The 53283-nt window shown below is 36.4% G+C and overlaps 4 protein-coding genes and 4 pseudogenes across 4 annotated transcripts; 5 read left to right on the top strand and 3 right to left on the bottom strand.

Annotated features, from left to right (window-relative positions):
• Positions 1-7252: 7252 nt before the first annotated feature.
• Positions 7253-9455, top strand: LOC120172299 (annotated as a pseudogene).
• A 925-nt stretch (positions 9456-10380) lies between these two features.
• LOC120172343 (RING-H2 finger protein ATL5-like) lies at positions 10381-11082 on the bottom strand. Its single transcript, XM_039179822.1, has one exon. The coding sequence runs from the start codon at positions 11071-11073 to the stop codon at positions 10444-10446; it is 630 nt and encodes a 209-aa protein (XP_039035753.1). The 5' UTR covers positions 11074-11082; the 3' UTR covers positions 10381-10443.
• A 3696-nt stretch (positions 11083-14778) lies between these two features.
• Positions 14779-17573, bottom strand: LOC120172300 (annotated as a pseudogene).
• A 720-nt stretch (positions 17574-18293) lies between these two features.
• On the top strand, positions 18294-21018 carry LOC120172358 (annotated as a pseudogene).
• A 1463-nt stretch (positions 21019-22481) lies between these two features.
• Positions 22482-23387, top strand: LOC120172359. The gene is made up of 2 exons (XM_039179833.1): positions 22482-23073; positions 23376-23387. Exon 1 carries the CDS (start codon positions 22544-22546, stop codon positions 23057-23059), a length of 516 nt encoding a protein of 171 aa, XP_039035764.1. The 5' UTR covers positions 22482-22543; the 3' UTR covers positions 23060-23073; positions 23376-23387.
• A 1652-nt stretch (positions 23388-25039) lies between these two features.
• On the top strand, positions 25040-26490 carry LOC120172360 (60S ribosomal protein L22-2-like). Its single transcript, XM_039179834.1, has 3 exons — positions 25040-25165; positions 25253-25497; positions 26124-26490. Exons 2-3 carry the CDS (start codon positions 25268-25270, stop codon positions 26266-26268), a joined length of 375 nt encoding a protein of 124 aa, XP_039035765.1. The 5' UTR covers positions 25040-25165; positions 25253-25267; the 3' UTR covers positions 26269-26490.
• A 1726-nt stretch (positions 26491-28216) lies between these two features.
• Positions 28217-30037, top strand: LOC120172301 (putative S-adenosyl-L-methionine-dependent methyltransferase Mflv_0168). The gene is made up of 7 exons (XM_039179788.1): positions 28217-28355; positions 28437-28588; positions 29031-29151; positions 29225-29349; positions 29434-29562; positions 29734-29898; positions 29987-30037. The coding sequence occupies exons 1-7, from the start codon at positions 28217-28219 to the stop codon at positions 30035-30037; spliced, it is 882 nt and encodes a 293-aa protein (XP_039035719.1).
• Positions 30038-32718: 2681 nt separating this feature from the next.
• On the bottom strand, positions 32719-36518 carry LOC120172302 (annotated as a pseudogene).
• Positions 36519-53283: the final 16765 nt, after the last annotated feature.

Raw genomic sequence — 53283 nt, forward strand, 5'->3', positions numbered from 1 at the left:
ACGCTAAACTGATCAATTTTTTATCTTTTTAAGCAAACACGTAACATTTTAAGTTTAAAACTGTAGCAAATTAACCTTAGATTTCTTATCGCAGAGTAGAACTACCACATGCATATATATATATATATATATATATATATATATATATATATATATATATATATTTTGCTAATTTCAAGTCAAACAAATTAAACAATAATTACCCAGAAAAAAATGCAAGCAAAAGATTTTAATATTCTTTCTAAGACAAAAACCTAAACCTCGTGATATATATAAATATATAAATGGTAGTAAGTTGACTTTGATGCGAGTCAAGTGGATGAACTAATAATAACACTAATGGGATTTCAAAGCTTCATAAGATTGACAATAATTATCTTCATCCTAATCCTCATTATTAAAAATCCAGAAAGTATGCAGATCGGGACCCAAACCTGAGGCACCAAAGAAAATGACAGTAATCGCGTAAGTAGTAAAATAGAGTGATGTTCTTCTTAAAAGCTTTAAATTCAAATAAAAAACATCTAAATAAATATTATATTATAATTCACCTTAAATTAAAAGGATTGCAAGTGCAGTTGAAACTGGAAGGTGGCAAAACCTGTTACCATGAAAAGCCAAGCACCGCCAGCCTGGTTGTGCGTTGAAAATTTCAAGCTTGTAAGCACATGTCGGGAATTATAAACGTTTGTTTCTGGTAATGTAAGAATTGGAACAGTGTTGATAAATGTAAAAAAGGTTTAGGGGGAAGCTTCGTTGTCTGAGCAGAGCACATGATCCCGCAATGAACTCCCATGGGGTTTTCAACACGTTCTCAAGTTTCTTTCTTTAATTAATTATGATTTCATAGACTTGGAGTAATTAATTATGCTCATGTTAATCATCAGTTTTCCAGGACAAGTTAACAAGTGGGGGCTCATTATAATATAGATTCGAGTTAATTACGTGCTAATCAATGCATGTTTTGTCCTCAACTATATTTACATGTAAGGTAAGTAGAGCACAGGAAAGGACCCGGTGCGATAGCAAGTGATAATGCCGTCAAGCCGAGGGTGCAGAGTGAGCAGGTCCGCTCACAATATGTCAAGATGGAGTCGTGGTCCAAGTTGAGGCGCCTCAGGCATAAGGGGACACTAAAGGAGTATGTGAGCCGATTCAGAAGACTCATGCTCAAAGTCCCAAGTTTGACTGAATAAGATGCTTTCTTCACATTCATGTTCGGATTAAAGCCGTGGGCACAGAAAGTGTTGGAGATAAGGGAAGTCAAGGATCTGTCTAAAGCCTTGACAACCGCAGAGTCCATCAAAGAGTTTGGAGTCAAGAAGAACAAGACTTCCAAACCAAAGCCAAAAGCCGATGGTAGTGGCAAGATATCCCGCAATGAAGGCAAGTCGAAGGATGAGAAATGTTGTTCCTTGAGTGGCAGAGCAAGTCCACTCAATGATGAACCAGATGGGGAATCTGGGGATGATGTGTGCACTAGTTCAAGTGACACATATGTTAAGCCAAGGGTAAGAGCCGAGCAAACAATGGGGCGCAAACTTGAGGTACCAACAATGTTGCGAGATTACTCGAGGGGAGCCGAGTCATCCAAGGTGACAGATGAGCCCAGGATCGAGCTGTTCAGAAAAGAGGACGAACTAAGGATCGAGGGGGCATTGAGACTTGGCTCAATACGGTTCATCTCTACCAAGGAAAGTAGAGGCCAAGCACATGAGACACCACCCATTTCAAAGGTGGGAAGCGAGCTCCGACCTTCTTGTTAGAAGGGATGACGCAAGAAGGGGCATCAGACTTTGCCGTGAGAAAGTGTCGATGCATGATGGTGTAAAGAACTCCAATGACAAGGGTTCAATGCGGGGAGTGTCAGACATCATGGAGCAAGAAGGGCTGACGCAAAAATTTTGAGTAAATGCCAACTAATCAGAGGGGAAGGTACATATCAACACATTTCTTGTGTTCTTTTGAGTTTGATTTGCCATTTTAAGCGAGTGTAGGTCGGGCAAGACCTAAACTTTAGCGCGGGGGAAACAAAGTTTGGATGGGATCCAAGACTTTGCCGCAAGGGACATGAGGGTCCAAGCCGATATTAAGGACAACAATGGCGTTCTTTTAGTGAAAGATCATGATATTAAGAGGGTTTAGGGTAGTTACTTTTTTGGCTTATTTAATGACGGTGCCCCTCCCTATAGAGATAGTACTGTAGATGGGTCAGCCGACTATCATTCAGCGGTCAATGACTGCCCTACAAGTAGGATTGGGTTTGAGGAAGTCAAAATGGCTCTTAGAAAGATAGGGAGAGATAAAGCTGTAGGTCCAGATCAAATTCCTATCACTGTGTGGTTGGCCCTAGGAGAAGAGGGAGTTAATTGGTTGACCAACATCTTTAATATTATTTTAGAGACTGCTAAGATGTCAGAGGAGTGGAGAGAGTCTACGGTGATACCAATCTATAAGAATAAAGGAGATCCTCAACGTTGTGGCAACTACATAGGTATTAAACTACTTAGCCATACCATGAAACTATGGGAAAGGGTGATAGAGGCTAGGTTGAGACAGATTACTAGGGTTTCGGAAAACCAATTTGGCTTTATGCCAGGCAGGTCTACTACGGAGGCAATTCATCTACTTCGACGGCTTATGGAGAAATATAGGGAAAAAATATAGATCTCCACATGGCGTTCATTGACCTTGAGAAGGCGTATGATAGCGTTCCCCGCGATACGATCTGGAAGACCTTGGAAACGAGACGAATCCTAACTGCTTATATCCGAGCGATTCGTGATATGTACTGTAGATCTACTACTTACGTCAGGACTACAGTTGGCGACACCGAGGCTTCCCCGGTGGAAATCGGACTCCACCAGGGGTCGGCTCTTAGCCCTTACATCTTCGACTTGATTATGGACGACATCTATTGTGCAACACCAGACGGTGTTCCATGGTGTATGCTTTTCGCTGACGACATTGTCCTAGTTGCCGAAACAAAAACTGAGCTGAATAGATTACTGCTTTGGAAGAAAAAAGTCTACGGATCAATATTGAAAAGACAGAGTATTTATGTTCAAACTTCAGTGGGAACCAAAATGATGAAGATGTAGAAGTCTGCATAGAGGGACACGTTATCCCCTCAAAGGAATGTTTCAAGTACCTAGGGTCTATGATACATAAAGATGGGGGTGTAGATGATGACGTTACACATCGTATAAAGGCGGGATGGCTAAAGTGGAGGGCTGCCACTGGTGTTTTGTGTGACAAGAGGGTGCCTCTAAAACTTAAGGGAAAATTTTATAGAATGGCAATAAGACCAGCGCTACTGTATGGATCAGAATGTTGGGCAATCAAGAAGGATCACGTAAGGAGGATGGAGGTCGCAGAAATGAGAATGCTTCGATGGGCATGTGGAAGAACTCTGTGGGACATGACACCAAACTCTGCTATTAGGATGTCCTTGGGGGTGGTGTTTGTATCCAAAAAATTAAGGGAGGGAAGACTACGGTGGTTTGAGCATGTCTTAAGGCGACAACTGTCGGATGCGGTCAGAAGGGTAGAGTTGATTACAGTCGACGGTGCCAGAAGAAGAGGAAGACCAAGGCGGAAGTGGGAAGACTGCTTGAGATTTGATTTGAAGGATTTAGCCATTACCGAGGACATAACTTCTGATAGGAAAGTATGGAGACTTAAGACCAGGGTAGCCGAGTAGTGCGGGTCACAGACATAGGGTGTAACATCTCTGTCTTCTTTTTAACGCCTTTGTAATAATAATTTTCATGACTTCTACTTTATATACATTTCTGTCATTAGATTTTATGAAGGCCTAGAACTAGGGTAACGGAGTAGTGTTGCCTTAGTTTAGGTTTTAACCCATTTGACTTTATTCCTTCTCGTAACTTGCTATCGTTAACTATTGTGTATCATTCTCTTCAGGTTTCCTCTTTTTAAATTTAGTCGGGTCTTACGTTTCTGTCTATATGCAAAGATTTTTACGCATGGATTTATTTACAGGGAGTACTTCCATTACAGACGCGCATATGAAGACTGTTCAACTATGTATTTATTTATTTATTTATTTATACATGCATTACATTTAATCTTTATCTTTAATTTTATGACTGCCGGAGGTCTTACACGGAAGCTGCTCTCAATCCTGGCGTTGGGGCAGCTTACTACCCTACCTCCCCCTTACCTTATTGCACATGTGAATAGGGTTTTGTTGTTGTTGTAAGTAAAGCTGGATTCGACTAAAAGAATTATAGTTTTTTAATGTTGAATTATTCAAGCCAATTTAAAGAGTTGGTTCAGATTTTTAAGTTCTACTCTAATTCGTATTTCCAAAGTTTGAATAATTGAAAAACTAGAAAATTTGATATTGTTTTGGGTTTAGCTAAATAATTTTATTGTTTTACAATTTAGTCTCTAATTTGTTGTTTCTTCAATTCATTCTTTGTTTTAAGTCTATTTTTGATTAAATTTGAATAACGACCGTACAATACCAAAATGCCCTTTTATATTTTTGACAATAAATTTTCTTTTTATAATTTAATTCCTCAATTTTACATGATTTTTGTGTTTCTAAAATTCTCTTTTATTTTAAGTCCATTTTTTTATTAAATTTTAACTGCATGTTCCACTATCAATTTATAATATATGAAAATTCAATTCCTCTTTATGAAACAAATTTTTGTTCTTTTATTTTAGACTCTCAGCTTTTTATTTTATTCAATTTGATCATCTAACAATAACTCTTTATATTTTTTCCAGCAACTTTTTGACTCATTATTATTCTCACATTAGTATTTTATTCTTAAAATCATTCTTTATTATAAGGAAATATAATATTTAATTTATTAAATAATATTAGTATATCTTATATGGTTAGCAAGAGTTGTTTACATTAGAACAAATTAGCGCCATTATATTTAAATTTGAATAAAAATTTAAACAAATATTTAATTAGACTCAACCATAATTCTATAAATTCACTTTAAATATATTCAAATAAAATTTAAATAATTAAATGATACTTGACACTACTCGATTATAGTGTGTTTAAATGGTTAATTCGGCCACCAACCAAACCAAATTACCATTAATTGAATTAATAGAATTTTTTTGAAAATATTAACCGAAGTTCGGTTATTTTTGTTGGTTGATTAACCGAATTAACCAAAAAAAATATAATTTTTAATTAGAATATTTTGATTATAATAGAGATATTTTTTATATGTGTTAAAAGTTAATTAGGTCTTGATAATTTAATGAATTTAGTGTGGTTAAAAAATAAGTTGGATCTTAATTCTTTATTGGATTTGAGTAGGGATGGCAACGGGCCGGGTTCGAGCCGGGTATTGGTCTCCCCGTCCCCGTCCCCGTTTAAAAAACCGGTACCCGTCCCCGTTTAAAAAACTATGGGGATTTAAACGGGGATCCCCGTCCGGTAATCGGGGAAAACTGCGGGGAAACGGGTATCCCCGTTTAGCATAAACGGTTATTTAAACGGGTATTGGGCCGAGAATCGGGCCGGGTATATATATATATATTTAAATTAAATATATATTTTTTATTTAAATTAAATTTATTAATATTATATATATATATATAATTATTTTTTAATATTTATCGGGTCGGGTATCGGGGCGGGTAATCGGGGCGGGGATTACCAAACCCGTCCCCGTCCCCGTCCCCGTTTAAAATAAATGGGTTTTCCCCATCCCCGTCCCCGTCCCAGTTTATCATCCCCGAACCCGACCCGTTTAATTCGGTTTTCGATTTTCCCCGTCGGGTTCGAGTTTTTTTGCCATCCCTAGATTTGAGCTTAAAATATAGATCTAATATATAATATATTTAATATTTAATAATTTTGGGTAATTAATTTCGAATTAATCATTAATCGAATATTGAAAAAAATTAATCGTTTCTGAATGAACTAATTCAATGGTTAACCGAATTAATTGAATTAATTCGATTCGGTCAGTTAATTTTGTTAAAACCAAATAGTGAACACCTATACTCGATTAAATATTCATCTCTTATGAGATACCAAATTCTTTAAACAAGACCATAGGCCCAAAATTAGGAAATAAGCATATAGTTAGAAAATGTTAAATTACATCTTTAATTACTCATATATTATTTTATTTCTATTTTAATAATTCAATTATTATTATTTTTAAATTATATCTAAAGATACATTTTATTTTCATCTTAGTCACTTATTGTTGATGTGACGTTTTTTAACTTATTTTTTAGTTTCTAATTATTTATTCTTTTATTATTTTTTTGATAAAATTGAGATGTCCGAAACCGACCTCCTAAAATTTAATTTTTAAAATACTTGTAATTAGAGATTTAATTTTTATATTAATTTTAAGCCACTAAAATCTTAAAAACATACTTATTCAAATTTTGATATTTAGGAATAAGATAAATTAGGTCACCATTATCAACCTAACCCCACTCTTTGTGGCTGATACTGTACTCAGAACTTTAGGTCGTTGGGGGCTCGGAAGTAGTTTCCAGACTTTGCATGGATTACTTCGTTCAATTATGATAAGTAGGCCTCCCAGGCACTTGTTTCGTCGATTTAACTGGATATATAAAATTATATAAAAACTTTAATTTTTAAAAAATATATATAATTCTTTTGATCAATCTACGGTTCATCCCTACATGAACAACTGAAAATTCATACGGAAATTAGGCAATTAGTAGAAATAAAATTGCAATACATTTGGATGCTTGGTAAATTGAAAAATGGTATAATGCAAGTGGTTTAAAACTGCAAATCAAATATAGCTTAACATTACAGGGTTTATCCTCTGAAATTGCCCCCACAAACCAATTTAATATTACCTCACAAACCATTTAAATATTTAATCAATCAACTCTTCGTTAGATTTCGTTTTTATCATCTGATTATTTTTTAAGTTACACTTAACGTTGCATTTTGATTTTATTCTAATCATCAACAATTAAAAAAATTAGTAAAACTGTTGATGTGATATATTTTTCCAATAATGATGTAGCATTATCTTACGATGATATGTTAATATCGACATATAATTAAAATAAACCAAAATATAATATTAAATATAATTTTTTTTAAAATAATTGAATAAACAAAATAGAATTACAAAATTAATTGAACCGCTAAATAAATAGTTTGCTTTGGTTCCTTTTTCCCACTTTAAATACAACCTACTCATTAACACAAATTCTCAAAAAAAGAAAAAAGAGCTAAAAATTGAAAGCAATGGATTCCTCGCTCTGCTCCCTTCTAATAATCTTCATTCTTCTTCCTCTCTTCTTTTCTTCTTCTCTTGCAGATGCTCCGCCTTCCGCTCCCGTCTCACCGGGAACACTTTGCAAGTTTATTCCACCAAGATTTTAAATAGCGTTCACGTCACGTTTTCGGTCGCGTCGCATTTATCACGGTTGCGAAGATAACGAATGATATTGTGATTATTGCGGATATCACAATCGTGATTTTTTTTTCGAATGAACTGATTTTTTTTAATAAAAACTGTTTTTGAAATAAATTAACGAAATAATAGCGGCATTGCGATTGGCCGCGTTCTATTAAATTACGGTTGTGATCCGTCGTTATTGGTGTGATCCCGCTTTACACCGTTATTTTTTGCGATAGCGATTTTAGACACCGCCACGACTACGATACCACTATTTGGCCGCTATTTGAAACCTGTATTCCACGCCCTTCTTATTGCAGATCAGTTCTGCCCAACCACGCCACCGATGTCTACAACTATGGTCGATTCTCGATTCGCAAATCTGTCTCAATCTCTTAAATTCGTCAAATTGGTCGACAAGTACCAACAGAAATACCGACCAACGTTGTCGGTGTCCGCCATTCTTGCTTTGCAGGATTGCCGCTTTCTAGCTGGTCTCAGCATGGATTTCCTATTGAGCTCATATGACTCCGTCAATGCCACTAGTAGAACACTGTCTCCCGTCGATGCTGATGACATACAAACCTTTCTCAGCGCAATTTTGACCAACCAGCAGACATGTTTTGACGGCATACGATCCACCGCCTAGGCTTGGAGCATAAAGAACGGCCTGTCAGTTCCTCTGTCAAACGACACAAAGCTCTACAGTGTGTCTTTGGCTCTTTTCACGAAGGGCTGGGTTCCCAAGAAGAAGAAGAAAGCCGGGTGGGCATGGCAGCGTAGTAGTAAAAGGCAGCTCGGTTTCAAGCACGGTCGTTTGCATTTCAAAATGTCGAGCAAAACAAACACGATTTACGAGACCGTAAGCCGAAGAAATCTTCTTCAAACGAACAACGGTGGTGTTGAGGAGGAGGTGTTGGTGAGTGACATTGTGACGGTGAGTCTGGACGGTAGCGGTAATTTCACCACCATTACCAATGCTCTAACCGCAGCTCCTAACAACACCAATGGTTTAAATGGTTACTTCTTGATTTACATCACTGCTGGTGTTTATCAAGAGTAGATTTCCATTGTTAAGAATAAAAGGTAATTGATGATGATTGGTGACGGTATTAATCAGACAATAATCACGGGAAACCGCAGCGTCGTTGATGGCTGGACAACGTTTAACTCTGCAACCTTCGGCAAGTTTTAATTAAAAAAAGATATTTTAGCCCCTATTGTTTGTTCAAGTGATTACTTCGTGCGTTGATTGTTAGTTGGTTTTTATCTAAGAGAATTATTTTGATAAAAATCAAAATATTAGAGAGTAAAATATTAAAAGAATACAAGTTAAAGTGATATTTTATTCCTTAAAAAGGACATTTGAAGTAACTAAACTACCTTTAATCTGATAAATTTGGCTTAATATTACAGCTGTGGTGGCTCCAAATTTTGTTGCGGTGAACATAACATTCCAGAACACAGCCGGAGCAATCAAGCACCAAGCCGTCGCAGTTCGAAACAGGTCTGATTTATCAGCATTCAATAGCTGCAGTTTCGAAGGATACTTAGATACCTTATATACACATTCCTTAAGACAATTCTACAGAGAATGCAACATCTACGGCACTTTTGATTTTATATTCGGCAACGCTTCCGTTGTTTTCCAAAACTGCAACATATACCCTGAAAGCCGATGGATGGACAATTCAACGCCATCACCGCGCAGGGCCGGACCGATCCGAACCAGAACACAGGCACGTCAATTCACGACTGCAACATCATGGCTGCCGATGGTCTGGCACCGAGCAACACAATCTTCAGAACGTATCTAGGGAGACTGTGGAAGGAGTATTCGAGGACAGTTTACATGCAGAATATCATGGGGAGTTTGGTAGATCCAGCTGGGTGGAGAGCGTGGGACGGAGATTTTGCCTTGAACACATCATACTATGCTGAATACAAAAACTCGGGACCCGGTTCCAACATTTCACAGAGTTCCATGTAATAAATGCAACCGATGCAGCTAACTTCACTGTGTCTAGCTTCTTGTTGGGACACTGCTAGCTTAATATGGGCAAACTAATTAACAGTTGAGTTGAACGTTCATTCTTTCTTTTTTCAATGAAGTGAAGAATTATATTGAAGGTTTGATAGAAAACGGAATGCTGAACTGCTATGGACCGAGCAGTATAAGATTAATGCTAAACTGTTATTATTTTCTTCTTGGAATAAGACAAATTCCGTTATTGAATCCACAGGCACGAGAATGAAATTTCCTCGGAGGAATCACAACTAACAATAACGTTTTTTTACCGGAAACTGTTATTATCCATTGGATAATTTACACTTTTAGTACCTATATTATCACTTTTATTTGTTTTAGTGCCTAAATTACATTTTTTTCAAAATCATGTCTAACTTTTAGTTTAGGTTTCAATTTGATACCATATCGTTAAAAATTTTGCGACAGCGATGATATGGAAATATTTTCCATTTTTTTTATTATTCCACGCATTTTGTAATGTAAATTATTTGTGTATTTTGATGTGTCACATTAATTGTGTATTTTGGTGTGTCACATCAATAGTGTATTTCATTGTACAATGTTCACTCCAAAAATTTTTATTAAAATATATTATTCTTCTCATATGAATAGAGTTATTGAATTTAAAGATCATCTAAAATTTCATTCAATGTTTTGATCAATTTCAACATATTCGTTATTACACATACCTTTAGCTAGAGATTAGTGGTCTATTATTGGAATAGTGACCTTTATATAATGGTAAAGGTATCATCCGAAATCATTATTTTACAATGATATCCACTATTGTCACAATTACGATAATTCGACGTGACTGAAAATACGACTATATTTGCTTTTTAAATCTCTATACTAACCAAATTTCGTTGACAATTTGAAAAGTAGTTACCATAATGATAAAAACACTCTCCTATGTTTGACATATAAATGTGAAAGAAAAATACTTTTTTATGCTATACGCTCCGTATCCTTATTGGAACCTGGATCCGATTATCTAAACTCGATTCCTCATGGAGCTCCAGTGGGTACCTCCACAACAATTCCCACTAGCTCCAGTTTTTGCATGGAGCAACTCTCCAACTCTAATGACGACGACGACGAATAAGAAGAAAAAGAAGAAGAAAAAGGGTTTTCAATATCATCTCTAGCAGGCTCTGAGCCGGCAGTTTCAGCCACTGAGCCGGCGGTCTTCTCTGGGTTCATCGGTTTAACAGCTTGGATCGTAGCTCTACATAGTGGGCAATTAGAGTGACTATAAAACCACATGTCGATGCAGTCAACATGGAAGGTATGATTACACTCAGGCAAAACGCGTGTTTTGTCGTCGTTTTCGAACTCCGACAAGCAAACGGGGCAATCGAGCGGAGGGAAACAGCTGGCTTTGGTGGCGTAAACCATAATAGGGATGGTCTTAATGACGGAAGAATCCAAACCCTTGGAAGTGTTAGCGGCAGTAGAAATGGAGAGCAATCTCCGGGCACGGTGTCGCATGTAACGACGACGGGTGTCACGGAAGAGGATGCGGACGTAGTTGTGGAAGCAGAGAACGCTGAGTACTGTACCGAAGAGAATGAGGCCGGTGCAGAGCATAACTTTTCCATTAAGAGCATAATCAACGTGATTCCCTTGTAAATCCATTAAAGAAAATATGGAGAGAAAAAATTGTTGGATTATGGATATAAGAAAGGAAGTTCAGTGTTGGTTTTTGCTCTGTATTTGTAATTTATTTGATGGAAGATGGAACTAGCTTTTTACCTTAGGAAAAGGGAACACATTAAACTCTGTACGTCTGTGAATGGCCTATGAATTTACAGTTTGACGGAAAATTATAACACTCATAGCTAAGTCAAGTAAAGGGCGGGGCCTAATTCATGAATGAGATGGAAAAGTCAAATCCTCTCACGGCTTATATTTCTTATCCACTATAGTCATTATTAAGAACGGATGGACGATTTTACTGGAAAAATTATTTTTTTTAATAATAAATTTATCAAATTTTAAAGATCAAGACCTATTAAATAATTTCAATAATCGAAAGTTGTGTTCTACTTTTTAGATGTATGAATTCAAGTAGTTACGTCTATAAATGTGTGTTCGTTTTCGATGATTGACGAATATTTTTTACGTATACTAGCTGGTAATTAATAGTTGCAGTTCTTGGTGGATAACTTTTTTGAGTAGGTAAAGGACGGAAGCATTGATAGGGTTTACCCAAGTAGGGTTTGGCTAAATAAAATTTTTTGTTGCTGTATTTAACATAATATCAACGGTAAAATAAATAAATAGTTGGAATTTTATTTTTGACATTTCAAAATTCATGGTTTAAGCCTGCGTCAAAAATAGTCCATAAGACATTTCTTTTAAGTGCAGTTTCTGCAAAACTAATTCATAAAGAAAATCATAGATAAAAGAGATTGGGCACTGGTAGCTGCCCGCCCTAAACCAAAACCACGAGAAAAAAAGTTTGGATGGATAATCAACGTGGATTTAAAGGACACGAATCAATTTGCTTGACTTTAGGGGATATTCTCCCATGTTTAAAATAAATACAAATTTATTTAGCGATTTCAATCGTAAAACGGACTGTTACTTTTTTTAGAATATACGAATTTAAGTAGTTACGTATATAAAATGTGTGTTTTTATCGTTATCAATAACTATGAAAGATTTTAAATAAATACTACCTTATAATCATTGTAGTGAATAGCGAACATACATTAAGAAACAGCCCAGATTTTAGTTTATTTTGCTGGAAAACAAAAAATATATTAGATTGAAGTATCCCTGATTTTTTTACGTCAAAATTCAATTAAAAGACGACATCAAATTTGATAAATTTAATTTTTTAAATCTTAAATAAATTAGTGAATTAATCAAAATTGATTGTGATGTCAAACCTTGTCCAAAAGGGCTTGGTTGTAAAATTATGGGAAAACTTTAGTTTACTAATGGAAAAATGTACAGATAGATATCCTAAAAAGAGAAATAAACCTAAAGACAATGCTAGTGGTTTTTGTTGTGTCACATTAAGAGGTTTAATGTGATGAAACCTGTCTTAGATTCACAGAAGGAAAATGAAATGCTACCATCTTCATCTCTTCTTCTTATGATCATCCTTGCTGACAAAAAATATGAAGAAAAATAGAGCATTAAGAAGTTTGCAAAATCATCCTTTAAATTGAAGAAGCAGTTTTGTTCTTTTAACTTAGTTATAGCTAACCCAACAATTATTCTGGTGATTAAAAAGGAATCTTCAAGGCTTTGGGTAGGATTCTGAGGTTGAAAGGAAGAGATACGATCAATCTTAATATTCAAGCATGTCTATTCTTAACTCTTTTTATTACCATTGGAAGTTCAAACATTATGTATAGTATTTCTTGTATTTATATTGACAATTGAAACTTCAAACTTCTAAGAGTGAGGTACAAGGTGGGATCCAGGGCCGAAGCTGGGGCGGCGCGAACTGCGCGACCATGCAGGCCCCAAAAAAATCAAAAAAAAAGTGTATATATAGTGGCGTTTTTATATAAACGCCACTATAGATATACCTATTGCGACGTTTTTCAAAAAACGCCACTATTATTGTGCACCCAAAAAAGCCCAAAAATATATATATAGTGGCGTTTTTTCAATAAACACCACTATAGATGGACCTATTGCGACTTTTTTTTAAAAAACGCCACTATTGTTACCCCAAAATCGAATATATCTAAAAAATAGGGGCCTTTATAGGAATTTGTACAGGACCCCCGAAAACCTAGCCACGGCCCTGATGGGATCTCACAGGGGAAAGAAAAACTATAAGACTAAACCTACTTTTGTGTTTTGGTTAGTAGCTAAGAATAAACGTAAGTTCACATCCTTGTGCACTTGTTATTTATGCGTTGGGGTTTGAGATTAGCGTTTAATTACGTTAGAAATGATGGATGTTGTTTTTTTTAAATTGTGTGAATGATTATAAGGTAATATATGTTAAAAAATTATAATGGATATCACACACCTAGCAGTTATAGTTGTTCGAATCCGGATCCGTTTGACAAAATAGCATTCCCTTTTATCACTAAAGTCATTCAATGAATTCACTTTCTTGTGTACTTGTATACATATTTATATGCAGGAGTTTACTTTTTTGTCTTGAACAACTGAGAATAAAGGTAAGTTCACAATAAATTATGTACTCTTAATTTTGAAGTTTTAGATATTAAAAGTGTTAATACTGTTATTGTCAATTTTCCTGATAAGTCTAATGGGTAGAGAGGAAAAAAACTCTCTAGAATTCATAGAAGAAATAAATTATTGTTTGAAAAAAAACACACACAACTAAGAAATTCAAGATCATAATACCCTAACCAATGAACTATATTAGTGCAACCTTATGTAACATATTTTTTTAATCTATGATATTTTGTTCTTTATCCAACACATTCAATTGAAGTTATATCACAGTAACACTTTACGTAAATTAATTACTATGGTTTTTTTATAGAAGTTAGAGGTCTCATTAAAACTCCCTTCGTATTCGTCCACATACTAAGAAGTATGTTAACGAATATTGGAAAGAAGAAAATAGTGCCTCATATTTTATTGAATAAAACACCCATTACATATGAAAACACGAAATACCCTCAAACGGGGATAAACACCATTACAAAAAACATAATCACCAAAAAAATTAATTACTATGATCACAAGATCCAAACTCAATATATCAAGCCAATTATACACACAAGCTAAAATTTTGTTGAAACCACCACAATTAAATTTTAAATAATTTGATCAATGAGATGAAGAAATCATATCACTGGTGAAAAAACAAACTTTAGAATATTAAACTTTCTAAAACTTTAATTGACAAAAAAAACTAAGATTTGTTATTAAGATCTATTATATAATTGTAATTTACTCTTATTACAATTAATCAATGTATTTAGGGAACAATTAATAAAAAAAAAGAATGGTACAATACAATCATTCTATACTAGTATAGAGGGAGGTATACATGTAGATTGGGGAAGTGGGCATTGAAGGAAGGTATACCAAACCAAGTGCAAAGTAGCTGTAATTGTCATACGACCTTACTTGCCAAACCTATCCCCTGCTATATGAACCTCTATCTCCAACAAAATCTATATTTCAGCAAAGTTCATCGACTGCAAAAGGAATAAATAAAGCGCCTCACGTGGCACTTAAAACATTATAAAAATACACGAGATCTTTTAAGTTCAAATCTTGCAAATAGGGCAAATTAGGTTTAAAGAACCACTCTTTCTTCTACAATACTTGATCCAAATTAGTCTATTAATAGATCATATACAAGTAGTTATATCCAAATTAATACTCCCTGATAGATATCCACCAACAAAAAACAATGTTCAATCACTCTAAAAATATCCTTAAAAAACAAAGTTACAAAAGATTCCCAACCACGGAAGCGAAAGTAATGTGAAAAAAAAGGTTCTCATTTGGTTGATAACTTCTATCCCGGACATTTGGAATCTCAAACCCTGAAACCTTTGCTGCTCCTTCTTCCTCTAGCCCTCTCGGATTTCCTTCCCTTTGACCGCACATGGGGCTTGGTGTGGCTGTGTGGCACACCAGGAGCTGGTCCAAAGTGCTTCACAGCCTCACAGCCATTCTTAGGACCTCGGAGAAGAACCTACAGATTTTCAGAATAGAATTGAAGTCAATTTTCACCATTCCATTACCTGTATCAGTATTTGAAAGCAATTTTTTTGGTCAAAAACCTCAAATGAAAATGTTAAACCAAAAAGAGAAACAGGGAAATGGTATCAACGACATGATTCAAAGGGTATAGACTTGAAACATCAAAACATGTTACAAAGGCGGGACTGCATATATAAAAAGCTCCCAAAAATGGTTTTTTTCAGCTTACTAAATGATATTGTCTATGCATCCATGGCCCTAATTATAATGCACAGATCATTTAAATATAGTTGGTAAAAGAAAAGGTAATATAGGTTAAGCGCCAGAGTCTTTAGTTTCATACCAAACGTATTTTGACAGTAAAGATGAAAAGGGTGTCTTTACAACAAAATTGTCAAAGAGTTCAAATGTATTGAGATCATAACAAAGGACACGTGAGGCAAACAAAAAACAAATGCTATTGCATATGCATATCTGTTCCTCTCACCAAAAATCTCAATCAGACATCTATTTTAGTTGGTTGCATCTTGATTGAAGCCTATAGCCAAAATAAGATGGTAACACAAGATGAAAACAACAATCATTTAGAGACTAATAATACCCCATGGCTATATAAAATGCACCATTAAAGCTAAACCTCAACCACATTTTAGAATAGCCATAACCATACAGTGAACTACTCAAGTGACAAATGCAGGAAGAGGGAAGGGGGACACTTTTATCTATATACAACTAAGAAGCCAAATCCCGAAACTTCAACAATTTGAACCATCAGAACTTTGCAAATTAATACAATTTAAACTAGCTCGCCTATCTATCCTACCAAAAATAAATAAGACATTCGTATGCTAGAAAAAAACAAGTTAACAATTCCAACAAAAAACCAGATATTTCCAGTTTCAAGAAAAGAAGTAAACAATTGCAAAATCCAGACAACTGAAGTAGAAGTGTTGTATCATAGAACACAACATACTGTGTTCTGTCCAAGGGGAGCTCGAAGAGCAAGTTGGTCAAATGTTAAGCATTCACCACCGGCCTTCTAGATCCTTGCCCTCGCTGTCTCGGTGAACCTTAGCGCAGTAACCTTCAGAGCCGGAACCTCATACACACGAATGTCATCGATGACAGTCCCAACTACTAATACAATCTTATCTTCTTGACAGATCAAACCAAAAATAAGAACAATCACTCATCACAAAAAAAATCAATAAAAATCAGAAAAAAATACAAATGAAGAAAATCGTTACCTTCCCTTCATGAATTGAAATAATCTGGATAAAGACAACGGAGGCTTGTTGACATTACTCATAAAAAGCCGCTTCAAAATCAATGCATTGAATTTGCTGCCAGTTCTTCTTACCATAAATCGGTATAGCTAGTAATTGATAAAAAAAATCAATTTTCCTTCACTAACAAATCAAAAAAGAAGAAAGCACATCTAAACGACTGGGAAAGAGCAGAAACCTTGACGAGGAGCTTGAGGTAGATATCATCGGACTTGGGAGCAGTTCTTTTCGTCGTTTTGCTCTTGCCGCCGGCGACCAAATCGATACCCTGACATTGCAACGAAACGATAACTAATGTTCAAAAACAAAAATTAGAAAATAAAAAGAAAATGGCTTTGTGTGAGGGTTTCGGAGAGGAAAGAGATACCAATGCGGGTGAGGTGAAGCTGGTGCTGCTGCTGCTGCTGCTGCTGCTTTTGGAGGAGGGGAAATGCGCTGCTGTGAGAAGGAATTGGCCTTAACAACGCCCAAGTGAGAGCGCGCACTAGGGTTTTAGAATCTAGAGATGAAAGTAAAATTGGGTTTGAAATTAAGATCCATCTTTTTCATTGGGACCCGTGACTTAAGAATCCTGCCCTTTTGGTCTTATAAGGGCCAGAAACGGATTACAAAGCGCGAATGAAGAGAATTGCTTAGAGGCCCAGTTTTATGTTTTTGATTTATATTGAACCCAAGTTAGTAGGCTATTCCGAGAGTGTCGAAGTACTTGGTTAAATTTAATATTTTTTTGGATAAGAAAAAATTTTATTATCCAAAAAAGCAATGTAGCTACAACAATCAATGGTTAGTCTATACCCAGTAGTAGTATAAGTTACAATTAACATTATCGATTATATTAATGTTTTTGTCTCTAAATTGAATTCGGACAAGCTCTTTGATGGTTGATAGAATTTGTTCGACTTCTCTAGATCCTCGATGAATGATTTTTCTATTTCTCTCCTTTCAAATCGAATAGATGAACGAAGTCTAAGCAAGCTTCAATAAGGTGGAAAGAAGAGATTTACCTTTCCATTCATTACAAGCCCAATTAATCGTTGCTTCCCATGATATGTGAGTTACTCGCATATGAGAGAGATTAAGAATGGAGCTCCATAAAGATTTAGTAAAGTTGCAGTCAGCAAATAAATGATCCCTTGTTTCAATAGTCTCGTTACATGACACACAACTGCTATCATTGATGATTCCCATCTAAGATAGTCTTTCTCGAGTTGAAAGTCTGTCCAAGATGGTCATCCAAGTGATCGTACTGATTTTTGGATGTGAGAAGGGAACCATATGATGTTGTGCCAATTTACCTTGTTTATTTTGTCTCTAACAGCTTCCCAAACATCTTTAATAGTTTTAGTTTCCGCATTGAGAATGGAAAAAGCAGTAAATCGAAGTTTTAGTAATCTCTTGATGCTTCAGCTGTGAAAAGCTTTTCCAGCCATGTCCTTGAAGTTTTAGTAAATTTAATATTTACTAACTTAAAATAATATATCTTTTATTTATATTATATTTAATTTTTATTATAATATTTATTTTACATTTATTTATTATATATATAAATAATAATATTTATTAGTTCGTTTAATTATATTTTTAGAGAAAGTGAATAAAACAATAGAGAAATTGAGAAGTTCCTTTGGTCCACTTAGGTCAGAAAATCTTGAAGAACAAAATTTAAATAATATATGAGTCATTGTTGTTTAGTTATAAAGTCAGGAAGAAGACAATAGGTGTCTCAATCCCACTTAACAAAAAGATAACATCACCGCCTCGCTTGCCGTAGACGAATTTTCATCGGATTCGGATGTGTCCAACTCTGATAAGCTACTCTATTTATCTATTATTATTTTAATATTTTCCATATTACCTATATGCCCCCACCATTACTGTCACCCCAAATATAACTGAATAACAAACATATCTGATATATCCCTCTCCTCTCTGTCCAAATATCACCCATTCTCCCATTCCGTACCCAAAAAAATGAAGTCAGTGAGGTCCCGCCGCAAAGTGGCGGCAACCGCCGTCGATGGATGCGACTCCGGAGAAAAACCGGAACAGCTCCTCCTTTCCTCCGCTATCTGTAACGGCGAGGACCTCGGTCCTTTCGTCCGCAAAGCTTTCGCTTCCGGTAAGCCTGAAGCCCTCCTCCAACTCCTCCGTTACTTCGCTCGTTCTAAAGAGTCCGAGATTGAACAAGTTTGTAAAGCTCACTACCAAGATTTCATCCTCGCCGTCGATGATCTCCGTTCTCTTCTCTCCGACGTTGATTCTCTCAAATCGTCTCTCTCCGATTTCAACTCAAAACTACAATCCGTCGCCGGTCCTCTCCTTTCTTCCCTCGATTCCTTTGTCGAAGCTCAAAACGTTTCAAACAACGTGGACACCGCTTGCAATCGGTGACCACGTGTATTAAGGTAATTGAGCTTTGCTCGAGAGCGAATCACCACCTGTCGAAGGGAAGTTTCTACATGGCCTTGAAATGCTTAGACTCGATGAAAACGTATTTTTGGATAAAACGCCGTCGTCTACTCTAAAAAGGATGCTGGAGAGGAAAATTCCAGAGATTCGGTCTCATATTGAGAGAAAAATAAGCAAAGAGTTCAGCGATTGGCTTGTGGAGATTCGCGCGGTGAGTCGCAATTTAGGGCAATTAGCCATCGGAGAAGCCTCGGCTACTAGGCAACGCGAGGAGGACCTGAGAATCAAGCAAAACCAATCCGAAGAACATGGTCGATTCAGCTTGAGAGATTTCGTTTACGCTTTACAAGAAGATGATGACGAAAATGACGGTTATGAGGGTAATAGCGGCTTGTCAGGCCTTGATTTAGCTCCTCTTTATCGAGCTTACTATATCCATCAAACTTTAGCACTCGAAGATCAATTTAAGCATTATTACTTTGAGAACAGGAAGCTCCAACTAACGTCAGATTTTCAAGTATCTTCCATGGCTCCCTTTCTTGAATCGCATCAAACATCTTTGCACAAATCGCTGGTTTCTTTACAAATCGAAAATCGATCGTTGAAGAGTTTTAAGGACAGGAGGGGGCTTGATTTCTAAAATGGACGTTGAGAATTTGTGGGAGACTGCTGTTACTAAAATGTGCTCGGTTTTAGAGGATCAGTTTTCTAGGATGCAGGCTGCTAATCACTTGTTACTGATCAAGGATTATGTCAGTTTGTTCGGAGTTGCTATGCGTGGATATGGCTACCTTGTTGATTCATTGCTTTATGTTTTGAACAAGCATAGGGATAAGTACCATGAGCTATTGTTATCTGATTGTAGAAAGAAGATTGCAGAAGTACTTGCTGCTGATAAATTCGAGCAGATGTTGATGAGAAAAGAGTACGACTACACGATGAATGTGTTGGCTTTCCATATACAAACATCAGATATCGTTCCTGCATTTCCTTATGTTGCACCATTTTCATCTACCGTGCCTGATTGTTGTCGGATCGTGAGGTCTTTCATTGAAGATTCTGTTAGTTTTATGTCTTGTTGCGGCCAGCTGGATTTTTATGATGTTGTTAAGAAGTACTTGGACCAGCTTTTGAGTGAGGTTCTAGATGGAGCTCTTTGAAGCTTATTAATTCATCTGTCCATGGGGTTTCTCAGGCAATGCAGGTTGCAGCCAATATTGCAGTCTTGGAGCGTGCTTGTGATTTCTTTTTTCGTCATGCTGCACTACTTTCGGGTATTCCTTTGAGAACGGCGGAAAGGGGTAGGAGGCAGTTTCCTCTTAATAAAGCCCGGGATGCTGCGGGAGATATGCTGTCTGGGATGCTCAAGACAAAGGTTGATGGTCTGATGACATTGATTGAGAATGTGAACTGGATGACCGATGAACCTTCACAAACCGGTAACGAATATGCAAATGAAATTATAATATACTTGGAAACACTTGTTTCTACCGCTCAACAGATATTGCCTACTCAAGTTCTGAAAAGAGTTTTACAAGATGTCCTTTCTCATATATCAGGGAAGATTGTTGAAGCTTTACTTAGTGATTCAGTTAAGAGGATCAATGTGAATGATATCTTGGGGATTGATGTAGATATTCAAATGTTAGAATCTTTTGCAGATAACCTAGCTACTCTGTTCTCAGAAGAAGGGGATAACATTCAGTTGAAAAATGGATTTGCAGAATCAAGGCAGTTAATCAACTTGCTTTTAAGCAATCATCCGGAGAATTTTATGAATCCAGTGATCCGAGAGAGGAGTTACAATGCCCTTGACTACAGGAAAGTTATGGCAATCTCTGAGAAGTTAAGGGATCCTTAAGATAGGCTATTTGGAAGCTTTGGAAACAGGGGAGCCAAGCCGAACCCAAAGAAGAAGCCTTTGGATGCATTGATAAAAAGACTCAAGGATGTGAACTGATGCGGCAAGGACTTGCATGTATGTTTCTGTTCTTTTTTCCTTCACCTTTGTTGACTGCAATTGCCATTATTTCCCAGTAGTTCATTGCTAATTTATTTGCTTCATAGATGGGCACTGCAGTTGGTTATTCCTAGTTTTATTAAGTTAATAGATGTGAATTGGAAATTCTTTTCGTATATATCATTTGTATGCATATATACCATCAGTTTTATTGAATTCTTTTTGACCATGGGACGAGCGTGAATTTGTTATTGCAAATTGCATCAACACCCTTTGGTATTCTTGGCGTTTAATTTGAACATCTTTTATGTATGATTATCCTAACCAGACAAAAATGAAAATGTCTGTCTTCCAGCCCACGACTCAACTCGGTTGGACTCTGTTTTTTGGTGCACTAGCTGAAGCTCAGCAGCAGCCACATCTGACTTTTGCACTCGAAAAATATTCAAAATTTCCCTTATCCCATCACAACAAAGATCACTACTCAATCAACTCCAAAAAACCAAAGATTTCCTCTGGCGTTTCCAAGCGGAATCCTACTCTTCCTCACTCTAATTTCCCCCTAAAATTTTAAAATTATGTGTATTGAAAATCTGTTTTCACGCCCCTTTAAATTTTATAAGTTTGTATTTTCCTAAAATTTTAAAAGTTCACCCTCTAAGGGCGGATGTACTTGACTCTATAGAAGAGTCATTGCACAGTCATTATTTTGAGAAAATTGTTAAATTTAGTTTTAGTTTAGTTTACTAATAAGAATAGGAAAAAATAAGAAAATTTATACATCTTACTTTTTTTAGAATCAAGTATTAAAATTTTAAACCCATTTTTCAATTTTAGATACGTGCCCCTATAACAAAATTATGCATCGGTCCTGCCCACCAGCTTCTTCATTTGCCATTGCCGATGACGAAAGCCTATCAGCATACCAAGCTCTTCTAATACGACTTCCCAATAAGCAATCTTCCCATTGGCGTGCTTGGGTAATTGAACAGAGAAACAGGCGAGTTTTCAGCATATTTGAGCGGAACCTGAAACTTCCCATTGAGTATTTCCAACTCAGCTTATTTGAAGGGTGTGATCGTTAAGGTTCTCTTCTTCCGGCTTAACATGGTTGAAGTGACACATGATGGTGATCAAATGGAGTTCTCCATTGGGCTTGCGTCGGCTATAACTTCCCTATTGACAACTTTTATGACTTATGAGTGTACTGCAATCACTTAAATGCTTCGGTGTCTTCTATTTAGGTAAGTACTGATGTATAGTTACTAGATGGTTCATAATTAGGTACTGTTAGGGTATATTTGTGATTTCCAGAGTTCTTGGGAAATCTGTATCATCAGTAGGCCTAAAACCCATTTCCTGAATTGCATTCTTCACTTTTTATCTCCACTAAGTTTTCAAATATAAATTGTATTCCACTCTTCATTTCAATATAAATTTTAATTTAGAACAAATTCCATAAGCGTGATTTAGAAGCAATAACACACTCTAATTAATATTTAAATAATTAAAAAAACAAAACGATATATATATAATATTTTTCAAAAAAATCATTTATAAATTAAAAAGAATTTACAAGGTTAACATTGGGAGCTTTCATGTGATTTTTTTGGCAATGAAAATGTATATAAATCATATGGAAAATGTACCTACAATACATTTGAAATCTATGTCCTTTATGGCTTAACAACGTGCTGTCTGACACCCAAATCTTACCCCCTAACTCGATCATTACTCATTCATTTGCCCCCCTCGCTTCTAACTTGCGAGTTGCAAATCCATTTTCAATATGGCTCTCCATCTAACCACCATTTTCACCGCCGCCCTCCTCCTCCTTCTCTCGCCACTCGCATCCTCAACGCTCCTCCCCGTCACCGGCGGTGAGGCACTCTCACCCTACGAAATCCTCCAAGGCTACAACTTCCCCGTCGGTCTTCTCCCCCGAGGCGTCTTAAAGTACGATCTAGACGAGTCCACAGGCTGCTTCCATGCCTACTTAAACAGTTCGTGTAGCTTCGGACTGCAAGGATCCTATCAACTCAAATACAAATCGACAACCAGTGGGATCATCTCCGAAAACAAGCTCAAAAATCTCAGTGGAATAAGCGTCAAAGTCCTGTTTTTGTGGCTGAACATTGTGGAGGTTGTTAGAGATGAAGACGAGCTGGAGTTTTCGGTAGGGATTACATCTGCTAGCTTCGCTATTGATAACTTTTATGAGTCCCCACAGTGTGGGCGCGGCTTTGATTGCGTTAATGGCAAAGTAAGCAAGCTTAGAATTAAGTCTTCTTTTTCATCAATCTAGACGATTTCCTGGGGGTAAATAATTAAATTTTTGAATCGGATTGGGATGGTGGGTTGTTTTCATCTTCGCTTTAATTGAATTGGGTTTTAGTTGCATATCGAAATTGATTTTCAACTCTTTGACTCGTTTAGAATTTGAACTCTCTGTATTTTACTTATGTTTATGTGATTGGTATCAGTTCCATACTTCCATTACTTGGTTTAGTGAAGGATTGATCAACCACAGATTAGTGCCACTTTTTTCTTTAACGCTATGAGCAAGATAATTTAGAATACACTGAAACACTAGTGCAACATTTCTTAATGTATTGAGTCAGACTCAAATAATTTAGAATGCTAAGACCATGTTAAGTAGATTCTCATCCTGTTATATGACTTTGTATTGAGTCAGGCTCGGATTAATAGAAAGGTAAGTTAATCGGATCCAGGGTTTAGCATCAAATTCTAGTATGAGCACCACACAAGCAGGTTCATAATTTTTCTAGTTCTTTCATATATAACATACTTCTAGGTTTGGTCTTCTTATGCATGATGGAGGACTACAGTAGAGATGGAAATAGTGAATGTTGTGGGAGGTGGAGAGGTAATTGCAGACTAGGGATTAGTAGTACATTGAGGGCAGAAATGAGAACCGTAGTCGGACTTTCGAATCCGGAGTTGAACTCTCTACAATATTTGAAGTGCTATTTTAAGACCATCTATGTGAACTCCACAGTATGGAACTATGGAAAAATCTTTGTTACACATTCTGGAGGCACCCTGAAAACTTCAATCAGAAAAAACATCATTTAAGTAGCTCGTTGTGGAGTTTTCCGTCGCCTAGCATGATCCTAGCTTCAATTACTTCATAGAAGATTGCATATCTCGAGTAGTGTGATAGTCATATAGGTCTGCATATGCAATCAAGGTTCTGATCACATGACTGTTAAAGCCTGCCAAGTTCAAAAGATGTGAATTAGATCAGCTCATCGGGTGTAATGTTGTTTCTAGCTGCATTTCTCAAGTGAAAATCAGTGGAAATTAATTAGACACGATTGGTATTGTAATTTGTTTGCAGCTTTCGTTTTGGTTTGTTTTGCCTTGCAAATTTGGCGTCTCTTCAGTAAATAGTTTTTGCTTCAATCGCTCTACTGGTAATTTTATCTCTCATCGAGTACTTGTAATCTTTAAATATTTTTTCCCTTTTGATATTAGGCTGAAATTTTTTGATAAAAAGAAATTTGAAGTGTCGCAATTTTGATAAGGAATTAGTCTCTGAATTTTAAAAGTGAGCAAATGAGAACAACAAGCGACTATGTTCATTTTTTTCATCTATTTGCCCTACTTTTGGTTTAATTATAAATAAATATTTGAAATATGTCTATTTAAAAAATAATTGCTGGTTAAATGATGATTAAAAAGTATCAAATGTTTTTTTTTTTGTTTAAATTTGATTTCTAATTTAGAAAATAATAAAAGATGAGGTGAATATTCCATGTATTAATATTTTAATAGTATATGGTTCGAGTATCATATTATGTCTTAAATAAATTTAATCGAATCTAAATTTAAATTTTTATGATGGCATTTCTCGTTTGCTTCTCCTATCATTTTCATTTAAATTTACTTCAAATATAAAGGTTGTCAATACCAAAATGACATATTACTAGACACCGATAATTTTGGGGCAATTTGAGATAGAGATGATAGTTTTTGAGAGTAAAATCTATCCATACACATTTATATAAAACGATAAAAATAAAAGGGTTTACCTTGCTAGCTCTGCAGACAGGTCAGTGGCTCTTGCCATAATTAATTAAGGCTCTATACGATTCATTCTCTAAATTATAGTAATCGTGTTCAGTCAAATTTAATTATTTTTGAAAGATTAAAAAATAAATTTTAAAAAATATAAGGACAAAATTAACAAAATAATAGTTTTCAGTCATTATTATATATCTTCTTTTAACCCAAAAAGCCCAAACCTTACAGGAACCAAAGCCCAATCGCAGCACCGGAAAGGCGAAAAACCCTAGTTAGCATTCCGTATATCTTTTTGTCTCTGCTCCAATCAAACCATCTTGTAACATCGCCGTTCATTAGCTCCAAATCGCAGGGACAGCCTAAGGTACTCTCTGTATAACTGCCTTCCTTTCATTTGTTCATTTTCTCTTTACCTTTTCCTTCTAATTGATTGCACTCGTTGAAAACGCAGTGAGTTGGTGCGAAGATGAGTCGCGGGGCAGCAGCTGGACCTAAGGGAAAGAAGAAGGGAGCATCCTTCACCATCGATTGTTCGAAGCCGGTCGAAGATAAGATCATGGACATCGCTTCTCTGGAGAAGTTTCTTCAGGAAAGGATCAAGGTTGGCGGTAAGGCCGGTGCTCTCGGCGACTCCGTCACAGTCACCCGCGAAAAGACTAGGATCACCGTTTCCTCCGACTCTAACTTCTCTAAGAGGTGTTTTCTCTATTTCTCCTTTTTTATCTTTTTGTTGTATTATTGAAATGTTCTGAATTCTTAGATCGTAAACTATGTTTGATTCTTAAGCAATCAGGTATGAGTGAACTCTTTTAAATTTAGAGCTAGACTTAGGTTTAAAGGTCAAGGCCGTTGATGAAAAGTTTTGAAGCTTGGTTCTCAAAAACATTCGCAGTGGCTGCTCGAGAGCTTTTGCCTTTCACCTGGCTTTTGAGAGCTACTGCTGCTTTAATTCTTCCTCGGATGCCCAAGGTCTTGATAATGTAGTTTTTTACTCCATTGTTGTCCGTTTTCCACTTCCAGAGTGGATATAAATTGAATTAATTTTAGGAATATGACGTTTTGTGAGCTCTATTTGTGAATTGAATCATTTTAAGAAAATGGTTTTGTTTATTAGGTGAACTTCATGATTTTAGCTGCTTTGTAGTATGTACTATAAAAAAAAGAACTTTGCTTTAAGATCAATGGTTAAACTCTTCTGCTTTGATCCTTGATTGTCTGATACTATCTCAGAAGTTTTGGGTTCTTTGTTTAAAATGGGGAAGAACTTTCTCCTTTTTTTAAAGCTGGAGTTGAGTTTTTGCTGATGGTTGTCTGGTTTCCAGGTACCTCAAGTATTTGACTAAGAAGTATTTGAAGAAGCACAATGTCCGGGACTGGCTTCGGGTGATTGCTTCCAACAAGGAGCGGAATGTTTATGAACTCCGCTACTTCAATATTGCCGAGAACGAAGGTGAAGAAGAAGAATGAAGATTCAGTTCGGCCCCGTTTCTTTGTTACCATTCTGGGTTTTTTTTTTTGAGGGAACTTCTTTATATTCAGGACTTATTTGGGGTTGCTTTTTGACCCCCCAACTTTGTTTTTCAATCAAGTTTTGGTTGCTGATACTTAATTCCATTGTTTATGTATTAATCTGTTAGATGCTATCAAAAGGATGCATATTTCTTTCATGAGTTCATTGTTAGAGCTCTTAGTTGATCTTACACCACGGGTTTTTCTATTATTCTGTGGCCTTGTTAAATCAAATTGCTAATACCAAAAAAAATAACTTTAAAAAACTATATATAAAATATGAGCAGCGAAACTCAATTAATGCTTTCACATATAAAATACATTTTATTTTTTTATTAATATATGTCTCAATTAAGTAAACTCTGATTTATAAGGGCTAGTAAGATGCATAATTTACAATTTTTTTACTTTGACAATTCCATAGAATTTAAGCTTAATTATTATATACTTGGTTGATTTATATATAAACTTTGGTGAGCAAGATACCATATTCTGTACATGACTTGATACAATAAATTATTTTTATGCAAGGAAGAAGAAGAATACCAAATTATATATAAACTTTGTTTCTATTTATTGTTATTTTTAATATTTAGGTTTTATTTTTTATTTGTTGAGTCACGCTGTTGCACTCATTGATAATCGGGTTCTTCTTGTTTACAATGCTGTCGACAAATCAAATTCAATTGTTATAATCGTTTTATCATAAAATAAAAATATATATATATATAATCAACTTAGACACTAAAATTAATATCTTATTTTAAGTTAGAATTTTTCACCATGGGTTAAATCTATTTTTATTTCATTAGGCAGTTTTATTTCAGTTTTTACAATATTTTAATTCACTTTAAATATTTTTTTTCTTTACCAAGGATCTTAATCCTACGAGTTTGACTTCATCTTCCTCTTTTCAACTGCCAATGCTCTTGATCAACTTTTAAAGAAAAAAGGTCAGTAAAGCTATATAAACCATCGGGAGAGAGAGGAAGACCACCGTGGACGCCTACAGCTAGCCTTTCAGCAAAGGGCGGTCTACCCTCTCTGGCAGGCCGGTAAGCAGGTGGGACCCCTCGCACCGTCATGACATAGGTCTGAAATACAGAAGAATGGTAGTTCCAGGGGTCCGTTAGGACCTGGTTTTTCAAAGCCAGGCGAGTATCTGAAGCCCAGTTTAAATTATTTTTATTTATTTTCGAAGATGTAAGTCTAAGCATTCATCATTAGTTTTTATATCCAATAATTTAATTATCCAGCCTTACACTTTTTTTTACTAAATTTATTTTTATTTTAGGCTTAGAATATTATTTTTTATGATTTCGGTGCCTGACAATGACTCATTTAGCATCACTCTTTTTAATAAATACTTAATTTTTTATATATATTTTTACTAATAACCTGTAGCCATATATGAAATGCTTTGTAGTAATCTGGTGATGCTCAAAAAATCGAAGAAATATTTATTCACATATAATATATATTATATTAAAACACAGCCAACACAAATAAATATTAGAAAAAGTAACTTCAACGAGAAATTGAAAACAATAAGAGATAGACAATTAAGAACCAAATAAAGCTTAAAAGCAAGTGTAATAAATATATTTTTTTTAAAAAATTATAATTACTTAAATAGAAATGAAATAAAAGAATATAATTACTTTATACAGTCTTTTCTACGATCCGCTGCTTCATCTTTCTTTTCTCTCTTTTCTTGTAAATTAGGTACCGTAATATTAGGTACAGAGAAATATTCTACACCTGTTTCACCATTATATAGTGCACTGACTGTTGAATACAAATTTACTGAAAGTTTCTCTGAACTCAATCAAGATCCTCTAAAACTTTATCAAAATCCAGAAACCTGATGGGATGTTTACTAAAATTTGCATGTTTGCCAATGCCGATGTCGAAACTCAACTGCAATAACAACAGGACGAGGAACGCGTGGTTATTCAAAGCTCAACTCAACGATGAAAACGACCCCTTGCTCCGATCAGCCATCCATTCGGCTTCTCTTCGTTTCCAGGAGACCCACAAACGAGGCAATCAGTAATCCGATTCTTGGTTTTATGACACTTGTGGCTAAAGCTTAATCATCATTTGTTTTTGTATTGCATTTGCAGAGCCTCTGTTTGCTGATCCGTATGCAGGGTGCTTTGTTCCACCTCACACTCGGATGGATTTGGAGAATCCTTTGAAACATTACTGCATTGCAACCAAGTTCATCGATGATAAGCTGCTTCGTACAGCGAACCACATGGACGGCCTTAAACAGGTGTTTTCACTAAACCCGGGGTTAATACATAATGTCAAAATTAACTGAACATTTATTTGAATGGTATTTTATTTTTATATTTTCGAAACATTTTAATTTTCAACATTTTAATTTTTGATCAAAACGATGAAAATCGTTAATTTACTAACGATCGACGTATTTTACTAACATGATAATTTTGTGTTAAATTGCTAACATATCATATGTCAAGTCACTTAAGATAATGACATGACATGTCATGTGTCACTTCATCGAGGAGGGTGATGTTGCATATAACACTTTAACAATTAAGCAAGTGTAAAAATATTATGTCCCATTGGATTACAATGCTAAAAAAAAGAATACGAGTTAAAATAATTATTAAAATAAAAGTTGGAGGACTAATTTTAACATTTTGCCCCATTGGAGAAGAATTTTAAACTCTTTTCATTACGAATTGCAGGTTGTGATCTTATCGGATGGGATGGATACTCGGCCATATAGGCTTAACTGGCCGAGCTCCACCATCATATTTGATATTTCTCCTGACAGAGTCTTCCAAAAAGCAGCTCAAAAGCTAAAAGGTACCCAAACTGCTGGACTTATTCTGCATATTTTGCTACATGTAACCGAGTAAATCTTGTTTAAACAAACTAGGTGTTGGGGCTAAGGTCCCAAGAAACTGTTTGTACCTTCATGTTCCACTGGAATCTACCGATATTCAACAGGCATTGCGCGCCACGGGCTTTAACGGAAATCGACCGAGCATCTGGGCTATCCAGGTTTTATGAGGCTTATCCTCCCTCTGCATATTCTAAAGAAACAACTTTCTCAAGTAATTTCCTCTGCTTTCATGTTGTTGGTAGGGACTTCCTGTGATGACTTTGGCAAGGTTTGAGGAGATTTTGTCCACAGTCAGTGGTATGGCTATGAAAGGAAGTGTCTTTCTAGGGGAGTTGCCTGCATGGTTGGCCGAGACCGAGTTCGGTTCGAAGGTATGTTGTATGGTTGGTGGTGAACTTAATACTTCAGTCATACGAGAATTCGAAATTTTCAAAAGATGACCGCCTCCTTGGTCCATCCATGTATGCCATTACTTGGATTGCTTTTGTTGTTCAAGGAAACACGAGCCATGATGTCTGGTGTTTTTTTTTTTTGTGTTGCAGTCTAGTACAGGGGAATGGATGGGCAATCTTTTTATGAGCAATGGTTTCAAGGTAGAGATGGTTAGGTACAATGATGTGGCTAAAAGTTTAGGTAAGGCAGTGAAACCGGGAGAGCACAAGAACATACTGTTCGTCTCGGAACAATTGCGGTTTTCTAATGCTCAGGTAAGGGCTATTTAAGAGTATCTTCGATGATTATAGCAACACCTTGTTCATATGCTCACTGATGGCATTGTTTGTTATGAATGAAAAGATGGAAACTAGGAGGGCAGAGATGCAGGAGGAAGGTTTTGAGGAGCATTGAATGAACGTAAATACAAAGGAGTTGTTTTCTCCTTTTGGTTTCATCCCAATTTCCTAGTTGTACATAATAATTGAAGGCTTGCTGTTTTGGTAGTCTATTCAAGGGTCAGACTTATCGGTTTAAGTTCGAAGGTCAGTTTCATATTTACAAGCTTCCAAATATTTTATAAATATTAATTTAATGAAATATATGATTTTATAAATATTAAGTTAAAAAATAAATGTTTTTTTAAAAACAAAGCAATAAGATAAGTCTATTGAAAACAAGTTTGGAAATACGACATGTATTAGTTTCATGTGTAAACTCTATCCAACCAATAAAGACCTCCAACAAGAGCTAAAGTGAAGCTAAATTTTCAAACAAGGGCCTAGTGTTTAGAGGTTGCTCATATTAGGGTCTAACTTTTCGAAACGATAGGATAAAGATATGATGTTTTCAAATATATTTAAATAAGATCTTAACTTCTGCTCGTTCGAAGATGAGTTTAACATTTTGTTTTTAATATATTCAAATAATTATTGATTTTTACATAGTTATAAATTTAGTCATTAATATTTTTTTCGTTTTGTTGACTTGACTTTCAACCTTTAAAATTTAATCAGATTACTATTTTTGACAAAAAGTTGATTGAACCATTAAATTTTTAAGGGAACCGGTGTGAAAGTTTGTGTTATAGTCCCTGCATATTTCATTGTAAAACTAGATGATTTTTAAAATTTTTGAGGACTTCTTTGAATCTTTAACAATTTTTATATTATATCCTTTCAAAAATTAATATATATATATATATATATATATTTAATTTTCCTAAGTTGCTACATAATTTGAAACTAGATGATTTTTAAAATATTGGGTCAAAATGATAAAAGGGTAAACTACACATTTAATACCTAAACTATTAGTTTTGGTCTGCTTTAGTGCTTAAATTGTTAATTTTTTCAAAATCATATCAAACGTTTAGTTTTTGTTTCATTTTAGTATCCCGATGCTAAAATTTAACTGATTTTTTGTACACGAAATTTTTTCATGGGTAAATTACATCATTTATCCCTTAACTATCTTCTTACTCCTATTTTGGTCATTAAAATTAAAAAATTCAATTTAAAATCCCAACTTTCAAATTGCTCATGTTTTAATCACTCTAATTTATTTTATTAATAATATTTTGTGGCATGATATTTTTTATTATTTTATTAATAATATTTTGTGACATTATATTTTTTTATTTTATTAATATATAATTAAAATAAAAAATTAAATTTGAAAGTTAGAGTGATTAAATTAGGAGTAATTTGAAAGTTAAGTAATTAAAAAAATAAAATTCAATGACCAAAATAGAAGTGAGAAGATATTTAAGGGATGAATTATGTAATTTATCCATAAAAAGTGTCAAGTTGTAACCGTTCATTAAGTTTTTAATGGCGAGATATTAAAATGAAACAAAAACTAAACGTTATGTATGGTTTTGAAAAATTAAAAGTTTAGGTACTAAAACGGACAAAAACGGGTAGTTTAAGTACTAAATGCGTAATTTACCCTATAAAAATGTTATATCTAAATAGATTAAAAAAACTTTAAATTTCTATTCAATTTATTTTTTAATCGAGGGTCATAATCATAAAAGGCAACAATTTCATTAAATAAAAGTTTGTTTTGATTCATGTATTTTACCCTTAATTATTTTTGTTAAAGTGTTGACATTCATTTTATTAAGTATTGTTAAGAATTTGATTAGCCTGTAAACTTTGTATTATTTGGTTTCCGAGTCATCTATGTGTTAATAAAACTTAAATATTAAGTTTATGTATAATGGTTTTCCTCAGCAATAAGAGGTTAATTTTTTGGTAAAGGTTTGTCCACGTGAAAACGCGTTTTAAAGTCGCATTTTGGAGGGTACATCTTTGCCTCCGTGGCAGGGCTTACGGGTGATTTGTTTCATGTTAACGTCATCTAAAACTAAAATGAAAAAAAAATGGGTAAAAACCATTCGAATTTTATTAAAAAAAAGAAACAACACATGTAATATATATTGAAAACGCATAATTGCACGATCGTAAGACCAAGTGTCTTAGAAAGAAGGAATTATAATTCATACGCAGAAGGAAACGTCTTAGAAACGGAGCTCGCTGGCTCCCCCAATCCTGCTACTGGGCAGTATGGTATATAAGGAATTCGATTTCTTGTTAAATTCCTGGATAAATTGTTGACAAATGGTGTCATGGATTAATACATCTAGTCGAACTACATAAAGTTTACTCGATTCTTGGATTTTGTTGTATTTTCTATTGATGATCTAATTTTACCTCCAAAAAATTCTAATATAAATTCTTAAGTTCACACCCACGTACACAACCCTAATTGTCAATACTATCTACATAAAGATATATATATATATATATTTATATAAAATATATATATATATATATATATATGAAATGCCACATTTGGTTACCTCTGTTATCCGTTCTAGTTCAGATGTATTTTCGCTGCTGTCTTTCTTCTCAATGTTCCTGCAGAACTGGAGACAAAGCATCATGATACTTGTCAGTATCCTTGACACCGAGGCCCGAGCCAATGTCCAAGAAAGACTGAGAAAACAAGGCTGATAAATACCTGTAACCATGTAAGAACAACATTCAAGTCTTTAGCAAATCATCAAGATGACTGCCAGTACAAAGAACTCATCCCGCGTACTCTTGATGGGAACCCACAAGTTCAGCGAAGTCATGCGAATTCCGAATGTGAGATTGCAAAACTGTCCATTGAGATTCTATAACATCTACCTAAACCAGAAAATACAACATGAATCTTGCCACTAATCAAACAAGTTGCTGGCATTTCAGGAAGAATTTTGCAGACACATGATTTGAACTTTATACTATCAAGGACCTGGATATAAAACTAAAGATTTCTGATTAAAAATGCCATGTGCTCTCTAACATGCCACATTGGTATTAACCGCTGCCGTCGTGGCTGAGAGGTTGAGCAGTTCTTCCGGTCTTTACGGTGTTTGGCAAAATCTGTGCGATCCTGGTGCATTACAGATGCCCATGATTTCCCCAATTCCATTTGTGTTCGTTTGAGCCTCAGCAGGTACTGGAAAAGTATCCGGTACCTGCAGCACAATTAGGATAAACAAAAACATCAAGCCTTTTAACAATATAAGTAAACCCCATTAACCCCATTAATTACTTGTATTCTTATCACTCCTTGTTTCAAAATGGCTGCTGTTTCATGCCTAAAGGATATTTAGTAATCAGACGAATAAAAGGAATCCATGAAGCCACTGAATCTTACTTGGAGAGAACTTCTTGTGTAAAGAACAGCTGTAAGGGCCAATCAACAGAATATTCAGTGTAATACCATCCCAACCATCAACCGATGACTCCGAACTTCCGTTAGAAAAATCTACTTGGGAGGGATTTCACTGTGACCCCAAATGAAGGCATCCTTATTGATGGAAAATACAATTAGGAATATATCTCTAGTAATTTCCAGAATGGCACTAACTGAAGACAAAATGAGTAGATTCTTACCTCAAAGAGACTCTAGAGAAGTATGTCTCCCTCACTAATAGTCTTTATGGCTGCCTGAAATGCAAGCCAAGGAATTCATACATAAAGTTATGCAAATTGAAACCTCAATAACCCTTGTCTGTACACATTCAGAAAGTATAATTAAATTCATTGTCATGTCTATATTAGTTTCAGACAAGTTACTAGTATCTCTAACCAACTGAAACGGAACTGTAATATCGGCTTCAGCGGTTGACGGACGAGGCGGTAGGCACATTAGCTGCCGGCTCTCCTCAAGAAAACACTAGAATGATAACAAATATGAATTAAATGCAGGTTACATATTGCTAGGAAATAAAATCATTTTATCTTTTTGGGGATGCAGGGGCAAAGGCCATTGATGCTTTACATTCTTTACCTGGAAAAAAATCTCCTTTTACCAAAAGAAAATAGTCTTTTAGAGCCTTCAGGTGGCCATTCGAGTCAGCAAGTATAACCACAAGCTGCAGAGAGCAAATTCAGTTAAATACGGTCATCAAGTATATCATTTAGGAAGTATGACATATATCACCTGCCAAAGATGAGCAGCTGCAATAGCCCGGATAGAATCGACCGAGCATTCAAATGATCTTCTGTGAAATTCTAATGATTCCTACATATAATAGATGCACAGTTAAGAAATGCTTTCTACCATTTAAAGGCAGATAAGTGGATACAATACTACATAATTGTGGAAGAAAACCTTTAGATCTTGAAGCATAGTTTCAATCTTATCAGCCTCAGACTGTGGAAGAAATTCTTCTCCAACCATTTTTCCATTGATAGGCTCCTTGTGGAAAGGACTACGCCCTGCAGATCCATGAACCTTCTGAGAGCATTTTCCTTTCTGCGTATTATATAGAGCATCTTGAAACTCGAAGCCGGGGTTTGGATTCTGGAGAATCCTAATGGATTTACCGGCAAAAAGAATAGAATTTGCGGCATGCATAGGGATATACTCAGGTAGCATATCCTACAAAACAACAGTAAGTGTTGATATAGATTGCAACATCAACAAAACAAAGAAGATTTCAAAAGAAGTCTCTACCAAATTATTTTATCTACAGATTCATTTCCAGGCCTCCTTCCATTTAACCTGTGAGTTTACGGTAACAGAACATGGTTGCTGGTTTTCTTGACACGCAACCATGTTTCTTAATAATTGCCAATGGAAATTCACAAGTAGAATCCTATTCATCTACAAAAGCTATCACCTTAAGCAATGAATCCAAATAATTGAGAAAACTTTCCTACTAACACTAAACAAAAGCTCAAATGAGATAGCTCCAAAATACCAGGAATATATGAAAGCCAAAGTGCCAATCCCTTAAGGATTTATCATCAGATGACAAGCGTACAAGTTTTTTTGATGTGTTCGGGACCAATGAGCCATACTCCACATCTCTATCTTCCTGCCTGAAAGTATTATGTTTATCAAACCAGTTTAAAAGGTGTAAAGATGCAAAACAAAAATGAAAGTCCATATACAAACATCAATTTGTAAGATGGAGAAACAAAATAATTTTTTTGGATCAAAAGGGGGGGAAAGAGTCTCTTTTGGTCATACCTTCTAATGAAAAATTCTCCATGATGATCTTGAAGAACAGCATAAACCATCCATGATGCAAGCTGGTTATACAACACTTGATGACCATGCCAAAGAAGCCTGTGGTTGAGTAATTAGATATTGAGATTAGCAAGATGATCATGAAGGATGCTAGCATTTTCTAAACGATCAACATTGAATACCTTTGAATGCAAGCCTGTAATTCAGGCACCCCACAGTGGAAGCGTTTGTGTAAAAGGCTAAGCAGCTTTCCACCACGTAAATCATCGCGCTCAATCTCTAGAACAAGCTCGTACAAAGGTGCCAAAATAACAAAGAACTGCGACGAATAAAAAGAAGAGAAAGGCTTATACAATAAGAGAATGAGGGACAAAGAGGAGATAAAAAGATGCCAGTGAACGGGACCTTATTAAGGCCTTGAGTGACAGTTGCTAAAACAGGTATGGTTTCCGATAACAATTTCTGCTCGATTTGAAGAACAGCAGATTTATAAACAGAGAGTACCTCCACCATCCCATTAGCAACGGCTCTGAGATAAACGCTTGGGTTCTCGCCATTGAACAACTCGGAGGTGCTATCCAAAGCTAAAACCGAAACGCCACCGGATCTTATCCAGCTTAAATTCCGGGATTTCGTTGCGAAACGGTCGAGCTCTCGGTAGTGAAACCCAAGCGCGATTAACCTTTCGATAAGATCCCTGAGAAACAATAGCAGTCGTTTTATAAATTTTTTTTTTTTGAATATTTACGAAAATTTGAAGAAGAAAAAAACAAGAACAGTACCTTTCGCTGGGGTCGATGAAGGAGATATCGGGAGCAAGCTTGAAGGAGATATCGGGAGCAAGCTTGAAGCAGCGATTGCCAGAGATGGCGGCATCGGGGTATAAGTGAATGCCGAGAGAATTTTGGTGCTCTCGCTCGTTGATTATGAGATCGCCGGTATAACCAACCAGTGCTAATAAAAGCTCGTGCAGCATCTTTTGCAAAACCAAAAAATGGAAAACAGTCAATGAGAATCCATGCTGCCACGCTCCTTCAACAATTTGAATTTATATGTAAGTTAGCCTCCAAAAACCCGGGAACGGTTAAACTACCGCTATACAATATATTGAGCCATTAAGTAAAAAAAAATGCTTATTAGTAACATTAAAGGTTCACAATGGTGTTAATAAAAAAAATTGACAATGGTGGTAACTGGTAAGGTATGTTTCTGCAACTGCATTACAAGGTATGAACCAATGCAGTAAATAGGTGAAGAAGAGGAACCCATGTTGGAGAAGGGGAGCACGTGCAAAATCCAAAAGGGTAAGGGGGAATTGGCAGTTTTGCACGTGCCCTGCTTCTCCAACAAGGAGCTTCTCGTCTGCCATGAATGAGTTTGAGGAAGATGAATGAAAGCATTTATAATTAGTGGAACAGAGAGAGAATGATGGTGGGGGCATGGAGCATTACCAAAGAAAGGAAAAGGCAAAAGTCATGGGGAATGGCATGCCATGCAATGCAATCATAGTGGAACCGTACGCCAAAGCAAAAGAGAGAGAGATCAAAGTAAAGATATGAAGATGGAGCGGGTGATGTCGGCCTTGATTTCAGAAAAAAGCTAGGCTATTCCACTAGCAGTCTCGATCAAGGTTTGTGTGTGTGTGTTGGGGAATTGCATGATAAGGCACAGGCAGACAAAGAAGAAGACTCTAAAAAACCTATATCCATCGCAGGCTTGCCCCACCAGTACGGCTAAACTCACGATATAATGCACTCAAAATAAATAAATCACGATATAATGCACTCCCTATATTATTTGCTGAAATAGGGCGAAATCAACAGTGGCCGTAGGTCGCCATGCCTTCCGGGCGACCTACTACGTCGCCAGCTTCCCGGGAGAGATAATGGACGTTTGCATGGCACATGCACGTCCCCAACAGGTCACCATGCATTCCCCAACACCCCTACAAGGTCGCCAAGTACTCCCAGCGACCTACAAGGTCGCCATGCACTCTCAGCGACCTTGTAGGTCGCCAAGCAATCCCGGTGACCAAGCCTCGACCTTAACCCTGCTCCCTCGTGCATGGGTTGCATCCATAGCTGGCTCCCTCGTGCATGGGTTGCATCCATAGCTGGGAGATTCCTGCATCCATAGCTGGGAGATTGTAGCCAAGCTTTAACTCTCTGTTCCCTCATGCATTCGTTGCATCCATAGCTGGGAGATTACTGCATCCATAAGCGTTAATTTAGCTGTTAAATGCAACAAATATTGCTGTTGAATTGCAGCCTTTCAACGCTCAATAGTTACACGATTCAATGCTCAATATTATTTGCTTCAACAATCAAATTTAATGACGCTCTCCAACGCTCATTTTCTTTATATAGAGGATATGGAGGTTTAGGGTAAAAGTAGAAGTAGCACATATAGAAACTTTATCGAGAGAAAGAAAAGGAAGAAGAAGAAAAGAAGATAAAGGCTCAAACATTTTTTTTGAGGTAATTTTTTATTGTTTAATTTAGTTTATTATATGAAATTATTAGTTTGTTAGCTTAGGGTTTAGGGTAAAACTAAAATTTAGTTAATTAGTTTGTTAGTTTAAGTTATATTATATTTAGTTTGTTAGTTTAAGTTATATATTATATTATATAAAAAATTCGTTAATTAGTTTCTTAGTTTAAGTTATTAAATATAAAAGAAATTAATTAATTTGTTAGTATCTTTAAACGTATATTAGGTTGTTTGTTGAAGTTATATTATAAAAAAAATTAATTAGTGCTTAATTAGTTGTTAGAAAGGAAAGGAAAAAGACACAATTACGCGGGTAATTTATTATTTTTTGTTGTCCATTTTTAGTTGTTGTGTATGTGTAAATTAGTTAGTTAGTAAGTTTATATTAGATAATTTGTGCGAGATAATTTCTGTTTAAAAAAATATTGTGTTTAAAAATATTTAGTGTTGTTTTAAAAATATTTTGTTTAATTTATATTATATGTGTAATTAGTAAAGAGTAAAAATTAATTGAATGAAATAATCCGGTCAACGCATTATCTCACGAAATAATTCTTTCGAGAACATTATCTCGACAGTTCTGCCTAACAAATTTGTTTGATATTTTTAAAAAATAAAAAATATTATCAAACTAATCATTATTATTAGTAATAATTATTAAATGATTAGTATCAAATATAAATCATTAAATATTTATAATAAATAATTATTAGTAATCATGACTAAATCATATTATTATTAAATCATTAAATATCAAATCATTAGATTAATAATAATTATTAAATCATTATTAGTAATATTAGTAATCAATCAATCAAATTAAATAACAAATTTTATTTGATCATTAATATAATAGTATATTATATTATATTTAATGATTTATGAAATTATCTTATCTACTTTTTTAATCTAAATTAATTTATTTTTTTATTTGTAGAGAAAATGAGCAACAACTTTTTCACGATTGTCTATTATAATGGATATATTATGGAAAATGAGGTCGGAGTAATTTTTCAGTCTGAAAAAACAATAAATATGATGTTCAAAAAAGACATCACATTTATAGAAATGAAACATAAGATAGAAAGAAAAATTCGAGTTGCAGTTGATGGTTTGAGGTATAGGTTTATGATATGCCTCAACCCAGTCAGATATGCTGCAGTTCCACTTGAAGAAGATGATGATATTAGAACCACGGTTGGATTACATGAGTCAACCAATATAGCAGTTATTGAGTTATTTGTTGATGTACGTAACATATGTGATGTTCCTGGGTCATCAAGAGGTGTGACTCAAAATCCATCTGAAAATGGCTTTATATAGTCAGTTTGAAGAGCCGACATACAAGTTCCCGAACAGTTTTATGGCACTATTGGAAAGTGTAAATGAAGTCGGGGGGACATCTGCAGCAGCAGAGTATGAGGCGAGAAACATACCGGAATTGGTTGTTGATATTGACGCTGAAAATCGATGGGGAGAAATTCATGATGATTCAAGCGAAGATGAAGAAACCGAAGAACCCGTTTTGGGCGGCGACTAAAATATTTTTGGTGGAGGTACAATTTGTAACCCCCTAGACCCGGCCTATGCGTTTCGACTACGTCTAGTGGATCACATTATGATTCTTTAAGACATTTTTCCGAAACCGTTATTCAAACAATGTAAAATCACATTATAAATGACATGAAATTATAATAAATCATACTATCAAAACCTAACTTGTAAATATAATACCAATAAGTAATAAATTAATTTAAAACATATCTTAAAAATCAAATCACGATAAACCGAATAGTAATAGTAAAAATGTCATCATATTAAAATCCCATACTTTTAAATAAGGTCAATGTCAACAAAATAAAGTCAACTTGCAAGGTAAAAACATTACAATCAGATATACTTCAAGAGATATGTTGATCCTCCAAGTGCTCAATCCAGGGTATCTAACCAACAGTATCTGAAAGAGGAAAAACATTTTCGAAAAGTGAGCTAGGCTCAGTGTGTCCCAATATTACCATAAAATCACTATAGGTACACTAAACAAATCATAGTCCAATAAGTCTCATAAAATTATACTGCAGTAAATCTCTTTAAAAAAGCGTAACCCTAAGGGAACATCTTAGGGCCTGAGAGCCTACCCAAGATAGATTTCGGGGCCGTGGGGCCTACCTAAGAACACATCTTAGGGCCGCAGAGCCTACCCGAGAATGATCTCAGGGCCGCAGAGCCTACCTAAGAGTCACATTAGGTCCGTAAAATTTTCCAGCTTGATCAGAGCTGTACTTTATAAATTCGTATTCCAAAAATTCAATTGCACCGTGTTATAAATTCCATAAATCCATAAACATGGTAATCATATACCATTTCAAAACAAATATCAGATAACAGTCATAATCTATAAATAATCACATTAAATCGGTGCATCAACAATACGGTAACCAAAGAATTCAGTGTACCACATATTAAAACAAATAAAACAATTCAGTAATAAATAGGGAATACACCTCGATAATAGGTTCAAATCGTAGATCTACTGATTGCTGGTTTCACCACGCTCTGCTACAGTTTTCGAACCTAATTTATAGTAACACTATATTACTTATGGGTAACATAAATAAATCTCTAAAATCATAAAATTTACGGGTCTTACGGGTGAATACTGGCATACGTGGTTTAACTGATCTAGAAGAGCTGGGTCGAGCTGTTGAACGATCCGGTGAGTCTCGTGCACCTTCAAATAACAATAATTTATCAGCCCCAAATCTTACTTAATTGTTCAAAGCTAAAATTCTTAAGTATCTAAGCATTTTCCGAGTTTGACTATCAATTTGGGGTATTTCGAGTCTGAATTTGGCCAAACGGATTGCGGAATCGGAATCAGGACGTCGAAAAATATAAAGTATGACTTTTCGAAAATCCAAATTCTTGGTCAAAGTCAAATTCAACCACTTTGACCGTCGATTTGGAGACCTTCGGGTTTGAATTTGGTGAAACGGACTGCGGAAATGGATTTGGCACGTCGAAAACTATCAGGATAGGTATACTCGGAAAAGATTTACGGTCGTTTAAGGGTCGGTCAAAGCCATCTTAAGTTTTAGTCAAAGAAAGTCAACGGTCACGGTCAACGGTCGGGTCGGGTCAACGGTCGGGTTGGGTCAACAGTCGGGTCGGGTCAACCCGGTTCAGACCGGTCAAACCGGTCAAACCGGTTCAAAACTGGTCAAACCGGTTTTCCAGCAGATCACTCTCCCTGCGGCGGCGCGTGCGGCGCGTGAACAGTGCCACGGTGTCGGAAAATTCCCGGAAAAATTTCTAAAAATTATTTTGAGCGATTTCGAGATACTTACAACGATCGGTTCAAATTTTTGAACGGCGGAGAGCTCGTATTTCAACTCGGCCGAATCTTTGACTGCTCCACCTCCTCACGCGCCGCCGTCGACGGCGAACAAGGTTGACACCGGCAGACTCGCAACGACACAAGGAACACGATGATGCAGGAGGTGTCGTAAACGGAACAACGATCGGCGGTGAATTTAAGTTTTTCCCGGCGATAGAGCTAAAAAAAATGACGATGCTTTGACTGAAAATTCCCGACGTTTGGCAGCGTTTCACTTCAATTAATTTGAAGGGTTTGTTCCTCGCTTGATGATGAACACAACGGTGGTTTCAATTTTATGATTGGACGTCGAACGGCGTCGGAATCGGGCTTGGAAGTAAGGGTACGGGAGGAGAAAAACTTAAGCAATTTAACATTTGTGGTTTCTGATTTGAAACCAGAAACACGCTTAAATCACCAAAGCTGCCGACACTTTTAGGATAAATTTAGGGCTTGGTCCCTGAATTTCCTTTAACTCTAAAACAAGCTCCAAGTTTTAAAATATTTCAATTTAGTCCCAAAAATTTTACCAATTTTCACAATTAACCTCCAATTTCAATTTAATATTATTCTAAATTTTTCCGGGTTGTTACAATTCTCCCCTCTACAAGAAATTTCATCCTCGAAATTTACCTTATGAAAATAGATGAGGAAATTGAGTCTCCATTGACTCCAATGTCTCCCAAGTAGCTTCTGAGGGGCTACGATTACTCCACTGAACTTTGACCATTGGAATACGCCTATTCAGAAGAACTCGCTCATCTCTTTCTAAGATCTGAATGGGCTCCTCTTCATATGACAAATCAGGTCTCAGCTCTACTTCTTCAACCTGAATAATGTGACTTGGATCTGGATAGTATCTCCTCAACATTGATACATGAAAGACATCATGAATACGACTTAGCTCAGAAGGCAACTCAAGCTGATATGCAACAGGTCCTACCCTCTTCAAGATACGAAATGGTCCAATAAATCTTGGACTCAATTTACCCTTACGCCCAAATCTCAATACTTTCTTCCAGGGTGAAACTTTTAAAAAGACCTGATCTCCAACCTCAAATTGTATATCTTTCCTTCTCTGATCTGCATAAGACTTCTGCCTATCAAATGCCTCTTTCAAACGGTCACGTATCAATCTGACTGTGTCCTCCGTCTCTCGCACTAACTCAGGTCCCAACGTTTTCCTATCACGCAACTCAGTCCAACAGATCGGAGTGTGACATTTACGCCCATAGAGTGCTTCATAAGGTGCCATACGAATGCTGGTCTGATAACTGTTGTTGTAAGCAAATTCAGCCAAAGGCAAAAAGTTCTCCCAGCTACCATGAAAATCAATTACGCAACCCCGCAGCATATCCTCCAGAATCTGAATCACTCTCTCAGATTGACCATCAGTTTGTGGATGAAAGGATATGCTATAATCCAATCTTGTTCCCAAAGCCGTATGTAGCGCCTTCCAAAATCTCGAAGTAAATCTCGGATCTCGATCAGAAATAATAGACAATGGAACACCATGCAATCGGACAATCTCTGAAATATACAATCTCGCCAGCTTGTCCAAAGTATAATTTACCCGCACAGGAATGAAGTGAGCTGACTTTGTAAGTCTGTCAACAATTACCCAAACTGAATCTTTTTTCGAAGGAGTCATAGGTAAACCGGTAACAAAATCCATAGTAATACGCTCCCATTTCCATTCAGGAATCTTGATAGGCTGTAACAAACCTGATGGATGTTGATGTTCTGCCTTAACTTGCTGACAAGTCAAACACCTAGCCACAAAATTAGATATGTCTTTCTTCATCCCAATCCAATGATACCTCTCTCTCAAATTCCGGTACATTATCTCCTCCGGGGTGCATAGCATATGGACTACTATGAGCCTCAATAAGGATAGTCTGCCTCAACTCAGCACCATCAGGCACACAATATCTACTTTTAAAACATAAAACTTCATCCTGATCAATTGCGTAATCTAAGTTTATCCCCTGCTCTACTTGCTCAAAGATGGAAAGCAAGGAGCTATCAGGGCTGTTTAGCCTTGATCTCATCAACCAAGGTCGGCTTAACTTGCAATTCTGCTAATAAGTGCCATCGTCATATAAATTCATCCTGGCCATTAAAGATCTCAACTCCGATACTGCCTTTCGACTCAAAGCATCCGCTACAATGTTAGCTTTACCAGGGTGATAATCAATCACACAATCATAATCCTTCAGAAGCTCTAGCCAGCGCCGTTGTCTCAAATTAAGCTCCTTCTGGGTCAGGAGATACTTTAAGCTCTTATGATCCGTGAAATATAACACTTTTCTCCATAAAGATAGTGTCTCCAAATCTTCAAGGCAAAAATCAATGCTGCTAACTCCAAATCGTGAGTAGGATAATTACACTCATGCGGTCGCAGCTGACGGGATGCATAAGCCACCACCTTACTTTCCTGCATTAAAACACAACCAAGTCCTGAATGTGAAGCATCACTATACACTGTAAAATCCTTCCCGGACTGTGGTTGAATCAACACCGGTGCTTGAGTCAAAACCACCTTTAATTTCTCAAAGCTCTCATGTGTGCCTCGCCCCAATCAAATGGCACATTCTTCCTTAACAACTTGTCAAGGAGAAGCAATGATCGAGAAGCCCTCAAAAAAACGTCGATAATAACCAGCCAAGCCCAAGAAACTGCGGATCTCAGAGATGTCTTGGGTCGTTTCCAATGCCTCTATCTTGCTGGGATCGACCTGAACACCTCGCGCAGAAATAATATGCCCCAAAAACGACACTTCTTGAAGCCAAAACTCACACTTGCTTAGTTTGGCATATAGACGATGCTCTCTCAAAGTCCGTAGAACGATTTTCAAATGCTCGTCATGCTCTGCCTCAGTACGAGAATAGATCAAATATCGTCAATGAAGACCACCACAAATTGATCCAAATATGGTCGGAACACCCGATTCATCAAATCCATGAAAGCTGCAGGAGCGTTCGTCAAACCAAAAGGCATCACTAAAAATTCATAATGACCATATCTAGTGCGAATGGCCGTTTTTTGCAACATCAGATCCTTTAACTTTCAATTGATAATACCCCGAACGAAGATCAATCTTAGAGAATACAATAGCTCCTTGCAGTTGATCAAATAAGTCATCAATTCTAGGTATGGGTATTATTCTTGACCGTCATCTTGTTCAACTTCCGATAATCAATGCATAGCCTTAAAGACCCATCCTTCTTTTTCACGAACAAAACTGGAGCTCCCCATGGTGAAGTACTATGTCGGATAAATCCTCGATCGAATAATTCTTGCAATTGGACCTTCAACTCCTTAAGTTCCTTTGGAGCCATGCGATAAGGTGCCATAGAAATAGGTGAAGATCCCGGATAAGTCTCAATCTCGAACTCTACCTCTCTATCAGGAGGTAACCCAGGCAACTCCTCAGGAAAAACATCAGGAAACTCGCTAACTGTACGAATCTCCTCGATTGTGGACAATGCACCTTTAGTGTTCAAAATACAGGCAATGAACGTCTCATATCCCTTTCGGATCATACGATCAATTTCCATCGCTGAAACTATATTGGAGAGATAGCCACGCCGTTCACCAATTAACACAACAGTCCGACCATCTGAAGTCTTCAGGGTAGCTCGCTTGTACTCGCAATCCAGATTTACCTTGTGTTTATTCAACCAATCCATCCCAAGAATTAGATCAAACTCCTCTAGAGGAAGCTCCATAAGATCAGCGAGAAAATTTCTCCCTGCACCTCCAAAGGACAACGCCGAAATACCTTATTCACTAATACCGCTTGTCCTACTGGACTTGTAACTGTAACAGTATTTTTAGTGTTCTCGATCGGAATCTGAAGGTTTCGAGATACTGAGCTCGATACATAGGAGTGGGTGGAGCCATTATCCAGTAATGCAAAGTATGGGATAGAATAAATAGTAAATGTACCTGCAATAACCTCTGGCTCATCTCTGTCATCACGTCGTCTAGTGGCATAAACCAAAGCTGGCTGTCTAGCCTCAGAAACTGTTGGCCCTCTATTTGCTGAGGTCGAGCTCTACTGTCTGTCCTGGACGCTGAACCACGAGCCTTTACTTGGCTACGATCTCTAATTGGAGTCTGTACTGTAGTCTGAGAACGCACAGGAGTCTGGGTAGAGATCCGCTCAGACGAAGCTAACTGAGGACAATCCCTCCGAAAATGTTCACTAGATCCACAATGAAAACATGCTCCGGTCTTCCTATAACACTCTCCTCTGTGTCGTTTCCCACAAAAGTCACACTGAGGCACTAGAATCGGAACCGAAGAACCACCTCTACTAACAGCTGAAGGTGATGATGTTGTAGGCCTGAAGCGTGTATTGCTCCTGAGGGGCTGAGGTACGAGTCCTCTTACCAGACTGTCCGGACGATTCAGTAGGGCCAAAGATTTCCTAGATCGCTCCTGATCAACACGCTCTCTACCAGAAGCTAACGCCTCCATCTCCTCAGCATCCTTGGCTCTGCTTACCAGCACATCAAAAATCTCATCTTGAAGGGCTACCACCTGCCTACGTAGCTCGTATCTGAGTCCAAAGGCAAATTTACGACATCGATCTCTCTCGGTAGGCACCAGACTGATTCCATACTTTAACAATTTCAAGAACTCTATCTCATACTCTGAAACAGTCATGTCACCCTGAACCAAGTCCTGAAACTGCTGTCGTCTCTGGACTAAGTAGCGCTCACCCAAGAATCGGCTCCGAAAGCGCTCTTTGAAGAAATCCCATGTCAAACGATCAGTAGAAACACTACTGGTCACTGACTCCCACCATGTGTGGGCATTGCCATCTAACATCGCTACTGCCCCCAAATATCTCTTAGTTGAGTCCAAACCCAACTGATCCATGCGTCTTTCTGTATCCTGTAGCCAATCTTCTGCTTCAGTAGGAATTCCTCCAAGCTGTCCTCCAAAAGTCCTGACCCCATTAGCAATTAGAGTTTGCAAAATAGGAACCTCAGATACAACACCAGCAGCTCTGACTGCTCCCTGAATCAACTACAGAAACTGTCTATCAAAAGTCTCATCCAAAGCAACTCCGATAGATTCTGGCTCAATATCGGTCGCTCCTATGATCGGTGTAGTCATGCCAATACCATCGGTAGGAGGCAGATTCGTTGGGGTCGAAGGAGCAGGATCACCTATCGTAGGTGGGGGATCTACTCGTATCTCATCGATCGGATCTGCAAATCTAGCCACTCGACCTCGTCCACGGCTAGTTCGACGACCACGTCTAGCACTCATTTTTGGTGGATCTCAAGTTTGCTACAGAAGATAAAACTTAGGGTTAGATAAGCACTTGGAGTCTCGAACACAGTTAAAAATTTAATAACTTTGTGACATGACCTTAGTAACTCGTTTTGTAAATATTTCAAAATCGTATTTTCAATGTGGACTCATACACAGTCCGAGGTTTAAAAACCAAAAGCTCTGATACCAATAAATGTAACCCCCTAGACCAGGCCTATGCGTTTCGACTAAGTCTAGTGGATCACATTATGATTCTTTAAGACATTTTCCGAAACCGTTATTCAAACAATGTAAATCACATTATAATGACATGAAATTATAATAAATCATACTATCAAAACCTAACTTGTAAATATAATACCAATAAGTAATAAATTAATTTAAAACATATCTTAAAAATCAAATCACGATAAACCGAATAGTAATAGTAAAAATGTCATCATATTAAAATCCCATACTTTTAAATAAGGTCGATGTCAACAAAATAAAGTCAACTTGCAAGGTAAAAACATTACAATCAGATATACTTCAAGAGATATGTTGATCCTCCAAGTGCTCAATCCAGGGTATCTAACCAACAGTATCTGAAAGGGGAAAAACATTTTCGAAAAGTGAGCTAGGCTCAGTGTGTCCCAATATTACCATAAAATCACTATAGGTACACTAAACAAATCATAGTCCAATAAGTCTCATAAAATTATACTGCAGTAAATCTCTTTAAAAAGCGTTACGCTAAGGGAACATCTTAGGGCCTGAGAGCCTACCCAAGATAGATTTCGGGGCCGTGGGGCCTATCTAAGAACACATCTTAGGGCCGCAGGGCCTACCCGAGAATGATCTCAGGGCCGCAGAGCCTACCTAAGAGTCACATTAGGTCCGTAAAATTTTCCAGCTTGATCAGAGCTGTACTTTATAAATTCGTATTCCAAAAATTCAATTGCACCGTGTTATAAATTCCATAAATCCATAAACATGGTAATCATATACCATTTCAAAACAAATATCAGATAACAATCATAATCTATAAATAATCACATTAAATCGGTGCATCAACAATACGGTAACCAAAGAATTCTGTGTACCACATATTAAAACAAATAAAACAATTCAGTAATAAATAGGGAACACACCTCGATAATAGGTTCAAATCGTAGATCTACTGATTGCTGGTTTCACCACGCTCTGCTACAGTTTTCAAACCTAATTTATAGTAACACTATATTACTTATGGGTAACATAAATAAATCTCTAAAATCTTAAAAATTTACGGGTCTTACGGGTGAATACTGGCATACGTGGTTTAACTGATCTAGAAGAGCTGGGTCGAGCTGTTGAACGATCCGGTGAGTCTCGTGCACCTTCAAATAACAATAATTTATCAGCCCCAAATCTTCCTTAATTGTTCAAAGCTAAAATTCTTAAGTATCTAAGCATTTTCCAAGTTTGACTATCAATTTGGGGTATTTCGAGTCTGAATTTGGCCAAACGGATTGCGGAATCGGAATCAGGACGTCGAAAAATATAAAGTATGACTTTTCGAAAATCCAAATTCTTGGTCAAAGTCAAAGTCAACCACTTTGACCGTCGATTTGGAGACCTTCGGGTTTGAATTTGGTGAAACGGACTGCGGAAATGGATTTGACACGTCGAAAACTATCAGGATAGGTATACTCGGAAAAGATTTACGGTCGTTTAAGGGTCGGTCAAAGCCATCTTAAGTTTTAGTCAAAGAAAGTCAACGGTCAACGGTCACGGTCAACGGTCAACGGTCAACGGTCGGGTCGGGTCAACGGTCGGGTCGGGTCAACGGTCGGGTCGGGTCAACCCGGTTCAGACCGGTCAAACCGGTTCAGACCGGTCAAACCGGTTCGAGCCGGTCAAACCGGTTCAAAACTGGTCAAACCGGTTTTCCAGCAGCTCACTCTCCCTGCGGCGGCGCGTGCGGCGCGTGAACAGTGCCACGGTGTCGGAAAATTCCCGGAAAAATTTCTAAAAATTATTTTGAGCGATTTCGAGATACTTACAACGATCGGTTCAAATTTTTGAACGGCGGAGAGCTCGTATTTCAACTCGGCCGAATCTTTGACTGCTCCACCTCCTCACGCGCCGCCGTCGACGGCGAACAAGGTTGACACCGGCAGACTCGCAACGACACAAAGAACACGATGATGCAGGAGGTGTCGTAAACGGAACAACGATCGGCGGTGAATTTAAGTTTTCCCGGCGATAGAGCTAAAAAAAAACGACGATGCTTTGACTAAAAATTCCCGACGTTTGGCAGCGTTTCACTTCAATTAATTTGAAGGGTTTGTTCCTCGCTTGATGATGAACACAAAGGTGGTTTCAATTTTACGATTGGACGTCGAACGGCGTCGGAATCGGGCTTGGAAGTAAGGGTACGGGAGGAGAAAAACTTAAGCAATTTAACATTTGTGGTTTCTGATTTGAAACCAGAAAACGCTTAAATCACCAAAGCTGCCGACACTTTTAGGATAAATTTAGGGCTTGGTCCCTGAATTTCCTTTAACTCTAAAACAAGCTCCAAGTTTTAAAATATTTCAATTTAGTCCCAAAAATTTTACCAATTTTCACAATTAACCTCCAATTTCAATTTAATATTATTCTAAATTTTTCCGGGTTGTTACACAATTGATGAAGTTCCGGCACCGTATGAAGCTACTCCTCACATGTACGAGATGGACTATGATGCGATGAGGGCACCTGAATTCCCAGACATGCCACATTTACCTCCATACCAAATGACTGAATCATTCGATAATTCTGGTGAATTTTCAATTGGGGTGCAGTTCAGAGGAAAAAATGAAGTTATCCTGGCGATTAAAGAGTAATGCATAAAATGCCATGTTGATATCCATGTTGCAGAGTCCAACCAGAAAACCCTATACACGAAGTGTGTAAAATATGGCCTAGAGTGCAAGTGGAAGATCAAAGTGTCGAAAAATCAAAGGCACGATGTTTGGGTCATCACGAGGTACAATGGTCCGCACACATGTTTGCGAAACTTCATCGAACAAGACCACCGACTATTGGACTCCGATGTAATATGTGAATACGTGAAGGCGATGGTTGAAAAGGATCCAAGGATATCTTGTTCAGTGTTAGCTGCATCTATTCGAAGCCAATTTGGATATCAAGTAAAATATGGCAAGGGTGGGAATGCGAAGATGAAGGCAATGAAGCTGACGTATGGAGATTGGGATACATCGTACAATGAGCTACCACATTTGCTACAAGCAATGAAGCGATTTATCCCAGGAACCATAGTGAAGTCTTAAACCATGCCCGCATATGACGAAGAATGTCAACTTCTGCGAGGGAAGAAAATATTTCATAGACTATTTTGGGCATTCAAGGAATGTATTGAAGGATTTCCATTTTGTAAACGTATGATCCAAGTAGATGGTACGTGGCTGTATGGTCAATATAGGCATGTACTTTTGATGGCAGTTGCTCAAGATGGTGAGCGAAAATATCTTCCCAATTGCATTCGCCATTGTTGAGGGAGAGACAACAGAGGCTTGGGATTTCTTTCTGACCAATCTATGTCAATATGTCGTTCGTGAAGATGAGTTTGCTTGATATCCGATAGAGGAACGGTATTTTGGCGGCAATTGAACGACCAGGAAGTCGTTGGATACCTCCGTATGCATATCCGACATTTTGTATCCGTCATATTGGCAAGAATAGTATCGACCAATTTCATAACGCACACATTCGTAGCGAGATATTCAGCATGGGTAAGTTTTATTTCAATATTTGTGCATTTTTACATGGTTTTTTTAATTGCGGTTTAACACAGTATATATGAAACAGGATACGAACTACGTCGACCAAATTTTGACAAGAGATTGGAGAATTTGAAGGTTTTACGATGATCAGCGTGTTTGGAAGTGGGCTTCAAAAATACCGCGGGGGAAAAATGGTCACATGCATACGATGAAGGTCGGAGACGGACATATGACCATAAACCTTGCTGAGGCCATTAATTTACTAAAATGTACACGCCATCTCCCAATTGCGAGTGTGATGAAAGAGACGTACTTTAGATTGGCTAAAGTTTGGTCGGACAAAGGCAAAGAAATAGAGAGTTTATAAATAGAAGTAAAACTTGGGCTCCTACAGTGGTGGAATCAATGGAAGCAAATGAGCGATTGGCAACATCAATGGTTGTTCATAATTTCGACCGAGTTGGTCATACTTTTTTCGTGTCGTGCATACGCCGTAACGTCGAAGGAGAAGACCAAACATTTAGAGTTGATTTACGATAGAAATGGTGTGATTGTGGTCGTTTTCAGGCATGGAAATATCCATGTGCTCATGCAGTCGCTGCATGTATGTATGCTGGGTGTAAGCGCATACTTATGTTGATGAGTGCTTTCACCTCGTAGGATATTAAATGTCTACAGCCATGCGTTCAGACAGATACCAAATGATCATATTGGCCCAGAAAAGATCATGACGAATGGCTGCCAAATCCAATGCTTCGCAGAAGTCCAAAGGGTCGACCTGAGTCCACTCGTATTCATACCAGTATGGATTCCATGCTAGAGAGAGAGGTCAAGCAAAGAGATGCGGATTATGTAGGGGTGAAGGCCATTCAAAAAACAATTGTCCTAATTTACCAAGATAGGCTCATCATTAGTATGATATATGTATTTCTATGAATTTCTATGTATTTATAAGATTTAGTAATGATTAGTAATGATGAAATTATTATTAATATTTAATGATTTGATAGTATGATCTAGTAATGATTAGTAAATAATGAAATTTATTAATATTTAATGATTTGATATTAATGATTAGTAATAATGAAATTATTATTAATTTTTAATGATTTGATAGTAATAATTAGTAATAATGAAATTATTATTAATTTTTAATGATTTGATAGTAATGATTAGTAATGATTAGTAATAATGAAATTATTATTAATTTTTAATGATTTGATAGTAATGATTTAGTAATGATTAGTAATAATGAAATTATTACTAATTTTTAATGATTTAATAGTAATGATTAGTAATAATAAAATTATTATTAATTTTTAATGATTGATAGTAATGATTAGTAATAATGAAATTATTATTAATATTAATGGTTTAATAGTAATGATTAGTAATGATTAGTAATAATTAAATTATTATTAATTTTAATGATTTGAGTAATGATTAGTAATAATGAATTATTATAATTTTAATGATTTGATAGTAATGATTAGTAATGATTAGTAAATGAAATATTATTATTTTTAATGATTTGATAGTAATGATTAATAAGAAATTATTATTAATTTTTAATAATTTGATAGTAATGATTTGATAGTAATGATAGTAATGATTAGTAATAATGAAATTATTAATATTTAATTTGATATTAATGATTAGTAATTTAGTAATAATGAAATTATTATTAATTTTTAATGATTTGATAGTAATGATTAGAATAAAATTTATTAATATTTAATGATTTGATATTAATGATTTAGTAATGATTGATAGTAATGATTTACGACTGAACAATGAAATGTTGGTTCAATTAACCATATTTTCGTTACATAACTAGTAATGAAATTATAATAATGATTTGATACTAAAAATCATTATAAATATGTCGAATTTGTTAAGGTTTGAAAAACTAGTCTAATGTCAATATTAAATTTGTAACAAATAACAAACTAGTTTACAATTGTTGCCGATGTCGGGGTGTTGTTGAATGATAATGTTGGGGCGGACGTCTGATGCGTTGTGACCGTTGCGGTTACTCAGGAGTATGGTACCCATCCTCCTCATTCGTTGGGGGCATTTGAACTGACATGTGTTCAAAGTCATACGTCGACGAAAACATGGGAGAGTAGATGGATGCATCAGGCTGCACAAACTCGGGTATGTATGCATCGCCGAACGGTTGTGGTGCGCTATTATCCACATCGGTCATTTCCGCTTCAGGTTGTTGAGATGAACTCCCACTCCCACTTGGTAGAGAGTATTCAGCTTTACCAAATCTTTTCTTAAACCTCAAAATTGTCGCCTCTCTACCAATTGTTGTCAAGAATGACTTTCCATTATCCAAAAATAAGCAAGGTAAGCCGAAGTCTCAAAATTAAAGTCGTCGTCTTGAATGTCGTCAAGAGTTGGCATGAATGAAGCCCTATTGTTCCAAGCATTAATGTAGGTTGCATGCTTCTCAACCCAATTAACATTTTCTTTATGACGACCATCAAATCTGTGCAGTTGGTCATGCGTCTCAACTCAATTCACCTGACGACGACCATCTAAGATTTGGAGGAGGTCATGATCCCATGGACTCCGCGGAATAGGTTGGTGGAAGTGGAATTGCCTCAACACTCTATCCCTAAATTGGATCTCAACAAACACAGAATTGATCAATGGTGTAACAGCACACCAATATTGAAACCCATCTAAAATATCGTGCGGTATCAACGCGAGTATTTCTTCATTCATGTATGGTCTCCAATTAAACTGTAAAATTACAAAAACAATAAAATTTATTTAAATCAAATAATATAGTTAATTTAAATAATAATTAAAAATAACAAATTATACATACCTCCTTTTTTGCCTTAATGTCGATCTTCAGCCTGAACTCTTTAATGTTGTTGTGCACCAACCCCGTGCCTTCAATTTTATGCCTCCATCTGTATATCAATCAAAACAAAAATATGGTCATTTTTATTTTATAATTAATATTTTATGTTAAAATAGAGAATTCATATTACCTTCCGGCAAGCGAAAAGTCAACCGCAGTCCGACTAATCGGTGTCAGAAACGGAAGTCTATGCCAAGCCCATGACTGTAGCAGCAACAGACATCCACCGATTTCTGTTGTATTATTATCATTCACGACTAATGACGCCTTGCACATCTCACGATACAAGAACGCCAATATCGCCGATCCCCAGCTATATTACCTACTATTCTCAAAA

The sequence above is a fragment of the Hibiscus syriacus genome, unplaced genomic scaffold (genome assembly GCF_006381635.1).
Source record: "Hibiscus syriacus cultivar Baekdansim isolate YM2019G1 unplaced genomic scaffold, ASM638163v2 tig00111848_pilon, whole genome shotgun sequence".
NCBI classification, from domain to species: Eukaryota; Viridiplantae; Streptophyta; class Magnoliopsida; order Malvales; family Malvaceae; genus Hibiscus; species Hibiscus syriacus.

What these genes read in the sequence shown, in the direction of transcription:
- LOC120172343 (XM_039179822.1), bottom strand. Translation starts at nt 11,073, where the DNA reads ATGGATTTACAAGGGAATCACGTTGATTATGCTCTTAATGGAAAAGTT.
- LOC120172359 (XM_039179833.1), top strand. Translation starts at nt 22,544, where the DNA reads ATGGCTCTCCATCTAACCACCATTTTCACCGCCGCCCTCCTCCTCCTT.
- LOC120172360 (XM_039179834.1), top strand. Translation starts at nt 25,268, where the DNA reads ATGAGTCGCGGGGCAGCAGCTGGACCTAAGGGAAAGAAGAAGGGAGCA. An exon ending in GACTCTAACTTCTCTAAGAG is followed by an intron (nt 25,498 to 26,123) that starts GTGTTTTCTCTA and finishes TCTGGTTTCCAG; the next exon opens with GTACCTCAAGTATTTGACTA.
- LOC120172301 (XM_039179788.1), top strand. Translation starts at nt 28,217, where the DNA reads ATGTCGAAACTCAACTGCAATAACAACAGGACGAGGAACGCGTGGTTA. An exon ending in CGAGCATCTGGGCTATCCAG is followed by an intron (nt 29,350 to 29,433) that starts GTTTTATGAGGC and finishes TGTTGTTGGTAG; the next exon opens with GGACTTCCTGTGATGACTTT. An exon ending in TGCGGTTTTCTAATGCTCAG is followed by an intron (nt 29,899 to 29,986) that starts GTAAGGGCTATT and finishes ATGAATGAAAAG; the next exon opens with ATGGAAACTAGGAGGGCAGA.